Genomic DNA, 72,089 nt, shown 5'->3' on the forward strand with positions numbered 1-72,089 from the left:
ATTTCATCTTGGAGGCTAGTGGCCTTCAAACTTGTTTTTAATGAACACTTATTTGTAACTTTTGAGAATATAACTACTTAAGTTTACATCCTCAAGTTTATAGGTTTAGATATCAAGTTACATATAAGAATATTGTCAAATTATTTAATTGTTTTTAGAAAAGTTTGAATTTTGGATTTTCTGGTTTCTCAGTCTACACCAGTTTATAGACAGGAAATTAAAGTTTGATGGAGACTAATAGGCTAGTAACAATGGCCAGTTTGTAGACAATAAAATATTTGATTGTCATAATATAAACCCTTTGTCAAGAGAACATTCAATTATAGCCATTATCTTCCACTTAGGAGTATATAATACATTTTTGAGATATTATCATTATAAATATTTAAATACTAACAGGTATTTAAATGAATAAGCTATCTAAAATACATACTATAAGAATAGTAACTTTCACTCCATAATAATGAATAAATTATTTGTTTCTGTCCCTTCGGATTCTTTGTTAAACCTCATATGTGATGAATTATAATAATTATTTATAGTGACACTTACTTTTGTCTATGCATAATACACTTTTATTTAGTTAATTGCTTAAAATACTGTAACAAGCACCTCCAAAATACCAACTAAAATATAATTCTTTTCTATGAGTTCTGCCACTGAGTAGCTTAAGCTTATCATCTAAATGGAAAACTGAATAAGGTTGTTGACTGCTGCCAGAATAATTATCATTCTTTAGAAGAAAATTTTCTTTACATTTTTAGACTGATAACACTTTCTTAAAAACTGAACTACTCATTGGGGTGCCTGGATGGCTCAGTTGGTTAAGCATCCAACTCTTGATTTCAGCTGAGGTCATGATCTCTGGGTTGTGAGATCAAGCCTGCATCAGTCTCCTTGTTGGACATGGAGCCTGCTTATGCTTCTCTCTCTCCTTCTGCCTCGGCACCTCCTCCCTGTTTGTGTGTATGTGTGTGTGTGTGTGGTCTCTCCCTCTCCCTCTCTCTCTCTAAAACAAAAACCAAGAAACAAACTACTCACCTACTGAGTGGCTGCATACTTTCTTTGCAATTACTTTAAAACTGCTGTTGTTCTTTTAAACTAAATGGTAATGCCATGACAACATTAGGGAATTTAATTTTATATTCACAGAGGTTATACATAATCACATTGATTACTTCTACTTAACACATTATATAATTTGTTTACTGGAATTAAGTCTTCAAATGCAGGATATGAAAAATGATCAAATGAAATATTTTCCTAGTTAATGAATTGAAAAGAAATCACCTAACTAGCTTCAAATTTTTAGGCTAATTAACCTGGTAATAGATACAAGTTTCACTTAGTGTTTATTTTGTTTTTTCAGCTGAGACATCAAATGTTCATGTTTTTCTCTATAGTAACAAAATGTTCCTCATTCTCATTTCATTTTATAGTTAAAGAAGCTAGAAACTGATCATAAAATAAAACATTGAAAGGAAAATACACTTTAAGTAATTTGTTCCTTGAAAATTATTTTTATCTTTCCCAAGTCCCAAATATTTTGTCCTCACTTTCCTTCCTTAAATTTTTACGGTACAAGCAGCAGTTTAATTTCAGAACCAATATTATAAGAACCAATATTATGTTTACTATAAACTCATATTAGAATATGCTTTATTTAAGAATAATCTAGGATAAACTGTGTAAAGTGGGTAATATTCCAGACTCATTGCACCTTACCCTACCCTTGTTTTTTTTAATTAATTTATTTATTTTCAGAAAAACAGTATTCATTATTTTTTCACCACACCCAGTGTTCCATGCAATCCGTGCCCTCTATAATACCCATCACCTGATACCACAACCTCCCACCCCCCCACCACTTCAAACCCCTCAGATTGTTTTTCAGAGTCCATAGTCTCTCATGATTCACCTCTCCTTCCAATTTACCCCAACTTCCTTCTCCTCTCTAACACCCCTTGTCCTCTATGATATTTGTTATGCTCCATAAATAAGTGAAACCATATGATAATTGACTCTCTCTGCTTGACTTATTTCACTCAGCATAATCTCTTCCAGTCATGTCCATGTTGCTACAAAAGTTGGGTATTCGTCCTTTCTGATGGAGGCATAATACTCCATAGTGTATATGGACCACATTTTCCTTATCCATTCGTCTGTTGAAGGGCATCTTGGTTCTTTCCATAGTTTGGCGACCATGGCCACTGCTGCTATAAACATTGGGGTACAGATGGCCCTTCTTTTCACTACATCTGTATCTTTGGGGTAAATACCCAGGAGTGCAATTGCAGGGTCATAGGGAAGTTCTATTTTTAATTTCTTGAGGAATCTCCACACTGTTCTCCAAAGAGGCTGCACCAACTTGCATTCCCACCAACAGTGGAAGAGGGTTCCCCTTTTTCCACATCCTCTCCAACACATGTTGTTTCCTGTTTTGTTAATTTTGGCCATTCTAACTGGTGTAAGGTGATATCTCAATGTGGTTTTAATTTGAATCTCCCTGATGGCTAATGATGATGAACATTTTTTCATGTGTCTGATAGCCATTTGTATGTCTTCATTGGAGAAGTGTCTGTTCATATCTTCTTCCCATTTTTTGATATGTTTGCCTGTTTCATGTGTGTTGAGCTTGAGGAGTTCCTTATGGATCCTGGATATCAACCTTTTGTCTGTACTGTCATTTGCAAATATCTTCTCCCATTCCCTGGGTTGCCTCTTTGGTTTTTTGGTTTTTTTTGTTGTTGTTGTTTTGTTTGTTTTTTTTACTGTTTCCTTTGCTGTGCCGAAGCTTTTGATTTTGATGAAGTCCCAAAAGTTTATTTTCGCTTTTGTTTCCTTTGCCTTTGGAGACATATCTTGAAAGAAGTTGCTGTGGCTGATACCAAAGAGATTACTGCCTATGTTCTCCTCTAGGAGTCTGATGGATTTCTGTCTCACGTTGAGGTCTTTTATCCATTTTGGGTTTATCTTTGTGTATGGTGTAAGAGAATGGTCGAGTTTCATTCTTCTATATATAGATGTCCAGTTTTCCCAGCACCATTTATTGAAGAAACTGTCTTTTTTCCACTGTATATTTTTTCCTGTTTTGTCGAAGATTATTTGACCATAGAGTTGAGGGTTCATATCTGGGCTCTCTACTCTGTTCCACTGGTCTATGTGTCTGTTTTTATGCCAGTACCATGCTGTCTTGGTGATCACAGCTTTGAAATAAAGTTTGAAATCAGGTAGCGTGATGCCCCCAGCTTTATTTTTGTTTTTCAACATTTCCTTAGCAATTCGGGGTCTCTTCTGATCCCATACAAATTTTTGGATTATTTGCTCCAGCTCTTTGAAGAATACCGATGGAATTTTGATCGGAATGGCATTAAAAGTATAGATTGCTCTAGGCAGTATAGACATTTTAGCAATGTTTATTCTTCCAATCCAAGAGCATGGAATGGTCTTCCATCTTTTTGTGTCTTCTTCAATTTCTTTCATGAGTGTTCTGTAATTCCTCGAGTACCCTTGTTTTTTTTTCCCTACCCTTGTAACATGAAGTCTGTGTCAGCCAACTCTGTGACCTAACAGAGAATGATCCTAACTAGTAGAAAGTTAACTTGTAAAAGAAGGTGAGGGAAATAGAAATCAAATGCTTATTTTGACATTTAGTGGTAACTGCTATTTCAATGTTTAAATTGTATATGTAGCAGATAATATTTCAATGCATATAAAAAGATTTTTCAAAGATTTCTAAGTGTTTATTTAGGTACACGTTAGTAATCAGTTCTCTTTCTCAATCAAAAAATGTATCTTTTAGGCTTAACCAATACTTAGGAGAGATGTATACTAACTGCATAGACAAAGTAGGGAGGAGGAACCAATTTGGCCTTTGTAAAGGAGTTGTAAACAATTAGTATAATATTCAAATTGGTTGAAAACAATGAGAATAAAACCAAAAAAAACCAAATGTACAAAATCCCAGGGGAATTTAAAAAAAATGATACATTTGGGGAATTTTGAGAATTTCACTAAAGCTTTTTGATATGTCTCTGCTAGAAATGCTATTTGCTGACTTCATTGACCCTTCTAACTGACTGGTAGAATGAGTTTGGCAGCTACTGCAGGAACAAACCCTGGAGGCAAATATCTCCTAAAGATGGATATCACACAATATAGAGTATCAATTGCACCTGCTGCCCCTTTTAGGGCTAATTCAAATGATCTAAGTAAGACCAGCAACAGAATAATGAATATCCAAAATACTGTTAAATTCAACAGTCTTTTCCAACCCACTGTTACATCTGAACTGCATATTAAAGAAAATTTTCAGGGCCTGGATTTGAGTTCACCATCCTTATGACCTGATAGGTTAGCCTATTGTTACTGTTTCATGGATGCTAGTAGAAGACATGAGATTCCCAGATAAGAGGTAAAGGACTTTATTCCTCATAGCAGCATGAGCACCATGGTTGTATTGGGTCTCCTTTCGCACTAGTCCAATGGAGCCAATGCAGAGAACCCGGATATATGCGACACATACAGTGAGGTGCATTACAGGAGAAAAATACTGAGCACAAAGAATTTACCAACTTAAAGCAAGCAGTAAGCAAGCCTGCTAGTTCTCCTAAAGGATGAAATTACCTCATACCTCAGGGTTGCTTGCTATAAACACAACCCTCAAAAATGGCCCAGGTAAAATGCTGTCAAAGCTTTGCATTCTTGGTATACCTATTAAGACTTACAGGACTATGAAAGATAGTGGAGCACCATCTGTTAAGAAAACCATAGATGAAATTGTTGAAATAAGTCCCCACCTACAAAATCACCCCCTATAAGACTCTCCTATTTTCATTCATTTATTCAGTTTGGGGGAAATAAAACTTCTCTGGATTCTCAGTTTTATGTAAAAAAAATAATCGTATGAGACATGGAAATATTTTTCTCTTCACATACCATGAGAATTAGATCTGGGGCTATTTGTTTAGTAAATGGTTCTGATCTCAAAAGGTAATAAACTTCTCCCATTTCCCTCAAGAAAGCCAGTGATTACAGCCTAAAGTAGGTGCCTAGGTTAAGCTACAGGATGGCAAGAAGACTGGAGCATTATCACCCCAGGTACTAACATTTTAGAAGTAATAAAGCCCCTGACACACGGGACTGTCCAGCTTTTAGATGGATTTTTATTTACATACTGAAAGATTAGAGGCCTTTTCGAAGAAGAGCCTGTCAGGAAGGGAGGGAGAACTGTCGCCTTCTCCTTCATAAACCAAGAAAAAGCCTTTTAGTTTGTCTCTCACCTAAGGAGTTGTGGGCTAGTCAAGTAGGAAAAAAATATCTATCAGCTTTCATCCTGTTGCCTGAATATAGGGGAAGAGGAGTCAATGCATTTACTATTTACCGTTATGCAATAGTAAACCTGTCTCTAACCCAGAATATTTCCTGTGAGGATTCAGGATAAAATTAGTAAAGATGAATATTAAGAGCCAACATTAGACAATTTCCAGCAAATATTCATTGAACATCTATTATGTTCTAGGCCCAGTTTTAAGGCCAAAAATAGAGTAGAGCAAAAAGAAGCATATTCCCTAACATATGGGATTTATAGGGTAGTCAAAAGACATCCACTGAGCAAAAACTTCACAGTAAATGTACTATTATATATCCTTACAAGGTCTTGAAAAATATATATAAATCAGGTTTTTAAAAAGGAGGTTGGGGAAAATCCAATTTTAATTGATATAAGATAAGGCTTCTCTTAAAAATTACTTCACACAGGGGCACCTGGGTGGCTCAGTGGGTTCAGCTGCTGCCTTCGGCTCAGGTCATGATCTCAGGGTCTTGGGATAGAGTCCCACATTGGGCTCTCTGCTCAGCGGGGAGCCTGCTTCCCTCTCTCTCTCTCTCTGCCTGCCTCTCTGACTACTTGTGATCTCTCTCCGTCAAATAAATAAATAAAATCTAAAAAAAAAAATTACTTCACAGTACTTAATGTATATTGATAAAGGTATACATACATGGTTTCTTTTCTCTCCTTTCTCTTCTTGTTTGGCCACTTCTCTATCCCCGTGCCTATAACAAGGTCCTATAAATAGTAGAAAGGTAGAAAATAGTTGTTGAATGATGAATAAACAAATGAATGAGAAAAAGTCATTTAGTCATTTAACCTGAGCCCTGAACTATAGCAGTTAGTAAGGCCAAGAAAGGAGGGGAAGCATTTTGGACAGAGAAGAAGACATGTTAAAAACCCCAGGAAAGGAGTAAACAGAGCCTGATGGCAGTATTAAGCATTTTACATTTATGTCAAGAGTGATGATAATAATTAGCCCATTTTAACAAAGGTACAACAGGATCCAATTTATATTTTTTAAAAATCCTTACTGGCTGTGAAGTGACTGGAATTTTTGAGGGCAAGAGGAAGCAGGACACACCCTTAAGAAACACTCCATGAAAGCCATAGTTGATAGGTGAGGAAAGTGACAGTGGAAAAGGAAATAAGTGAGCAGATTGAAGATAAGACTTATACATAGACTCATGAGGACTTGTTAACGGGGATCCAGGGAGAGGTTGGCATAGGTAGGTAGGTATGGAAGCAGAAGATATGGAAACCAGATGGGGATCCATTAAAATTTGAAAGTGAGGTAGTTCTGTGAGCTTGAAAGGACTGTTCCAGGATATACCCAGCATTAAAATTAAATCCACAAAGAAGTGAAATAGAAGAAGCAATGGAGAGCAATTAACCCATAAAATGTTTGATTATTATTGGCTGTAACATGTCAATATCATTTTGTCAATATCTTTTAAAATTCTGGAACTAAATTTCCAGACAAAAATGATTTGCAAGATGGCAGTGGAAGTATTTTAAGGGTAGTTAAGCATAAGTTTCTTGGTGAAATCTTTGGATTATGCTAGAAATATATACAGTTAAATATGTATGTTGAAATTTTAATTACTAAAAATAAAACCTATAATATCCAAACCAAAAGATAAAGTTAAAAAAAGAGGAAAATGAAAAGAGACAACTAAGATTCAAGTGACTTAGGCATTTTCAAGGCTAAATGGGAAGGCAATTTTGCATAAACAGGAAAATCATACGTGGGAAGATGAGACAAGCTCAGAAGATTTAAAAGCACAATTTGCTACATTGCCAAGGGCAGTAAATACCAATTTGAATTATTAAAGAGTTCTTTTAAAAAGTGAAATCAATTAATTGAAAAACATTAAATTAAGATATTGTGTTTTAGCATATGTAAAAATCTACTAATTTCTGACTACTGGCTTTTAATGGGATAGGAATAAAAAAACAGTGTACAGGTTGGGATTTTGTTCTTAAGAAGGCATTCCCATCACAATTGAAAGGAAAACCTGTATTGCCGGGGTGAAAGAAAAGACAGATGTTTGCTTTCTTAGCCTTCAAGAGGGAAGACAAAGGTCTTGAGAGAGAGAGAGAGAGACTTGGCAACCTCTGAACAAGAAATACTACGTCTCTACTGCTCCCACCCTTAGCCCCAGCATAAGAGAGGAAATTATAATGTTGGTAGATAAATTTGCTCTAATTGCAAACTAGATACTTGTGCAGGTACAGTTAACACAAAGAACACAAGTGTCATGAAAGAGGATGTTGTCAAAACCACAGTTAGAAGTATACAAGTCTTCTGTATCTTCATCATGAAATTATCTTTTCACTCATTTCTATACCAAGTAATGAGTCCCCGACTTGTTTCAAGCCCATGTCACACTTGAACCTTATTACTTTAAGTGGTAATGTTCAGGGTAGTGTGCATATGATGTCCATTTTACACATGAGAAAACTTATGAACAGGTGTGAAATGGCTCTCTTGTGTTTATAAGTCTTGGGAGGGAAAATTGGGGCCAGTCCTAGGTTGCCTAAGTTCAAGTTTGTTTCTCCTTCTGTTAAAACAAGGTACATATTAGATAGTACTATTTTGAAAAGTTGGCTTGGTTAAACTGATTTATAAAATAAAGGACTTAGAGCATAATTGCATAGTTATGTTTTTTTTTTTTTATATATAAACATGTATTTTTATCCCCAGGGATACAGGTCTGTGAATCGCCAGGTTTGCACACTTCACAGCACTCACCAAAGCACATACCCTCCCCAATGTCCATAACCCCACCCCCCCTTCTCCCAACCCCCCTCCCCCCAGCAACCCTCAGTTTGTTTTGTAAGATTAAGAGTCACTTATGGTTTGTCTCCCTCCCAATCCCATCTTGTTTCATTGATTCTTCTCCTACCCATTTAAGCCCCCATGTTGCATCACCACTTCCTCATATCAGGGAGATCATATGATAGTTGTCTTTCTCTGCTTGACTTAGAACCACACTATGCAGAGTAGATTTGATTTAAAGTCAATACTTAGGGAGATGAGCATTAATAAAATATTTTAACAATAAGTGTGAATAAGAGAAGAGGGAGCAAAGTCTGCATATGAAGACAGTTGTTCTTAGAAGCCTGGTTATCTCTAAGGGTACTAAATCTTACAGTTGGGTAGAGGACTGCTAGTAAAACTAAAGGTTTCTTTTGTGGTCTCTTCTTTGTATGACTTGGTTCTTAACTCCCTCAAAACATGGATCGGGGGGCGCCTGGGTGGCTCAGTGGGTTGAGCCGCTGCCTTCGGCTCGGGTTGTGATCTCAGGGTCTTGGGATCGAGCCCCGCATCGGGCTCTCTGCTCCGCGGGAAGCCTGTTCCCCCCCCACCTCTCTCTGCCTGCCTCTCTGCCTGCTTGTGATCTCTGTCTGTCAAGGGAATAAATAAAATCTTAAAAAAAAAAAAAAAAACATGGATCAGTGTGTAGAGCAGAGGAGTGGTGGAATCATCTACTTCTGTAACAAGCAAGGCCTGGACCATATAGGTTACTTAAACATTGGGCATCTGATGACATGTCCCTCCTTTGCTTGTTGTGAGGATTTGTAGGAGAGGGGGTAACCCTATTCAGTTCTCATCCTCATACTCCCTCCTGTGGGTCAAGTTAATATGGACATTTGACAGCAAGGACTGATTTTTCACAAACTCTCTAGAGTAGTGATTCATAAACCTGAGTGTAGCAGCAGAAATCCTGCTATATGAAAATATAGATGTATAGTTCTCACCTCTTGATATTTTGATTCTGTATTCCTCGGGTGTGCTTTTGGGCATCTGTATTTGTTTAAAAACCCTCCAGATGATTTGGCTCTCAAGGTGGGAACAACTATTGTACTTGTTAAAAATTGACTTAAGGGGCTTGGGACTTACAGGCCCCCCCTTCAAGCTTCTGGATTCTTATCCCACCCCTTTAGAAAAAGTCTAGTTCCAAAGGAGAAATATCAGCATGTTTTATTTAAAAAGCTCAGGGAATTCATTGGGCCATATTTTCATGTTCAATGAGATTACTGTTCCTTATAAAAGACAACCCATCATGGGATTGTCTACCTACTCCTTGGAACACAAGTCAGGTTTTGCATTTTCCTATTTGAGCTTAATTGATTGGCTAGTTTGGACTGGGCCTACCTTCTATTCTCTCTACCATTTTTCTCCATATCTCAGAATGCTCAATAGTGAAAAAGAATCACCACTAAATATGCTAATGGTTCTGGGTTTTTATATCTATCCTGTTTTACTTCTGGGATACATTCTCTCCCAGGCCCCTTCAATCCTTGAAAATAGGGTTCCTATGATTGGAATTTAAGTTGTAAGGAGAGGAGATAGGGATCTGCTTAAGCCTAAAGCATAAACCATGTACCTAGTTTTAAAAAAGAGCCCTGACTTGGGAGTTGTGGGGTTCACAAACAATAAAAAACAAAGCCTTGCTTTGATTCTATTGTTCCCATGGTAACCACTAAAACCCAAAAGGAATTTCAGTTTTTCACAACTGATAAAATATAGACAGTGTGGATAAGAGATCTTTTCAAAACGTAATCCACATCTTTAGTTTTGATATACGTTTAATTTATTTTATTGGATTTCACAGTGTTGCAGTTTATTTCATTGAAGATGCATTGGTATTGTTCCTCCAAGATATTCTCAAGTACACTGAGCTAGAAGCTCTACAGAGGCAGAAACTGTGAGTTTCGTTTGTTGCTGTATGGTCAGTACAGCAGCCTGCCCAACACATCACAGATACAGAACAGCTCTGTGGAGTTACTGAATTACGATGTCTGAAGGACAGTATTTCAGAACCATGGCAGTCATCCACATGGCTGACCAATATTTGTTATTATTATTACCTTTTTCTTTCACCATTTTTAAGTATTTTTGAATGTCTTTTAAAACTATTAGAAATATGCAGAAAGTTGTCTTTATTTTCTTCTATAGCCACCAAAATGAGGTAATTTTTGTTCTCCCTATCCAGTGTTGGCTCTATATTTGCAAACCACCTAGGTTACTCTGAATAATGTGAATAATACATTTATAATTATGTGATTCACTGTGTTTATTCATAGTAATTATTTTTTCTGAACTTTCCTTGTTACTGTGATGGTAAAGTGTAAAAATTATAAGGCAAATCAATTAGTAAATAGGGTCACATAAACACTTAGAGCATATTTTGCTATTTCCGTTAATGGCCACCTCAAAGATGAGAATATTTCAGATACTCTCTTTGGGAGCTTCTTCCACTCTATATGGCTGGGAATATCTTCAGCTTCTTTGATTCATCTCGGGAATTTTGCGGGAGCCCTATGCCATGCATTGCTTTCCACTATTTAAAGACATTGTCATCTTTTATTTTTTTTAATTTTACTTATTTATTGAGAGAAAGAGAGAGAGAAAGAGAGTGAGTGAGCTGGTGGGGTGGGGTCAGGTGGGTGTAGAGGGCTAGAGGGAGAGGGAGAAAGAATCCCAAGCAGGCTCCATGCCCTCTGTGGAGCCCAACATGGGACTTGATCTTATGAACATGAGATCATGACCTGAGCTGAAATCAAGAGTTGGGTGCTTAACCAACTGAGCCACCCAGGTGTCCCCATTGTAATGTTTTGTGGCACTGTTGATCATATATTCAACCCATATCTCCTCCCATCTTTCTCAGGCCAATTCTGGGGCTCCCCACTTTTTGGAAGAATTGACTATAGGTGCAGTTCCCACTGCTCTAAATTATGTTCATTTAGCCCACTATCTTTGCTCATCTTCTAAGGTCCCAAATTCTCTAAGTTTATTGTAATTCTTTCACTCCAAAGTGCATGTGTTTACCACCAGGATATCAAAGTTGGAATATATCAAGAAAGAGTTACCATTGGGGCCCCTGGGTCGCTTAGTCATTAAAGGTCTGCCTTCAGCTCAGGGCATGATCCCAGGGTCCTGGATCAAGCCCCACATTGGGCTCCCTGCTCAGTGGGAAACCTGTTTCTCTCTCTCCCACTACCCCTGCTTGTGTTCCCTCTCTTGCTGTGTCTTTCTCTGTCAAATAAATAAATAAAATCTTAAAAAAAAAAAAAAGACAGTTACCATTAAACATGTTGTCAGTGTTTCACTTTATTGTTATTTCCTTGTAACATTGGGACAAATCCTTTCCCAAGGAATCCCTTCTGCCTCTTATCAAAAGTTCCATTGCAAATCCCTGTATCTTCAGACATGACAGATTCTTGTCATTAGGGTATCAATAGGTATCATGGGGCATGGAGGGCTGGGAAAGTTGGGAATAATACTTGCAGATGTCATATTTTGTAATGAAATCTCAATTCTGACTTATTTGGGTCCCCTGCCATCCCATTCGTTGCTCGGCACTGTAAAATTTCAATGCCAATTATATATATACATACTTATTTCTATGTATTTATGCACTATCTAATCTATTATCTATCACCTATATTTACATCCTCCTTAGGACAATTTGCCTTTATTAGCTTTGTGTCACTACTGGCCTGGAGTAATTTGAACTGCATTGGAGATTTGCATTTAACACAAATTCTGTTAAAGTTCTTTTTCTTCATTCTTTTTTTTTTTTTTTTTAAGTTTAGGCTCTCCCTTTAAAATATTTTTTCTGTTTATTTTTAAAGTTTTCTTTATTTATTTGAAAGAGAGAGCAAGTCGGAAGGAGGAGCAGAGAGAGAAGGACAAGCAGATTCCACACTGAGTGAGGGAGACTAATGCAGGGCTCAATCTCATGACCTTGAGATCATGACTTGAGCCAAAATCAAGAGTTGGATGCTTAACTGACTGAGCTACCCTCTTTTTTAAATGAGCTTCACAAAGTACTTAAACTTAACACCAGTAAAGAAGAATAGTGTTTAATCCATTTAGAGTCTGAAATACATTTTTTCTTATTTAACATACACTTTCTTTACTAAATCTCAAGCTTTCTTATTTGATTTCTTAATCTTTATGTTAAGAATTGCTTTTATTGAAGGATTATTGATATAAAAATAAGTCAAGACAATGATAATAGAGATTGATTTAAAATATTCACATTCCTTAATGTAAGTTAACAGAGAATTTCTATAGATTTTTTCAACTTTATTATTAAGTATGACCCAGTAAATCTGATTTATAGGGCAATTATGTAAAACTCCTTTTATTATCACTTTGGATTAAGAGTACTCTAATACATAATCTAATAAAATGGTGATTAAGTCAAAACATCTCCTTGAAATGAGAACATGAAAGCCTTTTTTCATTCTCACACTAAGTTCTATACATAGAGTTTCAGTGAGATCTGGAAAAATTGAGCTTGGTCCCCAAATGACTCTATTCTTACTAAATATACCCCATTGAGAAGGAAAAAAAATCTATTGGCTGTCAAGATTGAAATCCATCCCACTCAGAAGTCCTGATTTGATTCTTTTGATATCCAATTTTTAAAAACCATCAAACCCATGGATAACAGAGAATCTTACAGAATTCCCCTCTCTTATTAATCTCAAATCATTCAGGACAGTTTGCTGAAATCTGCATGTGTGTGGACCTCTGGAACTCAAGAGCTGGCTAGTTAAGGAAAATGAGATTTAGATTTGTTTCCACTCAGTGAAAACCAGCTCAACCAATCATATTCCAATTGTGCCTCTTCTGGAAGTTCCTTGGACAAATGACTTGGTTGGCCTGTGAAGGTATTTTTGGGGAGGCCATGTTACTCAGGGTTTTACACATCTGAAATCTTTTTGTTTGAATATCTTTTTCTTTTTTTTAAATTTCTTTTCAGTGTTACAGAATTCATTGTTTATGCACCACACCCAGTGTTCCATGCAAATACGTACCCTCCATAATACTCTCCACCAGACTTACCCAAGCCCCCAGCCCCCTCCCCTCCAAAACCCTCAGTTAGTTCCTCAGAGTCCACAGTCTCTCATGGTTTGTCTCCCCCTCCAGTTTCCCCCAACTCCCTTCTCCTCTCCATCTCCCCATGTCCTCCATGTTATTCCTTATGCTCCACAAGTAAGTGAAACCATATAATTGACTCTCTCTGCCTGCCTTATTTCACTCAGCATAATCTCTTCCAGTCCATACATGTTGATCTAAAAGTTGGGTATTCATCCTTTCTGATGGAGGCATAATACTCCATAGTATATATAGACCATATCTTCTTTATCCATTCATCCATTGAAGGGTATCTTTTAAAATAGTTTGGGAAAGTATGTATCCACTTATGTATTTTAAATGATTCAAAGTGTTTTTACAAATTTTATATAGTTGGAAGTGATATATAATTTGAAAATATTATATCAATATTTTAAAAAATATCCTGGTTATAAAACAACCATAGTTTTCAAAGCCTACTGTTATTGATTTAAATAAATATGAACAAAAATTTTAAATAGATATTTTACATTTTTCTTCTTGAACATGTATTTCCTTTACACTTAATACATAGACATTTTTTTCCAATCTAAGATATTTTAAGATTGAAAATCATCCTTTATCATCCTATCCTATCCCTTTGCCTCAAAAACATGTATATAAGCTTAAGTTTAATATATTGAATTGTGTGACTAAAAATTTTTAAATACTATTATTTTCTCATGAATTATTTTATCACAGATTATAGAACACATCATCAAATAATGGAAATAAATAAAAATTTTAAAAAATAAGTAACATGAAAGGAAAATTTTACTGCAAATAAATCTCTTTATGAGGTAGATGAAGAGTTATAAAAAATTGATCATGTCAACAAAACAAAGAGGTCACCCACTGAATGGGAGAAGATATTCACAAATGACAGTACAGACAAGGGCTGATATCCAAGATCTGTAAAGAACTCCTCAAAATCACTCCACAAAACAGATAATCATGTCAAAAAATGGGCAGAAGACATGAACAGACACTTCTCCAATGAAGATATACAAATGGCTAACAGACACATGAAAAAATGTTCATCATCATTAGCCATCAGGGAGATTCAAATCAAAACCACATTGAGATACCATCTTACACCATTTAGAATGGCCAAAATTAACAAGACAGTAAACAAGAAGTGTTGGGGAGGGTGTGGAGAAAGGGGGAACCCTCTTACACTGTTGGTGGGAATGAAAGTTGGTGCAGCCACTTTGGAAAACAGTGTGGAGATTCTTTAAGAAATTAAAAATAGAACTTCCCTATGACCCTGAAATTGCAATGCTGGGTATTAACCCCACAGATACAGATGTAGTGACCAGAAGGGCCATCTGTACCCCAATGTTCATAGCAGCAATGGCTACAGTCACCAAACTGTGGAAAGAACCAAGATGCCCTTCAACGGATGAATGGATGAAGAAGATGTGGCTCATATATAGTATGGAGTATTAGGCCTCCATCAGAAAGGATGAATACCCAACTTTTATATCAACATGGACAGGAATGGAAGAGATTATGCTGAGTAAAATAAGTCAAGCAGAGAGAGTCAATTATTATATGGTTTTGCTTATTTGTGGAGCATAAGGAATAACAAGGAGGGCATTAGGAGATGGAGAGGAGAAGGGAGTTGGGGGAAATTGGGGGGGTAGACAAACCATGAGAGACTGTGAACTCTGAGGAACTAACTGAGGGTTTTGGAGGGGAGGAGGGTGGAAGGTTGGGTGAGCCTGGTGATGGGTATTGTGGAGGACGTGTATTGCATGGAGTGCTGGGTGTGGTGCATAAACAATGAATTCTGGAACACTGAAGAGAAATTTTTAAAAAATTGATCATGTGTATCAGGGAACAGATGTTAATTTTTAATTGACTACTATATGACTAAATGTAAGTTTTTATATTTCTTTTATTTTTATAGACTTGAAAACCTTGTCAACAAATTAATAGGTAAGAATGGAAAAGGAATTCTATGCCAAATATTACAGAGTGATTGATCATTTTTTATGATCTGTGTGCTGAGAATTCAGTTAAGTTCTGCATCAATTTTGTTGAAAATAAAGCATTGAAATAACCTGCCTTGCAAAATAATTTGTTAATCATTAGAGTTATTCACTTTTTCAACTAACAATAATTTCTTTCTTTCTTTCTTTCTTTAGCAGTTGAAACAGAGACTGTCAGATAGGGATTGTAACAACAATTGGCACATTCTCAGGTAAAGCAGTTTGAGGAAAGAGACTTGTGGTAGTTGAAATTTTTAGACTTAAGTTCCTTAAAACTCTTCATGCCCAGGAACCCCTAGGAAAGTCTTCACATACTGTGTGCCTCCAACCACATTTCAAACCACTGAAATAGAGAACTAACTTGAAAGGTTTTCTTGATTTCTGGTTTATAAACTCCAAATTAAGGGAGGCTGGAAAATTCCCCTGAGCCACAAGCACTAGCAAAGTTCTGTTTAGGTTTCAACTATGTACTCTTCTCTGAAAAAATTATGCCTTATATGTTCTTTGGGCCCAGGGAGTATGATTCATGACTGTGTACTTCCAAGAACCCAGCTTAATCTTTTGCATATGGTATACAGATAAACCAACATACTGTATAACCTTCCTTATGTATGTAATTAAGCTCAGTGGTAACTAAATGACACATTTGAGTTTCCATTGCCTTAGAAGAGGAAGTGGGAGCAAAAAGTTGAAAATTAGAAGAGAAGAGAGAGAGAATTATTTTCTTTTAGCCAGTGTAATTTTGGCCTTAAATGCAGATGCCATTTCATAGAGAAATTCATGAGTGTTTATTCAATTTTTAAAAAGACTTCATTTTTATAGCACTTTTAGCTTCACAGTAAAGTTTAGCAGAATATGCAGAGTATTTTCCATACCGCTGCACTCACACATGCATACCTTCCCATGTTATCAGTGTAAGGTTTTTCCGGCGAGATAAACACAACACCAGGCAAAGTGGGTGCAAGGCAAGATTTATTAAAAATGCTCTCCGGTGAAGTTTCAGGGCTCAGGAGAAGGGGAGCCAGGAAAGTTGCGCCGGGAGGAGGTGGGCACCCTCGGGCGAGGTTCCACCACTCTGGAGAGCAGAGTGGTAGAAGTCGCACCCAAGGCAGGGAGGAGGGGGCTTTTAAGGGGTCTCGGAGGAAGCTCAGGGGTCTTTTGGAAGTTTCCCTTATTTGGATATCCCACCGCTCATCGGGATCCCATTGGTCCACAGGAGCCCGGGGCAGGGGTCTCAGATTCCTGCTAGGGCCTTTGTTCTCCTGTCCGAGCTCAGGTCTTGTGGCGGGAACTTTCGCCATCTTTGGTAGCCCCCTTCCTGCCAGCCCAACATTCCGACCTTTTGCTTAATATAATGGTGTCAGGGGCGTCGACTCGGTTCTGGCTACTTCCTGCTGACAGGGGGTGTCGTCATAGGGGTAGTCGGAAGTGGGCAGGCGAGAGTAGGGCGGGAGGAGGAGTTGATTGACGGATATTTGGGCAAGTTCTTGTAGGCGACCCTGCAAGTACCAGAAAAGACAGGGAGCAACTGAGATTAGAAGGAGGATTATGCATACAGGTCCCGCCAGAGGGAGCAGCCAGGTTACCCAGTTGTAGGGGTCCAGGCCCCAGGAGGACGTGTCTCGCCACCGTGCTTGGATCCGATCCCTGAGCTCTTTGATCCTGGAGGTAACTATATGATTGGTTAACAAAGTAACAACATTCTTCATTTAATAATAGGCAGGTCCCCCCCTTTTCGGCAGTCAGAAGGTCTAAGGCCCGTCGGTTCTGTAGATCTAAGGCTGCCAGGCTGGTGACTTGCGTCTGTAGGGCTGTGAGGGAGTCAGCAACCCATTCCGTGTCATCATTCAGGGCTTGGGAGAGTTTGTAAGAAAAGTCTATGGGAGGTTCCTATCCCCGCTGTTCCAGTTGCCACCCCTGTGGCTATTCCTGCCCCTGTTATGAATGGGAAGAAGGCAGCCCTTCCTCCATGGTGTTGGGGAAATAGGATGGACAGCAGCTGGGATTCAGAGTAGATGGTGGTAGAAGGAGATAGTAGAATGAATATACAGCCCATGGGAGTCATTAGTGGTCAGGCAGTGATAGATTCCCTGAGGGCACAAGAGAAATATTCCCGAGGGAGTACAGTACAGGAGAGAGGAGTTAGTGATATGGCAGCTGCGGTGGTAAGGGAGGACACATTAATAATAGGTATGTTTTCCCCGATGGGGCCCATATGGACCGTATTATTTGTGGCCCTGAAGTTGGGGAGTGGCCAGTCAATAGGGAGGGGTATCACCAGGATGTAGAGTGAGGTAAGGTAGATAGGATAAAAGAGGCGGGGAAATGGCTGGAGGGCTATGATTTCTAAGAAAGGGCCGGCTGTATAGTAATTCAAATGGGCTTAAGCCTGAAGACCCGCGGGGCGTAGCCAGGAGTCTGGTGAGAGCCATAGGCAGAAGTGTAGGCCAGGAAAGACGGGTTTCTAGGGTAGGTTTGGTGAGTTGGGCTTTGAGCAGCCCGTTGGCCTTTTCTACCTTACCGATGACTGTGGGTGGTATGGGATGTGAAGTTTCCAGGTTATGTTGAGGCTCTCAGCTGCCTGTTGGGTTACACTGGAGATGAAGGCAGGTCTGTTGTCCGACTGGAGGGTCTGGGGCAATCCGAACCTCGGGATGATGCGCTCGATGAGTATTGAAGCCACTATGTCCTCTATTTCCCGGGCCATGAGGTATGCTTCGATCCAGCCTGTGAATGAATTTTATGGCAAGGCATGGGAGTGAAGTCCAGGTGTCAGTCTTCTCCTGGCTGATGACCTCGGAGCTGTTGGTTAGACCCTGGTCTGCAGATTCCTCCTTGTGAATTCACGGCAGAACAGGTTTTGCAAGCCCTGTGGACAACTTCGATTACCTTAGATAAGGGAGGATGATAGAACAATGGCTGAAGAAATTAGTGGAGAGCCTATGGGCCACTATGGAGGGATTGGTGGATGTCAGTAATCAAGGTGTGCACCAGATTGCCTGGCAGGGCAATCCTGTCCTGGATGTAGATCCACCCCTTATCTGGCAAGGGTATAGGCAGTAAAGTTGCAGGGTTTAAGCGGGGGGAGGTAGAGAGAGAGAGAGATGCGGGTTTTCTAGGAATAGCTGGAGACGAGGGTCAGATGGGCCAGGGATCGGTGGCTAAGGAGCTCTGTGAGTCGGCGAGCCTTAGAGGGGGGTACTTGATATCCCTTGGCCCCCAGAAAGTTAAGTAGGGTGGAGGTGTTGTCTTGGGAGACCGAGAGGGAGGGGCTACAGAGGAGGAGGTCATCCACATATGTAGTAGAGTACTGGCCTTAAGGACGCACTGCTGTTAAGTCTGTAGTCAAGGCCTGGCCGAAAATGTGAAGGCTGTCCCTGAACCCCTGGGGTAGAACAGTCCAAGTTAGTTGTCCAGAAGCATGCGTGTCAGGATCCTCCCAGGTGAAGGCAAAAAGAAAATAGGAATCAGGGTGCAAAGGGACGGTGAAAAAGGTGTCCTTTAGCTCCAGTACAGTAAAGTGAGAGGTGTTTGGGGGAACGCGAGACAGTAGGGTTAGGAACGACTGGGTGGAGGGGGACCACGACCTCGTTGATAAGCCTAAGGTCTTGTACCAGTCGATAAGCCCCTGAGGGCTTGTGTACTGGGAGGATGGGGTGTTACAGGGGGAAATGATGGGGATCAGGAGTCCCTGACGTTAAAGCCGTTCTACGATAGTTTCAGGCCCTGGCGGTGGGCTAAGGAAATAGGGAACTGAGCTTGAGGGAAACTTAAGAGTTATCCTTAAGCTGTACTTTAACCGGGGTAAGGTGGGAAGCGATGATGGGCTCTGAGATGTCCCACACCTGAGGGTCTACAGTAGGTAGGTCATCTGGAGTGAGGGTCGAGGGAGTGGAGAGGTGTAGGATGAGACGGGTTGAGGTGGATAGAGGGGAGGAAGGGGAGAGGCAGATAGTTGCCCTTAGGGTTTCTGGAGAATGTCCCTACCCAGTAGAGGGACCAGGCAGGAAGGAATCATAGGAACGAGTGGGGGGAGGGAAACCCATCCAGGCTACAGGTAAGGGGAAGGGTCACCCTAGGATTGGAGGAGGTCCCATCGATCCCCATAACAGTAATTGGTGAGGTTCGAGTAAGTCCCAAGTAGGAAGGCAGAACAGAGTAGGTAGCCCCCGTGTCCAGCAAAAAAGAGATGGACTTACCCACTACCTGGAGCGTAACCCTGGGCTCGGCCTGGGTGAGAGGGGTGGCTGAGTCTGGGCTTCGTCAGTCGTCCTCCAATCCAAGCAGTTGAAAGGCCAGACTTACTGTCTCGGGGGGTCCCCCATGTTGAGGCGCCGAAGATACCCTGAGGTTAGGGCAGTCGGATTTCCAGTGGCCCATCAAATGGCATTGAGGGCAAGGCCGAGTTGGCGGCTTTGGATTGGGGCACTGGCGAGCCCAGTGTCCCTCGGCCCCGCATTCGAAACAGGCCCCCCGGCGGGGTGCGATTGGTCGCCCCTCTCTGCTGGCTCCCGGAGCCGGCCGGCCGCAGGGCTGCTACCAAGGCTTGGGTCTGCAACTGAACCTTTTGCTGGAATATGGCTTGTCGTTTAAGCTCAGCCACCTCCTCACGGGAATTAAAAACCTTAAATGCCATTTTCACCAAGTCAGAAATGGGGGTCTGAGGGTCCTCCTCAGCCTTCTTTAACTTTCTCTGTATATCCGGTGCCGATTAAGAGATAAAATGAGTAGCCAGTACCGTGGCCCCTGCAGGAGAGGCAGGGTCCAAGCGAGTGTACTGAGTTAAAGGTTAGGTCAACTGGTTAAGAAACATGGTGGGGTTGTCGTAGGTGCCTGGACAATATCCCTAATCTTGTCGTAATTAACAGCCTTATTAGAGGCTGGCCACATGCCTGCTATGAGACACTGGACCATGCGGTCGCGGCGCCAGTGGCCATCTTGGCCATTCTGATAATCCCAACCTGGTTCTACAGCTGGGACCGCCCGGGCTCCAGCATCAGTGAGCTGGACCTGATCCGCGTGCTCCTGGGCAGCAGCCTGGATGCGTTCCCTCTCCTCTATGGTGAGGGTGGTGGTCTGGACCACATGTAAATCATGCCAGGTGAGGTCATAGGCTTTTTCCAGATATTGGAATTCTTTAATATAGTTATCAGAACTGGCTGAAAAGGAGCCCAAACGTTTCTCAATTTGGGAAAGGTCCTGTAGAGAGAAGGGCACATGAACTCAAACTTCCTCAACTCCAGCAACCTCCCTTGGGGGGCAGACTAACTCAGCGGGGGGCTTTCGAGCCCTAGTGCGGCTGGAGCCACACAGACACATTCACGCAGTCAGGCACTCTTCAGGTTCAAACAGATTGGACACCCTCTCCTTTGTGGTATCCCTGGCTAATGGGAGGTGATCAGTCTCCCCTTCCATTCTTTACGAAAGGATCTAGCTCAAACAGTAGCCCTGCGGCTGTTACAACAGAATTCAATTAAGCACAAAAGGTGTTTACCAACAGATTTCAAAAGCGTAAACCTAGATCCAGGACCAGTGCTCTGGTATTTTATCCCATTCTGTTAAAGGTTACCAAAGACTTTGAAAGCTACCTTAAGAATTACCCATTAAAACTCTGAGACACAAGTAACCATCAGTTCTAGTCATCTCTTTGCTAGCAGATTTTAACAAATAACAAGAGCCTATTTGACCTTCAGTAAACTTTGATTGGAGTTTCTCGTTTACTGCGGATAAATTTGTCAGGAGTTCGGATAGGAGTGGGGAGGGGGAGAAGGAAGGGTAGACGAGAGCGCGGGTTCAGAAATCCTGAATTTAAGGGACCTTGGGGTGAAGGATCGCGGTAAAGAGGAGGAGGAGGAGGAACCAGAGGCCCTCTTGTCAGTGGGTGGGTGAAGCTCTCCGGGGGTTCAGAGAGAGGAGACGGGGAGGAGAGGTCCAAGTCTTTGGGAGCAGTGGGTGGCAGGGTAGGGGGAGGGGAGCGGGCCAAGAGGACCTGAGAGGTGGAGCACTGAGAGCAGAGGAAGGGGCAAGAGTGCAGAGTCCAGAAAGCTGGACATAAGGGACCTTGGCCCATCTGCCTTGGTGCCTGCCGAGGTTATTTAGGTCCATGAAAATCTGATAGTTAAACATGCCTTCCGAAGGCCATTGGGACTGATTGTCTAATCGGTATTGTGGCTAAGCGACAGTACAGTAACATCGTTTTCGCAGGTCCTGGTCCAGTTCCAGGGTTTTAAGATTGGCCAGCAGGCCTAAAACACCCCCGGGATGTTTTAGGGTCGAATTTGGATTGGGAGGTCCCCACAATTCGTTGCCGGGCAACCCGAGGGCTGGAGGAAGGTGTCCCCTCGTCCACCACTGGGTTGCGGAAAAACTGTGTCGACTGCTGTAGAGGTTAGGACGTCTCCCAGCCTCTCGGAGTCACGGAGGTCACCTGGTGACCGGCGGGGTCCACCCTGACGCGGCCGCGATTAGGGCAGGGCTTTCCGGAAGGAGGCGCGGAATCGGGGAAACTCACCACAGCTTTGGAAGTGGCGTTCGGAAAGGCAGGTCCAGTTTGGCCAGGGAAAGGAGAGAGCCTCCCCACTGTGTGGGGGCTCAATCTCCTTCCCGGGTCTCGGCACCAAATGTAAGGTTTTTCCGGCGAGATAAACACAACACCAGGCAAAGTGGGTGCAAGGCAAGATTTATTAAAAACGCTCTCCGGTGAAGTTTCAGGGCTCAGGAGAAGGGGAGCCAGGAAAGTTGTGCCGGGAGGAGGTGGGCACCCTCGGGCGAGGTTCCACCACTCTGGAAAGCAGAGTGGCGGAAGTCGCACCCAAGGCAGGGAGGAGGGGGCTTTTAAGGGGTCTCGGAGGAAGCTCAGGGGTCTTTTGGAAGTTTCCCTTATTTGGATATCCCGCTACTCATCGGGATCCCATTGGTCCACAGGAGCCCGGGGCGGGGGTCTCAGATTCCTGCTAGGGCCTTTGTTCTCCTGTCCGAGCTCAGGTCTTGTGGCGGGAACTTTCGCCATCTTTGGTAGCCCCCTTCCTGCCAGCCCAACAATCAGTATCTCCCATCCCAGTGGTAAAGCGGTTGTAATCATTGAACCTACACTGATATCTTATTAACACTCAAAATCCATGGTTTACATTAGGGTAGACTCTTGATTCTGTATGTTCTGTGGGTTTGTACAAATATATAAGGACAAGTATCCTCCATAATACTATCATAAACAGTTGTTTCATTGACCTAAAAATCTTTTTTTACTGTGCCTATGCATCCTTCCTTCCTCCCAAACCCTGACAACTATTGATCTTTTTACGGTTTCCATTAGTTTTACCTTTCAGAATGTCATATAATTGGAAGCATGTAGTATATAACCTTTTCAGATTGGCTTCTTTCACTTAATATCATGGATATAAGATTCTTTTCCATGGCTTGGCAGCTGATTTCTTTTTAGCACTGAATAATATTCTGTTGTCTAGATGTACCACAGTTTATATATCCATTCACCTACTGAAAGACCTTGGTTGCTTCCAAGTTGGGACAACTATGAGTAAAGCTGCTATAAACATCCATGTGCAAGTTTTTATGTGGACATTACATTTTCAACTCCTTTGGGTAAACACCAACAAGTCCAGTGCTGGATCATATGGTAAGGATATGTTTAGTTTTGCAAGAAACTGCCAAACTGTTTTCCAAACTTGCTATAATCATTTTGCATTCCAACTAACAATGAATAAGAGTTCCACATGCTCCACATTCTTGCCAGTATTTGGTGGTGTCAGTATTCTGGATTTGAGCCATTCTAATAAGTATGTGGTGGTATCTCATTCTTTTAGCTTACATTTCCCTGAAGACATACGATGTGGGGCATTTTTGATATGCTTATTTGCCATCTGTATATCTTGTGAAATAACTGTTAGGGGTCTTTGGGCAGTTTTTAAATGAAATTGTTTTACTTTTGTTAAGTTTTAAGAATTCTTTGTATACAATAACAATCCTTTACCAGAAATGCCTTTTGCAAGTATTTTCTTTCAGGTTGTGCTTGTCTGTTCATTCTCTTGACAATTCTTTTGCATAGAAGAAATTTTAGCTTTAATGAAGTCAAGTTTATCAGTTATTTAGTTCATAGATCATGCCTTTGGTGTTGTATCTAAAGTCATCACCATACCTGAGGTCATCCAGGTATTCTCCTACATTATCTTCTAGGAGTTGTATAGTTTTTCATTTTACATTGGGTCTGTGATCCATTATGTGTTAATATTTGTTAGGAGATAAGGTCTGAGTCTAGATTGATTTATTTATTTTGCATGGGGATGCCCAGTTGTTCTAGCATGATTTATTGATAAAAAATGCTTTTGCTCCATTGTTCTACCTTTGTTGTCTTGTCAAAGGTCAGTTGACTATACTTATGTGGTTCCATTTCTGGACTCTCTGTTTCATTTCACTGGTCTATTTATCTATTCTTTAGCCAGTACTGAATATATTGTTGCTATCATTATTTTAGAAAAAACTATTATCTGCTAGATAAATTAAAATAAAAGATTTTATTTTATCTTTACTTATTCCTTCTCCAATAATGTTCTTTATGTAGATCCAAATTTCTTACTTATGCCATTTCCTCCTTCTAAAATATGTCTTTTAAGATTTTTTAAAAGGCAGATCAAAAGGCAACAAATTCAATTTATTTTTTCAGCATTCAATTTTTGTCTGAAGAAAACTTTATTCTTAACTTTTAAAGGATGATTTTGCAGGATGCAATATTCTAGGTTGGTTGTTTTTCTCTCTCAACATTTTAAATACTTCATTCCACTCTCTTGCTTGTATAGTTTCTAAGAAGTCAGATTTAATTCCTATCTTTACTCCTCTATAGGTAAGGTATTTTTCCCCTTCAGCTTCTTTTAGGGATTTTTCTTTATCCTTGACTTTCTGTAGTGTGAATATGATATGTCTATGTGAACTTCTTTAAAGTTTTTATTCTCCTTATTATTCCTTGAGCTTCCTGAATCTGTGGCTTGGTTTCTGACATTAATTTGGGTACATTCTCTATCATTATTCCTTCAAACATTTCTTCTTCTTTTTTATCCTTTCTTCTTCTTATGGTATCCCCATTACATGCAATATTACACCTTTTATAGTTGTCTCACAATTCTTGGATATTCCATTCTGATTTTTTCCCATCTTTGTTCTCTTTGCTTTTCATCTTTGGAGTTTCCATTGAGATACTCTCAAGCTTAGCGATCTTTCCTCAGCCATGTCATTTAATAAGCTCATCAAAGACATTCTGCATTTCTGTACTGTGTCTTTGACTTCTAGTATTTCTTTTTTGTTTCTTGGAAATTCCATTTATCTACTTACATTGCCCATTTTTGTATGCTGTTTACCTTATTCATTATAGCCCTTAGCATATTAATCAGAGTTCTTTTAAAATCTCCTTTGGATAATTCCAACATCCTTGGCATATGCATCTTGTTCTGATGGTTGCTCTGTATTTTCAAACTATGATTTTTGTTTGGTTTGTTTTATTTTAAATTTTAGTATGTCTTATAATTTTTTTCTTGCTAGCTAGACATGATGAATTGGGTAAATGACACTGTTGTAAATAAGTCTTTAGTAATGTGGTTCTTAGGTTAGCAGGGAGGGGAAGCATTCTGTAATCCTGTTATTAGGTCAGTCTTTTAGTGAGCCTGTGCCACTATAAGCTTCACAGGTGCTTCTCAGTTTTCCCATTTCCCACTTAGATGGGACAGCATGGCTAAAGTAGGTTTGAGTTAGGTATTTACTTTTCTCTACATGGAAGGCTAGTCCCAGTTGGAGTTAGATATTTCCCTTTCCTGGGATCAGTTAGGCTCTGAAAAAAAATCTCAGCAGGTTGGGTTCTGGTTAAATAGTTTCTCCCAAGGGCAGACCTTCTTAAGGAAAAACATACTCTGGTGTATTTCAAAGTAGTTCTTTTTGCCCCCACTCTTCTGGAAACATAGTGGTTTTTTTTCTGAGATATTCACTGTGAGAATCTGCTAGAGTTCCAATAAGTAAAACTCACAAAATGTTTCATACCTCCACTGCCCCACCATGACTGGGACCCTCTAGAGTGTTTATATCAGACATGTACCTCCTGAGCCTCCTACAGTATATTACAATTCAGGTTACCCTATCCCAGCACTGGTTCCCATGGAGGTTTTTGCTTGGGTGTGTCTTCTCTGGCAAGTTATGATTCTCTGTATTTTCCTATTTGTCTCTCCAGTTTTGGAGACAGTAATTGGCCCTGTGACCTCTCTTACATATACAAGAAGAGTTGCTAACTTTCTATTTTCCATCTTTTTACTTGTTCTTTGGATAGAGTAGTTGACTACCACACTTCTAACACACTGGATCAGAAAGTGGAAGTTCTTTTAATTCTTTCTTCACTTTTTTTTTTAAGATTTATTTATTTATTTGAAGAAGAGAGAGCGAGAGAGCAAGAAGGCACAAGCAAGCAAGCATGGGGTAGGGGAGGGGCAGAGAGAACCTCAAGTAGACTCCCCACCAAGTGTGGATCTCTGATACAGGGCTTGATCTCACAACTCCAAGATCATAACCTGAGCCAAAACCAAGAGTTAGACACTTAAGTGACTGAGTCACCCAGGCAACCCTCTGTTCATTTATTTTTAAGATTTATATTTATTTATTTAACAGAGAGGTACAGAGAGAGCACAAGTAGACAGAGCAGCTGGCAGAGGGAGAGGGAGAAGTGGGCTCTCTGCTGAGCAGGGATCCCGATGTGGTGATCAGTCCCAGGACCCTGGGATCATGACCTGAGCCAAAGGCAAACGTTAACCAACTGAGCCACCCAGGGATGCCCCCTCTGTTCATTTTTAAGAAGAAAAAAAAAATCTGGGTCTAATTACAGATAAAAGAAGAATATTTGTATTTTATATTCAGATTCATATATATATATATATGAGACACATGGTAATTCTAATTAGAAAAACAAATAATGAGAATAAACATCATAGGAAATGCTAAATTTGGAGTTAGTTCCTAAACACACTTCTATTCCTTGAAGGGTAGAGCAAAGGCATCTAACTAGTGCTGCCTGTGCCATTTTGGCTCTAACATCTGTTTCTTTATCAAGAAGGTTCATCTATTTAAAAAATCTGTAAGATAAAAGTCAGTAATAAAAGATCATGTTTTATACTGGCAATCTATTGCTCAGATTTATTGTTAAAAGTGCTACCAGGGCATAAGAAACTTGTAGATAACTCCAAGTGAAATGGATGATCTTTATATACTTTGACCAAACCTATTTAAAGAAAGAATTGAGTTTGCAGGATGGGGTATATGTAATTGCCCTTCTGAGCACAATTTATCTCACCTAATAGTGCAGTTAAGTCTATAGCATTCCCTTAGCAATAATCAGTGTGAGTGTTCTGGAAATCCCAATCTCCCATGCATAATTCAGGAAAATAAACGGATGGTTTTAGGTTTTCTTTAGTGTAAAATCTAGATTGAAATTTACTATTTTATAAACTCAGTGTCCCCACTTCACCTCTATATATGAGATACATTTATTTACCTGCAATACCAGGCTTGGAACCTCTATCATTTACTTTCTTGCTTTATGATTTTGTAGTACTACTTGCACAGAAATACTAATACCAAATGTAGATGGAGAATTCAGATTTTACCCAACAAATATTTAAAGGGAGGTACATTAAATTTTCTCTTTCAACATAGTGAAATTAATTCTGTCAATTTCTTTACTGTTGTAATAGCACAATAGTCATACAGTAGGACTAGAATTAAGTAAATCTGTTTGTGTAACCTTGAATGAGTTGCATATCTTCTCTTAGGACCTCACTGTTAAGCACATTTGTCAAGGAAGTAATAACCCCTCTTGTGTTTACTCCATAGACTAATTCTTATTTTCAGATCTTTTGAAAAAAAGTTTGATCCTAACCTATTATTATTCTATGCATTTATCCTAAAAAGTCACTACTCCATCCCATCATTTTGTGAGTAGTTAAGGATGTGGCTTTAAACTCCGAGCAACAGTGGTTGCCCTTCTTGCTATCACTGTCTTCAAATTCATCCATTTTTTTCTGCTCATTTGTTAATTAGCTACTTACCATGCTTTTGCTAGACCCTTCTGTATTTGGTACCTGGCTCTCATCGTTCTTTTATCCCAACAATATTGTCTCAAATGCCCAACTCTAATAGTTCTCTTATCCCAACAATATTATCTCAAATGCCCAATGCCAGAATGTTCTTCAGGATGATTGATCTTTTTCTCACTTTAGAAAAGTGGTTGTGGACCTCAGTGGAGCTTCCAAAAGTGATGATGCCCCACTCCCAGATTCTGATTTTATTGGTTTAGGGTGTGGCTGAAACATGTCAATTTTATAAAGCTTCCCAGGACATGCTAAGGTGCATATAAAAGTTGAGAACCACTAATCTAGAAGATTCTAGAAGGTCTGAGGAAAATGAACATTGTATTACTGTCCCTTAAAGAAATTAATTCCATTTTTTAAAATATTTGCATTAAAAGTCACAAGTTTTCAAGTACAGGAAATTGTTAAAAGATGCCTACTGTTTTTCTTGTGAATTAAGGGAGGTTGAAAAATATTTCATATTGTAGAAACTGTTCATCTTCTGATTTCATTGTAATGCCAGTAATTCATTATAACTGCTATATATAAGACAAGCAAATACATTCTCTTTTGGCCTGCCAAGACTTTTGAAATCCCTAGAGAGAGAAACACTGTACAAGGGAAAGTTATTTCATATGCTTCTGAATATTGGAAATAGTTTCTTTTTCCCCAAACTATGCATGTGGTATAATGCATATATATTTGTTAATAATATATAGTAGTAATACTTTTTTCTGGGTTTTTTTTGGACAGGATCAAGAGCTGAGGATATTTGTGATCAAATTCAGATTGAATACTTTTTATATTAATTTTCATTCATGTGCTGAAACATATTCAGTTCTGTTGCTATGTATTGTACATACACGATATCCTTAAATAGCAGATGTAAGTACATATAGGACATGTGGCTGACTATATGATGAGTCTGATGAATGACAGTATTATGGTTTGAACCCTTCTTGGGCCTAGATACCTTTTCTGTCTTTAGAAAAAACTTTCCTTATTACCTTATTACTCAGCCATCAGAAAGGATGATGTGTAACATAGATCTTCACTGAGTGAAATAAGTTATACTGAGTGAAATAAGTTAAGCAGAGAAAGTCAATCATCATATGGTTCACTTACTTGTGGAACATAAGGAAAAATATGGAGGCCATTAGAAGAAGGAAAGGAAAAGTGAAGGGGGGCGTGTCAGAAGGGGAGATGAGCCATGAGAGCCTGTGGACTCTGAGAAGCAAACTGAGGGTATTAGAGGGGAGAGGGTGAAGGGATGGGTGAACCTGGTTGTGGGTATTAAGGAGGGCACATATTGTATGGAGAACTGGGTGTTATACATAAACAATGAATCTTGGAACACTACAGTAAAAACTAATGAGGAACTGTATGGTGACTAACATTACACAATAAAAAAAAAAAGAAAGAAAGAAAGAAAAACTTTCTTAAAATCTAAGAATTTCTACTTCGGAATTTTTTTTTTCCAGAGAATCCCAAAGAACAAATATATGTCATGTGGGAACATTGACAAACATAACTAATATTGTTACATCAGATTATCTAGATTTACCTAGCAGAACACTGGGATGTAAAAGACTGGGACAGAGTAAGGAGATATTTTGATTGGGAGTTTGGATATAAGAAAGGTCCAGTTTATGAGGTAGACTTCACAGAGCACTACTGGATGTTACCTGACAATAAGGGGATGGGGCACATATCAAAGAGATAGGGAAGAACTCATGGAGCTGAGCAACCAAATCTCAGAACAAGAGCTAGGACATGTGTCAGATAGAAGGAAAGGAAAGAACACCTTCCTGTTTTATGTATTAAAGGAGGGGGAAAAATAATGTAAAAAGCTCACTATCTAACAATGCTATGGTTGCAATATCCATTATCCATTAATGCCTTTATTAGTGAGTAAGAATTTCATGATGAGAGAGAGAGAGACAAAGAGAGGAAAAGAGGCTGAGAGGGAAGAGTTTGGTACTTTTCAGGAATAGTTGACTTGGGGTTAAGAAAACAATTAAACTTCCCCTCAATTAAAAATTGGTTCTTCCTTTCTTTTAACCAATTCTAGCCCATCTTTGCCTGATCATTTTTTTAAAGATTTTATTTATTTATTTGACAGAGAACACAAGTAGGCAGAGAGGCAGGCAGAGAGAGAGAGAGAGAGAGAGAGAGAAGCAGGCTCTGCATTGAGCAGAGAGCCCAATGTGGGGCTCGATCCCAGGACCTTGGGATCATGACCTGGGCTGAAGGCAAAGGCTTTAACCTGCTGAGCCATCCAGGGGCCCCAACGTACTGGTCATTTCTTATCCTAATGTCTATTCCAAATGATACTGTATCCCAACTCTAAACTGTAAAGTCCTTGACAGCAATGGCATCTCTTTCATCATTTCCCTGTTCTTTCATAGTCTTACAGAAACCTTATAAAAGGCTTCTAGTAAATACTGACATTAACTGACCTAAGCACACTCCATCTCTACCTTGGTCTCTTGGTTTTCCAAATAGAGTAAAATTGGGCATAATGATTGTTTCCCTAATAAAGCACAGGCTGTGGTGCTTTAGACCCTCAAGCAATGCACTATCATTCCACAAAGAGCCAGCAGTTTGGTTACAAACTGCATTTGCATCTATTAATTCAAGATGGCCTAATTAAAGTAGCAAATATATTTGAAAGCAATATTAAGTAATAACCATGAATAATCATTTTGCTTCCTGTTGTACTGATAGAAAAGGAGAAAGCACTTTTTTTTAGAGAGTAAATGCTTGATCTCAATGTCAATGGTTTCATGCATTAAAAAGTCTTGACATTAATATTAAAAAAAAGAGCATCATTGAATCTATCAGTAATGTAGCCACAGGAGAGCCCAAAAGCTGCTGCTAAAGACATGGCATGTTTTTGTAATTATAATCAGTTAAATTGCTTAAGTGAGTGATTCTGTTTAGATTAGGAAATTAAAAGTTTGAATTATTTTTCTGCAAATGTGCTACTGCTTCTTGAGGAAGCTAAAGCCTTGTTGAATGCTGAAATTCTCTATAGCCACTGATTGTGTGCTGTTTACAATCAATCTACAATTTGCCTACCTGCTTCCAATAAAATATTAATGTAATCAAGCCTAAACTGTTTTCTTTAACATTTATCTTTTCATCCTGGGTCAGGCTGTAAAGACTTTTTAATAAAATGAGCCAAACAGTTTAACTGAACATATGTAAGTTTGGAAATCTCATCCTAAAGCATTCAAGAGATTTTTTTTTTTTTTTGAATTGGGATTTCATCATCTATAAATATATGATTTTCAAAAAGTTTTTATTGTTGGTATGTTTTTATGTCTTAGAACAGTTTTACTAGGCAAGATATAGATTACTAAGGAGTATAGGATAAAGACTCTGACATTTACTATTTGACTTAGGAGACAATAATACATACAAAGAGTAAGACTATAAAACAGCTTGTTCTCAAAAGAGTGCCATAGGTCGTCATTTCTAAACAGGAGTGATTTTCACTGAGGGTCTGGAGTAGTGTCAGAATACTCAGGGCTGGAGAGCAGGGTAAGAAATGGAGGCCAGCAATGTATAAGCCCTCTTACCTTCCAAGTGACTCCACTCATGTCCCTTATTTGAAAGTAGAGAGCAATTGTAAGAACAGTTTAATAAGAGGAAAACCTCATATATATTGAAATGGCCACATATTGAATTAGAGAATTTTGTTGTACTTGAGCTAAAGTTCTTATGACTAGCAGTTGGGCAGATTCAAATGTAAAGAGCAAAGCCTTTCAGCTGTAGGAAATAGGAGAATGAAAATCAAAACAACAGCAAAACAGGAACAAACCACTGAGAATCATTATGACCTAGAATAAATGGGCAAGATTAAGTGAAATAAAAATGACGAGAGCAGTCTGGAACAAATGGATTTAGAGCATTTTTGAAATGCAAAGATAAGAAGTTTTTGTCTTAAAAAATAAATACTGTGGGGGTGCCTGGGTGGCTCAGTGGGTTAAAGCCTCTGCCTTGGGCTCAGGTCGTGGTCCCAGGATCCTGGGATCGAGTCCTGCATTGGGCTCTCTGCTCAGCAGGGAATCTGCTTCCTCCTCTCTCTCTGCCTGCTTCTCTACTTCTGATCTCTGTCTGTCAAATAAATAAATAAAATCTTTAAAAAAAAATACTGTGAAGGCCTACATAGATGGTGATGGTGGAACTTTGATTTCCACACATCACAAAGATTTTACTGGGTCTAGGACTTCTTTTTCCTGGATGTGATTAGAACAATCCTGAACTTCCTGGGTGTCATCAGAAGTTCTATATTTAATAGCAAGAGAAGTTCATAACTCACTTCATACTATGTTCTGCCATGTGTGATAAGTAAATGAGGTTACTGGCTTCATTATTCTGAGGCCCTACTAGATTATGCCAGTTAAACAGCTTTTCACTTTGTTTTAATAGTCTAATTGATTGTGATGCAAAAACCAATGTCTTATCAAAGATCTTTTGGTTTATGCCTCATGTCAAATCAAAATACAGAGACCCCTGTCACTGACTAAACAAAGTTGAATTGGCTGATTATTGGGCAAAGAGAGCTAAGATCCCTTAAGAAACAAGCTTTGTGGGTCTCCCTGCACAGAAGTGCAAGGGGCTAGTTTAAGGCATCTTAACAGTGGCACTACTGACATTTGGACTAGATAATTTTTCATGGTAAGTCAGTGTGTGTGGGTGTCCTACATATTGGGGGATGCTGTGCAGTATCTCTGGCCTCAACCCACCACAAGCATGTTACCTCACACCCCTAGGGTATAATAATCAAAACTGTCTCCAGATCTTTGCTATCCCCTTGTGGGTGAAGTGACCCATGGTTGACAATCACTGGCAAGATAAAGGAAAAAAGAATAGCAATTTACATAGTATTCTGAATTTAAGTCTTTGGACAACGTATGAAATAGATTTTAAACTTTATTATTTTTTTTAACAAATGGTCTTTATATTATTAAGTCTCTAAAGGGAGGGTGCAGCTTTCAAAGAGATCCAGGATGAGATGACTAAGACTAAAACAAGGCTTTTGGATGTGCATGATACAGGGCTTGAAGCATTTTTCTTTAATGGCCCACTTTATGAACCCCTGTTGTCCCTGAAAATACAGAAGAGGCCAATGTTGGGTTACATGTTAATAGCTTCCAGGTCTTTACCACTATATACATTATTACAAGCAGATGTTCTATGAAGTAGATTTAAATAGATGTTCTGGTATTCAGTCTGAGCAGAGCAGAAGCATTTTATTTTCCTTTTGTTGAAGAATGAGTTTTTGTGCAATCTGACACGAAAGCATTTATGCAGCATCATTTAAGACTCTGGAGACCAGACCTTTGAGGACATGAATTGAATAAGAATAACAGCAGTCATATGAGATGGAACTAGGAGATACTTCATAACCAGCACTGGAGATTTCTTATTCTTGACAAGGAGAACAGGTCCCATAGACCTCCAGTGTCTATTTTTAATAACCAAGTTGTTCTTCCCTTTATTATGAATATAGACTATTCAGCTGTCTATGTGGTATTACTCCATGTATAGCAGGAAATATTAGCAATAGCATAGAGTCTTCCTCTGCACAGGGGTAGGAATACTAGGGTGAGACTTTTGTCCAGAAGCACTTAGCCGTTGTACTCAGTCTAGTTTGTTGTGCTCCTAGGGCTTATGAACTATTATTTATCACGGGCTATGTGAAGAGTAACTTTTGGATTGGTAATACCATTTTTATGAGATGAGAAAATATGGTACAGAAGTTAATATAATATGCAAAACTGACATTATCAATTTCTCCACTATTTAAAGTGATGTCATGATAAATCTCAATATTATAAATGGATTTCTGGATGTGTCTGATTTAAATGAAGTCTTTTCATAAAAGGTGAGATGGTATAGTGTAGAATAGCTTCTGAAAATCTGTTTCAATCCCTGTTTACTTTCATGTACAGATACAAATTTGCATGTGCAATATTATTGCATACCACCCTAGGCACTGTAGAAATCGTTAGAAATGGTCGATTCACAAATTTCTCCATTCTTGGTAATGTATCTATTATCTTTAAGCTTCCTCATGGTTTCCTGCATCCAGTCACCCATCCTGGCCTGCCTCAATGTTAGAATCACAACTGATAGCTACCTTCTCCCAAACTCCCATCTCTGCCTTATTTCCCTTCCTCCTTTTAAAGACATGCTACCACACTCTAACTTCCATTCAACCTATGGTTTCTTTCCTTCATCATCTCCAAATACCCCCCTATCTTTTGTCTCTTCCTTAAATGGCTATCGTTGCACATTAACAGACCCCTGGCTTGCTTCCGTTAGGACATTTCCCATTGGGACTCTCTGGTGGAAGGAATCCCATTCACTTCTCAGAACTAATACAGAATTGTATTCTTACCTATCTGAATTTTGGGGTTTGATATTAATTCATTTACACCATGCTGTCCACATTATTGTTTAAATCACAAACTTCAATGAGTAAATCGACCCCTTCAATTTTTATGCAAAGGGAAAAATTCTACCAGTTTTTTATTACAAATTTAATAGTAGCAACAGTATAGAATTGCTACCTCCATAAAACTTATTGGTTTGGAGATTATAAAAATAGACATACAGTGTAGAGAAATAGGGTGATTTTTAGCTCCCATTTTACTTTGGATTTCAATGTCTGAAGTTACTTAATCTTTGACAACCACATTTTAAAGACAGATGTCAAAACCTCAGGATTGTACAGAGGAGGAGAGCCAGAGTGTTGGATATGTCTAGAAAGTATGTCAAATATGAAATATGTTGTATTCAAGGATTATGCCTTTTCTACTTAGTTATATTTCTATTTATAGTTTAGATATGTATTTCTCTCTGTATAAGTAAGAAGAGAACTATGAATAGTTAGGGGGAAAGCAGAAACTGTATCAAAAGCAGAAAATAATTGGTAGAAAAAGTGCCCATCAAGGAGTTCTAGTGTGACCACATGCAATAGGAGGAGAATATGCAACAAATTCAGCGCCTTCTCTTCTGGGAGGTAAAGCCTCTGGGTAACTGCAGGCAACACTGCATTGCTAAGAAGCCACACTGACTCAGGGACAACATTGTTTGGACAAGGTTTGATGGATTTTAGGGAGGGTGGGGAGAGGGATGCCAAGAAAGAAGTTGTATGTGAGGAGAAAAGTGAACAAAAGGGAAGACCTCCTAAATTCTGTGCTAATGACTGGAGGCTTGTGGTTGCCCATCATTTACTTCAAATTCCAGGTTATGCTGTAAACCAAGTTTTCAACAGAAGAGTCGAAGAAATTAACAACATTTAGCTATGAAAATAGAAAACATTAATAGCCATCACCAAAACTTAAGAACTGTCATAAAGATGTGAGATTAGACCAACAAGTACTGTCCTATACCCATTCCAAGATATTCCCTGGCTCTGAGCTATGATTTAGGAAGCTCTGAATCTTTCTCTCTTCCTCTCTCCCTCTTTCTTTCTCTCTCTCTCTCTCTCCCCCCATTATCTCTCTCTCTCTCTCACACACACACACACACACACACACACACACAGTAATATATTAAAGAATACTCAGGCACCTGTCACTCAGAATCTGGCATGAAGTGCTGGCAGAGCTAGACCTATAACCCAAACACTTGTTCTTGTGACTAAGTCTTTCAGACCTCTAGGAAATTCTTGCACCACGTCTCTTGCTTTACATTATTTCTAGTTAAGTATAGTTGAAACACAATGTTACATTAGTTTCAGGTACACAATTATAAGTTGACAAATTTATACATTATGATACATTCACAAGTGTAGCTACCAACTTTCCCATTACACAGAGATTAAAGTATCATTGACTGCATTTCTTACACTATGCCTTTTATTCCTGTGACTAAATCATTTAATAACTGGAAGCCAGTATCTCCCACACCCCTTAACCCATTTTTCCTACCCCCCACCCCTCTGGCAACCATCAGTTTGTATTTAGAGGTCTGATTCTACTTCTTGTTTATTCATTTATTGTTGTTGTTATTGTTGTTGTTCTTATATTCCACTTAGTGGAATCATATGGTATTTGTCTTTCTCTGACTTACTACATTTAGCATAATACCTTCTAAGTCCATTCATTTTGTTTCAAATGGCACAATCTCATCCTTTTTATGGCTGCATAATATTCGTGTGTGTGTGTGTGTGTGTGTGTGTATACACATATACATCTTTATTCATGCATCTATTGATAGACACTTGAGCGTTTTTTTTTTTTTTCATATCTTGTTTTTTGGAAATAACTCTACAATAAACATAGGAGTACATATATCTTTTTGAGGTAGTGTGTTCCTTTTCTTTTGATAAATACCCAATGTGGATACTGAATCATTTGGCAATTCTATTTTTAATTTTTTGAGCAACCTCCATAGTGTTTTCCATAGTGGCTACCCAAGTCTGCATTCCCAACAGCACTACCTGAAGGTTCCTTCTTCTCCACATCCTTACCAGCCCTGTATCTTGAGTTTTTGACTTTAGCCATTCTGACAGGTGTGAGGAGATAATCTCTTTGTGGTTTTGATTTGTATGTCCCTGAGATAAATGTCAAACATCTTTCCATGTGTCTGCTGGCTGTATGTCTTTTTTTTGGAAAAATGCGTATTCAGGTCCCCTGTCCACTTTTTAACTGGGTTGTTTGTTCTTTTTTAGTATTGAGTTGTTAAATTTCTGTATTTTGGATCTCAACTCCATATCAGATATATAATTTTCAAATATCTTCTCCCATTTAGTGTTGCCTTTTGTTTTGTTCATGGTTTCCTTTGCTGTTTAAATTTTTTTTATTTGGGGGGATGCCTGGGTAGCTTAGTCAGCTAAGCGTCTACCTTTAGTTCAGGTCATGATCTTAGGGTCCTGGGATCAAGCCCCATGTTGGGTTCCCTGCTCAGTGAGGAGCCTGCTTCTCCATCTCCCTGCCACTCCTCCTGCTTGTGTTCTCTTTCTGTCAAATAAATAAAATATTTTAAAAAATAAAATCTTTTTATTTTTATGTAGTCCCAATAGTTTTTGCTTTTGTTTTCCTTGCCTGAGGAGATATCTAGAAAAATGTTATGATGGCCAATATCAAATAAATTACTGCCTGTGTTCTCTTCTAGGAAGTTTATGGTTTCAGTTCTCAAATTTAGTTGTCTGTATTACCCAAAGCAATCTACAGATTCAGTACAATCCCTGTCAAAATACAAACAGTGTTTTTCAGAAAATGAGAACAAAAAACACTAAAATTTTTATGGAACCACAGAAGACTCTGAGTAGTCAAAGCAATTGAGAAAGAAGAACAAAACTAGGGGTATCACAAACCAGTTTTCAAGATATACTATAAACCTGTAATAATCAAAACAATATGGTACCAGCACAAAAATAGACACATAAATCAGTGGAGCAAAATAAATACCCCAGAAATAAACCCATGATCATATGGTCAATTAATCTATGAGAAATGAGACAATGGGAAAAAGACAGTCTCTTTAATAAATGGTGCTGGGAAAACTGGAAAGCTACATATAAGAGAATGAAAATGAACCACTTTCTAATATCATGCATGAAAGTAAACTCAAAATGGATTAAAGATCTTGCCATATATTTTTGAAACAAAAGGCAACCATGGCCAAAGTTTTTAAAGGTTTGGATTGTGCTACTAACCCCTTTTAAGGTCACTGCTTTGAATTAAAAGAAGAATTTCAGCTTTGGAAACACTTACCATGGAAACAATTTAATTTGTGCATCCTTCCTTGCCAATAGCAAGAATGCAAAAAGGCTTGGAGAATGGAGCATCTCTGGCTCATGGTGCTAAGCAATTTGTTTTATGTTTTGGTGTTTTTTTTTTTTTTGTTTGTTTGTTTTTGCTTGCTTCTCTTCCTCCAGTCTATAGTTCCAGAGATAACCACCAAAATAAAACAATTAGATTTATTTTATATAATCTATGTGATACAGTAGAAGAAACAAATAAAACAAGAGTGACCCTCAAATGGAGTGAATTATGGTTTAGTTTAAGTTTGAATTTACACAACTCACATTATGTATTATGAACTATTACTTACCTTTAATAATATCAGTAAAAGCTTAGCGAAAAAGTTAACATATCTGAGTGGAAAAAATGCAACATAAATAACTCCAATAAAAAAATAATTACAACAAGAAAATGAACACTGTAAATCCAGGAGGTACAGAGAACCTCCCTCAAAATCAACAAGAAAAGGTACACACCCTGTCACCTAATAGTAAAATTTACAAGTCTCAGTGACAAAGAGAAAATCCTGAAAGCAGCCCAGGAAGAGAAGTCTGTAACATACAATGGTAAAAACATTAGATTGGCAGCAGACTTATCCACAGAGACCTGGCAGGCCAGAAAGAGCTGGCATGATATTTTCAGAGCACTAAACGAGAAAAACATGCAGCCAAGAATATTATATCCAGCTAGGCTATCATTGAAAATAAAAGGAGAGATTAAAAGCTTCCAAGACAAACAAAACCTGAAAGAATTTGCAAACACCAAACCAGCTCTACAGGAAATATTAAAAGAGGTCCTCTAAGCAAAGAGAGAGCCTAAAAGTAGTAGATCAGGAAAAAACACAGACAATATACAGTAACAGTCACCTTAAAGGCAATACAATGGCACTACATTCATATCTCTCAATAGTTTCCTTAAATGTTAATGGGCTAAATGCCCCAATCAAAAGACCACAGGGTATCAGAATGGATAAAAAAACAAAACCCATCTATATGTTGCCTACAAGAAACTCATTTTAAACCCAAAGACACCTCCAGATTTAAAGTGAGGGGGTGGAAAACAATGTACCATGCTAATGGACATCAGAAGAAGGCAGGGGTGGCAATCCTTATATCAGATCAATTATATTTTAAGCCAAAGACTATAAAAAGAGATGAGGAAGGACACTATATCACACAAAGGATCCATCCAATAAGAAGATTGAACAATTTTAAATATCTATGCCACCAACGTGGGAGCAGCCAACTATATAAACGAATTAATAACAAAATCAAAGAAACACATCAATAATCATACAAAAATAGGGGACTTTAACACTCCCCTCACTGAAATGGACAGATCATCCAAGCAAAAGATCAACAAGGAAATAAAGGCTTTAAATGACACACTGAACCAGATGGATATCACAGATATATTTAGAACATTTCATCCCAAAGCAACAGAATACACATTCTTCTCTAGTGCACATGGAATATTCTCCAGAATAGATCACATCCTGGGTCCTAAATCGGGTCTCAACTGATATCAAAATATTGAGATCATTCCCTGCATATTTTCAGACCACAGTGATCTGAAGTTAGAACTCAATCACAAGAGGAAATTTGAAAAGAACTTAAATACATGGAGACTAAACAGCATCCTACTAAAGAATGAATGAGTCAACCAGGAAATTAAAGAAGAATTGAAAAACTTCATGGAAACAAATGATAATGAAAACACAATGGTTCAAAATCTGTGGGACACAACAAAGGCAGTCCTGAGAGGAAAATATATAGCAGTACAAGACTTTCTCAAGAGACAAGAAAGGACACAAGTACACAACATAACCCTACACCTAAATGAGCTGGAGAAAGAACGAGAAAGAAACCCTAAACCCAGCAAGAGAAGAGAAATCATAAAGATCAGAGCAGAAATCAATGAAATAAAAACAAACAAACAAAAAAGAACAAATCAGCCAAACTAGGAGCTGGTTCATTGAAAGAATTAATAAGATTGATAAACCTCTGGCTGGACTTATCAAAAAGAAAAGAGAAAGGACCCAAATAAATAAAATCATGAATGAAAGAGGAGAGATCACAACCAACACCAAAGAAATACAGACAATTATAAGAACATACTATGAGCAACTCTACGCCAACAAATTTGACAATCTGGAAGAAATGGATGCATTCCTAGAGACATATAAACTACCACCACTGAACCAGGAAGAAATAGAAAACCTGAACAGACCCATAACCAGTAAGGAGATTGAAACAGTCATCAAAAATCTCCAAACAAACAAAAGCCCAGGGCCAGAGGGCTTCCCAGGGGGAATTCTACCAAACATTTAAAGAACTAATTCCTATTCTTCTGAAACTGTTCCAAAAAATAGAAATGGAAGGAAAACTTCGAAACTCATTTTATGAGGCCAGTATCACCTTGATCCCAAAACCAGACAGGGATCCCATCAAAAAAGAGAACTGCAGACCAATATCCTTGACGAACACAGATGCGAAAATTCTCACCAAAATAGTAGCCAATAGGATTCAACAGTGTAATAAAAGGATTATTCACCACGACCAAGTAGGATTTATTCCAGGGCAACAAGGTTGGTTCAACATCCGCAAATTAATCAATGTGATACAACACATTAATAAAAGACAGAACAAGAACCATATGATACTCTAAATAGATGCTGAAAAAGCATTTGACAAAGTACAGCATCCCTTCCTGATTAAAACTCTTCAAAATGTAGGGATAGAGGGCACATACCTCAATATTATCAGAGCCATCTATGAAAAACCCACCATAAATATCATTCTCAATGGAGAAAAACTGAAAGCTTTTCCGTTAAGGTCAGGAACACGTCAAGGATGTCCATTATCACCACTGCTATTCAACATAGTACTAAAAGTCCTAGCCTCAGCAATCAGAAAAAAGAAGGAAATTAAAGGCATCCAAATTGGCAAAGAAGAAGTCAAACTATCACTCCTCACAGATGATATGAATACTATATGTGGAAAAATCAAAAGACTCCACTCCAAAACTGCTAGAACTTGTACAGGAATTTAGTAAAGTGTCGGGATATAAAATCAACGCACAGAAATCATTTGCATTTCTCTCCACCAACAACAAGACAGAAGAAAGAGAAATTAAGGAGTCAATCCCATTGACAATTGCACCCAAAACTATAAAATACTTAGGAATTAACCTAACCAAAGAATCAAAGAATCTATACTCAGAGAACTATAAAGTACTCATGAAAGAAATTGAGGAGGAGATAAAGAAATGGAAAAATGTTCCATGCTCATGGATTGGAAGAACAAATATTGTGAAAATGTCTATGCTACCTAAAGCTATCTATACATTTAATGCAATCCCTATCAAAATCCCACCCATTTTTTTCAAAGAAATGGAACAAATAATCCTAAAATTTATATGGAACCAGAAAAGACCTCGAATAGCCAAAGGAATATTGAAAAAGAAAGCCAACGTTGGTGGCATCACAATTCCGGACTTCAAGCTCTATTACAAAGCTGTCATCATCAAGACAGCATGGTACTGGCACAAAAACAGACACATAGATCAATGGAACAGAATAGAGAGTCCATAAATAGACCCTCAACTCTATCATCAACTAATCTTTGACAAAGCAGGAAAGAATATCCAATGGAAAAAAGACAGCCTCTTCAATAAAGGTGTTGGGAAAATAGGACAGCCACCTGAAGAAAAATGAAATCAGACCATTTCCTTACACCACACACAAAAATAGACTCAAAATGGATGAAGGACCTCAATGTGAGAAAGGAATCCATCCAAATCCTTGAGGAGAACACAGGCAGCAACCTCTTCGACCTCAGCCACGGCAACATCTTCCTAGGAACATCGTCAAAGGCAAGGGAAGCAAGGGAAAAAATGAAGTATTGGGGTTTTATCAAGATCAGAAGCTTTTGCACAGCAAAAGAAACAGTTAACAAAACCAAAAGACAACTGACAGAATGGGAGAAGATATTTGCAAATGACATATCAGATAAAGGACTATGTCCAAAATTTATAAAGAACTTAGCAAACTCAACACCCAAAGAACAAATAATCCAATCAAGAAATGGGCAGAAGACACAAACAGACATTTCTGCAAAGAAGACATCCAGATGGCCAACAGACACATGAAAAAATGGTCCACATCACTCAGCATCAGGGAAATACAAATCAAAACCACAATGAGATACCATCTCACACCAGTCAGAATGGCTAAAATTAACAAGTCAGGAAATGACAGATGCTGGCGAGGATGCAGAGAAAGGGGAACCCTCCTACACTGTTGGTGGGAATGCAAGCTGGTGCAACCACTCTGGAAAACAGCTTGGAAGTTCCTCAAAATGTTGAAAATAGAACTATCTTATGACCGAGCAATTGCACTACTGGGTATTTACCCTAAAGATACAAACGAAGTGATCCAAAAGGGCATGTGCACCCTAATGTTTATAGCACGAATATCTACAATAGCCAAACTATGGAAAGAACCTAGATTCCATCAACAGATGAATGAGTAAATAAGAGCTGGTATATATACACAATGGAATACTATGCATCCATCCAAAGAAATAAAATCTTGCCATTTGCGTCAACATGGATGGAACTAGAGGGTATAATACTTAGGGAAATAAGTCAACCGGAGAAAGACAACTATCATATGATCTCTCTGATATGAGGAAGTGGAGATGCAACATGGGGGCTTAAGTGGGTAGAAGAATAAATGAAACAAGATGGGATTGGGAGGGAGATAAACCATAAATGACTCTTAATCTCACAAAACAAACTGAGGATTGCTGGGGGGAAGGGGGTTGGGAGAAGGGGGTGGGTTTTGGACATTGGGGAGGGTACGTGCTATGGTGAGTGCTGTGAAGTGTGTAAACCTGGCGATTCACAGACCTGTATCCCTGGGGATAAAAATATATTATATGTTTATAAAAAATTAAAAAAAAAAAAAGATGTTGGAATCCCTCAGTTCCTCCAAAATAATCTACCTGGGGGAAAATGTGGACAGTTATTCAGAGTTCATTCCAGGAAGAGTTTTGGAGGAAAGTGAGATTAAGGCATGGCATGAGTCCTGAACTGCAAGCAAACCAGGCTCCAGTGGGGGCCTTAAGGAAGTTAGTGAAAACAGGGACTATTATGGCCTTACATAGGTCTCTATATGGGGAAGTTTGTTTTCCTTTTTGTGTCACAAGGCAAAGTCCCTTTCCTTTTATATCCCCTAAGGTTAGTCTAGGTACACTTCCCCACTCGCAAGAGTCATAAGAACTTTCATTTTTAATCTGTTTCTTCTGAGTTCCTACATTAGATTGGCCCCTATTCCAATATAATATGGGGGCTGAAGGTTTAAGCATAGCCAGCAGTCTCAAGTAATATTAAGGTCTGAGGTGTTTAAAAAGCTAAACATTGAATCTACCAGTGGCAGTAAAACTTTGATGGCATTGTCACTGTCAACACTCTCTTTTTATTTTTCATGACAGTCTCTTTTGGAGTTGTGGTGGCAGGTGGTCTGGTTGGTTTTTGTGGCTTGGGAGGATTTAAAACTGGTTAAGCCCTATTGGCCGGGGAGGCTCTCTAGTTTTTGGTTTTTGGATGGTGAAGGCTGTACCTGGATCTTTTCCCCATACATACAGTCTTAGACCCCAAGTTTTTCCTGCCTCCCAATTAACCCCTCTTGATGACCCCAACTGCCATGACCTTACTATAATCTGGATGGGGTTGCATTTTCTGACCTGGCAATTTTCCTGGTTCACTGGTGGTCTAACTCGGATGAGGTCAATATACATGTCACAGTGTGTCCAGGGGCCTATTGTTTCACATCCCCAGGCTGCACAGTGGAATTCCTCTGCCCCTTGGCAATTAGGTTCCCCGTTAGCAGGACGGGCATAAAATTGGTAACTTTGTAAATGAAAATCATATGACTGGTCCCCACATCCCCGAACTGGGTACCAGCCACCCATCCCAAAGGCGGTGCTACCCTTGAGCAATTTTATATTTATTTCTGACATTAAATCACAGAGATCGAGGGTGAAAACAGGCCTGACATGAGGTGTCATTGACCTTGAGTGTTGTTCTACCTGCTGTCTTTTTGATTTTCCATTGGGCTATTTTAGGCCGATGAGGTGTCCCCTGGCTGCTCCTGAGTAGGAACAGGGTTAAAAGGGACCAAGTCATGAAACACTTTTGAGTCTTAGTTTTAGTCCATGGTTGGTGGGATCCACTGGCAGTGGCTCCCATTTCTGGGGGGTGTCCTTGCTTTCGGCTGGTTTGACGTGACATGCGTGAATCCAGGCCCTGATGCCTTCTGCTTTTACTGCCGTGGGGGTGGTCAGGATGACCATGAATGGTTCCTTCCAGTGGGGCTCCAAGTTTTCCATTTGGTGACGGCGTGTCCAAACAAAGTCCCCGGGTTGGTAAGGGTGCAGCTTCACCTCCGTCTCCATCTCAGTGTAGGCAGCAAGGATCCCTTCATGGGCTCTTTTTAAGACAGACTGTAATGCCTGCAGTGCCTGGAGTACAGACTGATCAGTCATTTCTGCTATATTCTGCTATATTCAGAAATAAATGTAAATAAATGTAACCTCTTGTAGTCGTGGGCAGAGTGGAGGGGTCGCCCGAACATTATTTCAAATGGGGTAACCTTATTTAAGTAGGGTGTACATTGTGCCCTAAGCAGGGCAAAGGGGAGAAGATCCACCCATCCACCGCCAGTCTCCAGAATTAACTTTGTCAAGGTCTCTTTAAGAGCCCGGTTCATTCTCTCTACTTGTCCGGAGCTCTGGGGCCGGTAGGCACAGTGTAATTTCCAATTAGTGCCCACGGCTTTGGCCAATGCCAGTGAGACTGAACTCACAAATGCAGGGCCGTTGTCTGACCCGATCGTGAGAAGCAACCCAAACCTAGGAATTATTTCCTCTAGTAACTTTTTGGCTACCATTCCTGCCATTTCATGTTTGGCAGAAAAAGCCTCTACCCAGCCTGAAAATGTATCCACAAAAACTAACACTTCCCTGTTTCATTTCTGTAAAATCTACTTCCCAATAAATTCCTGGTTCCCTTCCTCTTTCTCTTTTTCCTCTTCCCGTCCTAGTTCTTCCTGCATTTACCGCCTGACATTGAGCACATCTGTCAAACACATCCTATGCCATATGCCCTAATTTAGAAACCTGGAACTGTTTACCTACGAGATCCTTAAGCTTGCATGTCCCTAAATGAGTGCCCTGATGTATTTGGCTGACTAATTTTTTTCCTAGTCTTCGAGGAAGAATTAACTTTCCTGCCCTAGTCTTAGCCCAATCCCCTTCATAGTCTAATTTAGTACATTTTTGTAAGTATTTTAAATCTTCCTCTGAATAATCTGGTTTTTCTGGTAGGGCTGGAGCCAGGAGTGTAACCAGTTCTTGAGCTGTTTCCCTGACAGCTTGCTTTTCTGCTTGATCTGCTAATTGGTTCCCTTTTGAAACCAGATCAGTCCCCTTTTGGTGCCCTGGGCAATGCATAACAGCCACCTCTTTTGGGTCCCAAACAGCCTGGAGGAGAGCCAATATTTATTTTCTGTTTTTAATTTCTTTTTCTTCTGCTGTTAATAGGCCCCTTTCTTTATAAATAGCCCCATGTATAAGGAGAGTAGCAAAGGCGTACCTGCTGTACCTACTGTTCATATAGATATTGGCGGTCTTATCCTTGGCCATCTGCAGTGCCTTGGTGAGTGCAATCAGCTCCGCTTTTTGCGCCGAGGTTCCATGTGGCAGGGCCGCCTTCCAGAGCTCCTGTTCAGAAGAAACCACCACAGCCCCCGCATACCTCTTTCCATTGATCATGTAGCTACTCCCATCTGTGAACAGAGTCATCTCCGCATCTGGGAGGGGAGTGTCTCTGAGGTCAGGCCTTATTCCTGTGATCTGGGTTAGGACGTCCCCACAGTCGTGAGGGTGGTCAGATAGCTTTTCTGGCAGCAACATGGCTGGATTTAGTACCATTAGGAGCCTGAAAATCACTTTTGGTTCGTTGAGGAGGAGGGCTTGATACCCTGTCACTCGGGCGTTTGTCATCCACTGGTCTGGTGGGGTCCAGAGGCCTTCGATAGTGTGAGTAGCGGTCAAGATGAGATTTTGACCCAAAGTTAATTTACTTGCATCCTTGACCAGGAGGGCCGAGGCAGCAATTATACAGAGGCAAAAGGAGAACCCAGCTGCTATTGGATCTAGTTTTTTGCTAAGATAGGCTACTGGCCTTTGCCAAGGCCCCAGAGTCTGAGTCAAAACCCCTTTGGCCACCCCTGCCTTTTCATCTGCATACAAGTGGAAGGGCTTGGTAACATCTGGGATGGCCAGTGCTGGGGCACTCAGTAAGTCTGCTTGTAATTTTTGAAATGCTCCTTCTGCCTCAGCTGTCCATTCTACCGTACTGAGTTCTCCCTTAATCAGTTCTTAGAGGGGTTGGGCAATCTCCACAAACCAAGGTATCCACAGTCTGCAGTAGTCTACCATCCCAAGAAACTCCCTCACTTGTTGGGACATGGTGGGGTGGGGGTATCAGGTGATCACCAGTTTCCTGGACTCAGACAGTGAAAGCACTCCCTCATGGAGATCAAAGCCTAAATAAATGGCCTGGCTCTGACAAAGTTGTGCTTTCTTTGCTAATACCCAATACCCTTTTTCCTGCAGAGTCTGTTAGAGAGTTTTTGCCCTGCCCCCCAAGCATGACTCATAGTCCTCGGGCGGCTATTAGCAAGTCATCAACATACTGTAGCAGAGTGACTCCTGTGCTCACACAAATCCTCATGTAGGGTCCCGTCAAAGATGGTGGGTGAATTTTTGAATCCTTGGGGAAGTCTTATCCAGGTGAGCTGGCCCTGGAAAGCTTCCTGTGGGTCAGACCACTCAAAATCAAAGAGGGGTTGAGACTCCCTTGCCAAAGTTATGCAGAAAAATACATCCTTGAGATCTAAGATGGTATACACAGTTCTTTTGGGGCCTAGGAGGGAGAGTAGGGTATAGGGGTTGGGCACCGTCGGGTGGATATCTTCAACCTGTTTGTTGACTTCCCACAAATCCTGAACGGGGTGATACTCCCCAGTTTCAGCCTTTTTGACAGGCAGTAAAGGTGTGTTCCATGGAGACTTGCAAGGAACTAGGATCCCGTCTTCTTGGAGGCTGTTAATGTGTTTTCTGATCCCTTCCTTTGCTTCCCAGGGGAGGGAGTACTGCCAGACTCAAATGGCCGTAGCTGTTGCTTTTAACTGTACCACTACTAGAGGACTCCCTTCTGCCCAGACTTCAGGAAATTCGACCTGTAGGGTTTGGAGAAGGCTTCCCTCCCTTATCTCCTCTGGTTTTGAGACTGGCTTGTAAAGGAGATGTTCATCTACTGCTGCCACAAGCATCTGCACAGTGGGTTGTCCCAAAGTCCCATTCATGTCTCCTTCCAAGAACTGAATGCCAGCCCATAGTTTGTGGAGGAGATCTCTTCCCATCAGGTTATATGGGGCATTAGGGAGGATCAAGAATCGATTTTTGACTACTCCCAAGGCCAAATTTAAAGTCCTTTCTGTTGTCCATTTCTGTCTTTCTGTGCCATTTGCCCCTTGTACCCAGACTTCCTCTCCAGATAGTTTTCCCATAGGCTTTAGTAATGATGAAAATTGGGCTCCTGTATCCACCAAAAAATCAATTGATTTCCCCTCCACCTCAATTTTAACCTGGGGTTCGGGGAGGGGCTCCAAACCATGGCCCCTTAAGTCTTTGGTGGCCAGCATTGCCGTTTTCTTCTTAGGGCAAACTCTCTGGCCCAGTGTCCTTTTTCCTTGCAGTAGTCACACTGATCTGAATCTAAGCCTTCCCATCTGCTTTCTCTGTGTTTAGGCTTTTCTTTCCATTGACCACCTCCTACCTCCCTTTTTCTTTTCCACTGACCTTTTTTCCCATTTCCTTCCTGCCTCATGTAATGCCAAAACTTTAGCTATTTTTTTAGTCTGTTTTTCTTCTTGTGTATCCCTGTTGTTAAACACCTTTTCTGCTATTCCCACTAACTCAGTCAGATTCTTCCCTTCAAATCCTTCAATTTTCTGAAGTTTCTTCCTTATATCTGGGGCTGACTGACTGGCAAAGGCAAGATTTACTGCCCTCTGATTTTTGGGCATCTCAGGGTCGATTGGGCTATAGTCTTCAATAAACCTTTCTAGAAAGGCTTCAATAAACCTTTCTAGAAAAGCCTCCAGAGATTCATTCATACCTTGAGTCACCACACTAATTTTAGATAAATTTATGAGTCTCCTCACAGCCACACAGAGGCCTCCCAGCAGAGCCTGGTGGTAGAAATGTAGAAATGTTTCTACCTTTATCAAAGTTTGGATTCCAGTTGGGGGGTTCCTTTGGGCAGTAGTCCTCCATTTGCTAGGGATCAAGGTTGCTGCCAAATCTCTCATTATTACCTTATGGGTCTCTCACATAATGCGATCCCTCTTTTCCGCAGTAAAGGAGGCCATAAGGAGCTGCTGAATATCCACCCAGGGAGGCTGGTGGGTAAGAAAGACAGTTTTGAAGAGACTAATTAAATCTTGAGGGTGGGAAGAGAAGGATTTATGTTGGGTCTTCCAGTTATAGATGTCAGAAGAGGAGAAAGGGATATAGGTTAGGTGGGGGTGCTCTCTCCCATCTGGTGGAGAGACCTCACAGAGAGGCAGAATTGGCACTGATGGATCTATTGGGGTAGGGGTGGCAGAGGCGGATAGAGGGAAGGGGAAGGACCAGGGCGGTCCTTCTGCTCAGTGGTCCCATAGGTGGATCCCTACTGTGTATGAGGTGGACTAGTAAGGGTGTCTTAGGACTGGGAGTCAAGTTTAGAGGATGGATAAGAAGAGGGAGAATCTATGTCCTCCATGTCTGATGGAGGCAGGACTGTCTACTTGGTTTCCCCTCATCTTTCTGTTCTGGTTTTGGTGATCTGAACTGCCTTAGAGGGAGAGAAATGGTTTTGTTAGTAGGGGGAAGGTGAAACTTGAGCCATGACAGTGGCTCTTCCACCAGGTATCACCAGGCCACGATGTACAGTATTTGGTCTCGATGGAAATTGAAGACCTTACTCTGGGTAGAGTAGATTTGGGCCAAGGTAAATGTTCCTTCTGGTGGCCACCCTGTGGAGAAAGTGGGCCACTTCAGCTGGCAGAGTGTTTTTAGTTTTCCTGGGTAAACCTTGTCACCCAACTTGGTGGCTTTACCTTGAAAATCCTTGAAATGTTGGAGAATAAGACTCAGTGGTGTCACAGATCCCTTACTCCCTGTTTGCCCCATTGCTTCACAACAAACAAAACAACAGACAACAAAAAGACAAGGCACAGACAACCACAGACCCAGTGGCCCTTCCTCAACCAGATATCAAGTCTAAGGGTGTGCAAGATATAATCCCAACTCAAAAACACAACCTGCCACTGGTGTCGATTTTCTCAGTCCCCTGATCGCCTAGGGGGACTCGACTCGAACACCTGGCTGGTCCAGTCCCCTGCCCACCTAAGGGGACTTAAACCCCCTGGCCATCTCCCACTGGAGGGATGGGGCGTCCCCACATCCACTCCAGCCGTGGGGAGCAATGCTGCATCCAGCTTCTCCCTGGTGGGCTACCCTGGAGCTCTGCAACCAGACAGAAGGACCAGATCCCGCAGAATAAAATATCGAGATCTTACCTCCAGAACCTTTCCCAGAAATTCTGATACTGACTCAGTTCTCATCATTTGATCATGGACTAGTCCCCATAATGTTGGGGTCCGTTATCAAAGGAGCGAGACTGATACAAATTGAAAGTAAAGCAAGGCTTTATTTTTATGCTAGGCATCAGAAGTCAGACTGACCAGCCAGGGTCGCCTCCAAAGAGAGCGACCCCATCCCGATCTCACAGACTGTTTTTCTAGGGCGTAACAGCAGACCCAAGTTACGTGGCTTCTATTGTTAAGGCATTTACTCCCGGAATTGACACCTGGAACTGACACCAGGAACTACTGGGGCATTTATTCCTGAAATGAAGTCTTTAGATATAAACAACAATATGGCTACCCAGGTAATATGGAGTCACTCTAACTAAGCAGGCCCTATAGTTAAACAGGTTTTAACATTAAATCAGCCCTAAATATTTAGTTAGGGCCAATTTGAACTATTACTTAGTTCAAATTATGATTAGGGCCCTAATGAACTATTACTTACCTTTAATAATATCAGTAAAAGCTTAGCAAAAAAGTTAACGTATCTGAGTGGGAAAAATGCAACATAAGTAACTTTCCAATAAAAAAATAAGATAATTACAACAAGAAAATGAACACCATAACCATGACTATGAAGAATAAGATTCATGTACAAATAATCTCAACACTGATTTCTAAAGAGAATAATTTTTCCTGACAATTATAGATCAAAGTATATAAAGAGAAGTTGGAACAAACTGGCACCATACTGCTACTTTATTTTCTGTATAATATTTTAGCATTGAAAAATTTGAAACAAGAATGCAAACAATAATCTATGGAACTATGTATTGCCTCAAGAGATGGTGAAAATGGTAATTTAAGGGAGTAATTTATAAAATGAAATTAAAATATTTTGCAATGTTTTATAATGATGATACCTTACCATTTGCTAACCCATTACAGTGTTTGAGTGTATTGTTTTAAACCTATAACTTCTTTTTTAACATAACTTTAAATTTAAGAATTTTATTGACAATTCCAGTGGTTACTGTCTCAGTAGGCTACAATTTTCCATCTTGAAATTATAGAATAACTAAGAACTATAATAACTTAAGAAGAGTTGTTAGAGGCTGCAGGTGGTTAGAGTGAATTATATAAACAGGGACTTAAGGAACTTCTTAGAGTGACAGAGATATCGAATAACTTCATTGTTTGTAAAGTTACATGACTTTAAACATTTGTCTAACTCATCAACTATACACTTAAAAAGGTTAAATATCACCATTTTCAAAGTTACCTCAATAAAATTGACTTTAAAAAATTGCAACATTTGTTCTTTGAGCTCTAATAGATAATAATACACCATTATTTCAATAAATGATCCAAATTCATTTGTTCTTTAAAGCTTTCTAATTTATTATTACTGTCAAGGCAAAATGATTGTAAAATTGTGATTATAACAACATTAAAGATGTTGATAAAGTGAAATCTAAGATTACACAGAATAAATATAATTTATGAATTATGTCAGTTTTAATTTATTACTATTGATATACTACTGACCCATCAATAATTGAATACTCAGAAAAGCACGAGATTGTTTATTTATAGTTTACATTTTTCCACCTTCATAGTACACTAAAAATAATAACCTTAACATAAATTTCCATTTTTCTGTTATATAGATAAATTTTTAGAATAGGAAAATAAAAAATATTTTATGTATCAATTGTGTTACTTGATTATACCTTTTAGACAGTGTGTGATCCTCCATGTGTTTTCATGCCACAGGTCCTACAAATATCAGAGGTGGGTCTGAGGCCCCCTTAATCTATACAGCTATTTATTAGAAAAATAATTTTAGTTCCAATAAAAAAGAATATGTTAGCCATTAATAATGCCCCAAATTGGAATGGAAAAACTCTTTGTATACACTCCAGTGTATGCTGTACAACTAGAATGGTTCAAGGTCAGGTTGAACAGTTGTCAGATAAAGATGTTTTAGAGCAGATTTCTTGCATAAGAATACGGGTGATAAATGACATAGTAAGGGTAAACACCAAACTGCCTTCTGAACACATTAATATTTATTGTTTACTGAGTACTAGATTCCATGGTAAGATATTAACTCATTTAGGCTTTACAAGTTAAAAAAATTTTTTTTTTTATTTTTTTAAATTTCTTTTCAGTGTACCAGAATTCATTGTTTATGCACCACACCCAGTGCTCCATGCAATACGTGCCATCCATAATACCCACCACCAGGCACACCCTACCTCCCATACCCCCCTCCAAAATCCTCAGTTTATTTCTCAGAGTCCATAGTCTCTCATGGCTCATCTCCCGCTCCAATTTCCCTCAACTCCCTTCTCCTCTCCATCTCCCCATGTCCTCCATGTTATTTCTTATGCTCCACAAATAAGTGAAACCATATGATAATTGACTGTCTCTGCTTGACTTATTTCACTCAGCATAATCTCTTCCAGACCCATCCATGTTGATACAAAAGTTGGGTATTCATCCTTTCTGTTGTAGGCATAATACTCCATAGTTTATATGGACCACATCTTTCTTATCCATTCTTCCATTGAAGTGCATCTTGGTTCTTTCCACAGTTTGGCGACTGTGGCCATTGCTGCTATGAACATTGAAGTACAGATGGCCCTTCTTTTCACTACATCTGTATCTTTACAAATTTTAAGGTGGGGCCATATTCCCCATTTTTTAGACAAGAAGGCCCAGTCTTAGAGATATAATTTTCCCAAGATTAGCCTGCCAGGATATTTAGAGTCTAAATTTGACTTTTGATCTATTAGCCTTCAGTTACTTTCTGATTATTCACTACATAATAGTGCCTTTCTTGTATTTCTTATTTTTATTTTTACTTTTTAAATATTTCATTTATTTATTTGACAAAGAGAGAGAGAGCACAAACAGGGGAAGCAGGAGTGGAAGAAGCAGGCTCCCCAAAGAGCAGGGACCCAGATGCAGGGCTCAATCCCAGGGTCCTGGGATCATGACCTGACCCAAAGACAAATGCTTCATGGACTAGGACACCCAGGCACCCAATTTATTATTTTTAAAAGGATGTTTCCTTTAGAAGACATAACAGATCCTTTCAAAGTCTTATCATATCCTCTGAGCCTTTGCCTATTCCTTGCATCTTAGCCTGCCTTCAGCACGTCTAACATCTAGCACCTGCATTTTGTTGTCAGAAGACTTTCTGACCTAGGAACTAGGTCTGCATGCATGGATGACAGATTGGTAATACCAGGGAACTAAGGCTCCTTGTAAACAGTCTCCTGACCAGAGACTGATGGGAATTACATGGTTAAGAACCTTTTTATACCTCAGTTAGGAAAATTCTGAGGTATGTGTCCTGGTATTCCCTAGGAGAATTGAGCTCCCATCAACTTATTTGGAAAATAGCAAAATATCAGCTTATTTTACATAATAAAAGATAGCCTATGAAATATAAACATATAAATTTGATGTTATTATATTAATAAACTACTCATCCATAGCATATAATTTCCAGTTAAACCTATGTAAGGCTGCAGTGCTTCAAGTTATTAATTTCCTATAGTCAGTCTACAGCATGTTCAGGGCTATTCAGTATAGAATCCCTAATAATTCAAATTAAAATTATGAAAGAAAATATGATATAATATTATAAAAATGTTAATGGTAGCTTAATTTAAAAATTGGCTATAATTGAAAGTTGGCTATAATTGAAAATAGGCCTTCTATCTTTAAACCATAGTCTGAAATATAATAATAATTGAATGATAGTCATTCCCCTGTACTATAGATACTGCATTATAGGTATTAAAGTACTTGGGATTTTTATTTCTTACGTGAATAAAATCATTTACTTTCAAATCTTTGGTATTAGCTAACTCTTCATGCTTATCAAGTAATCCTTTGATACAAGTGGGTGCTGAACATTTATTACTTCCCGTCCTACATTTCCACTGATCGGTTTTATTGTCAGTAAATGATTTTTTTAGATTTTTACTTATTTATTTGATAGAGAGAAAGCAAGTGCACAAGCATGGGGAGCAGCAAGGGAGAGCTAGAGGGAGAAGGATCCCCACTGAGCAGGGAGCCTGATGTGGAACTCGAGCCCAGGACTCTGGGATCATGACCTAGGTAAAAGTAGCCACTTAATCAACTGAGCCACTTAGATGTTCCAATGATTTTTGTTTCTAACTAAAGAATCACACTAGGAAAATGTGATTATGTAATATAAATTGAATCAAATTATCTTTATACTCTCAGGGATTTAAAGAAAAGAGCTATTAAAAGAATCAGAGGATTGTTGTGGTGGATCCAGTGATTTCTTTTTTTCTGAAAGAAGAAGATGTATGGTTTGTAGCTCTCAGATGGTCTAGGCAATGGCATAGAGACCTCATGGGGCTCTGAGAAAGCTGGGTATAGTGGAGAGGACTTCAGATGTTGTGATTCTTCAGTTCTCAACGTTCACCAATGTGGCTCCATGCAAAAATATGAGATGTACTTCCTGGTTAGGAATAGCTACTTGTGGGGCATCTGGGTGGCTCAGTTGATCGAGCCCCACATCGAGCTCCCCGCTCAGCAAGAAGCCTGCCTCCCCTCTCCCACTGCCCCTGCTTGTATTCCCTCTCTTGCTGTTTCTCTCTCTGTCAGATAAATAAATAAAATCTTAAAAAAAAAAAAAGACTAGTTACTTGTTTTTCATTAGGCATTTTAAAATATATCCTTTTAGTGGTTTTCTTTTAATTGCTAATTTATCCTTATTCTATAAGTTTGTTCAGGACATTCACTTGGGAATTTAGCCCAGTGTTTTGCATGAAACAGTGTGTTTCAGGAATACTAATTCTATAGTATGTTAATAGAATTATGAGAAATCAAAATTTTCTGTAGACATGTAAGTTTTGGAAATACTGTGACAAACGATGTTGGTCAGTATGTTATTTACTAATTTTAATGTGTTGAGAGGAAGATATGAAACATAAGCAAAAAAGGGAAAAACAGGAAGAAAAAAAACAACGAAACATTATTAAATAAGAAGGGGTATCTCTCAAGATCTATTTGCACATATTGCACCTACATCCTTTGAAACATGTAGTAATGCTTCAACATAAACTGTAATGTAATGTGGTAATTATCCTGTTTGCCAACCTCTTATTAATGGGGAAAATGGAAGGGTAAAAGGAAAGAAAATTATTCTTCCTACTGAATACACTTGGTGGGAAAAAAGACTAACAAAATTACAACATATACCTCCATGACCTTTAAATTCTCTAAAACTGAGTTGGAAGGCCAAATCAGAAAGTACCCTGGGGAGCACCTGTGTGGCTCAGTCAGTTAAGTATCTGCCTTCAGCTCAAATCATGATCCTGGAGTCCCAGGATCGAGCCCCGTATTGGTCTCCTTGCTCAGTGGGGAATCTACTTCTCCTTCTTCCTCTGCTCTTCCCCAACTTGTGTTCTCTGTCCCTCTCAAATGAATAAATGAAATATTTATTTAAAAAATATTCCCCTTAAGTATAGAGAACAAACAGGCGTGCTGGAAGGAGGTGGGCAGGGGACTGGGCTAAATGGATCATGGGCATTAAAGAAGGCACTGGTTGTGATGAGCACTGGGTGTTGTGTGTAAGTGATGAGTCACTAAATTCTACCTCTGAAACCAATAGTACACTGTGCGTTAATTAACTAGAATTTAAATTAAAAAGAACAATATTAACTTGATATAGATTCTGCACAGTACAGTGTGGAAACAGAGGATAAGGAGATAACAGAGTATAAGTGTCCTGTAAAATCATACATCAGGAAGATATAAGAGGTTATTAAGAAATATTAGGAATAAGAATGCTAATTATCTTTAAATTAAAAGAATAACCTTAAATTAACCAGAAAACAACCTAGGAAAAAAAAAACTCACTACATTGTATTTATCCTGAGGAATTTATAGTTTTTAAGATATTTGCATGATTTCTATATTGTTTTCATGAATGTCCCATTTAATGACTATTCATGCTTAAATAACTTTGGAAAGGAAATTTAGGGGATAAAATCAAGCAGGGTCATCTGTTCTACCCACATAATTCCACTTTACCTGATAGGAAGGGAATAGGAGTGGCTGAACTTTGCTTACTCCTGTTGATGTGAAGGATACAATCACTTTCCTCATGGTGAGTATTTTGCATACTTGCCTGGATTTGGGATCCAGAGCAGATAAACACCTCACTTTGGAGAAAGCTATGTTTCTCTAAGGAAAATGGATTTCTTGGGGTGCCTGTGTGGCTCAGTCATTAAACATCTGTCTTTGGCTCGGTCATGATCCCATGGTTCTGGGATCGAGACCTGCCTCTGGTTCTCTGCTCAGTGCAGAGCCTATTTCTCCCTCTCTCACTCCTCCTGCTTGTATTCCATCTCTCTCTGTCAAATAAATAAATAAAATCTTTAAAAGAAATAAAATGAATTTCTTCATCTAATTCTTCTTTCCGTTAGCTTCTTTGTTTTAAGTTTATAGCAGTAAGCTATCCGATTTATCCCAGGAAACATTATCTATCATGGCTCTCTCTTGCTTCTAGTCGTCAGTTTATGAATATTACTAAACTTGAATTAAAGTGGTAACTCTTTAAAGAATAGTCTGATCTAATTTCAAAGAAATAACACAAATATCTATAACTGCAAGAAATCAAATACTACATAAGTGTCATGAAAAAGTGGAAAGAAGGGCTTTTTCTACCAAGTCCTTAAATTCATTGGTATTATTAATTGGTGTTAATCTGTTCTTTCTCTGTAATGTTGACTATTTAACCCTTAGAATCTATTTCTCCACTCCAAACACTACACACACACACACACACACCTGCATCCTTCCCCACCATGAGAGAAAGGAAATACACATGTACCAAGATAACAAGAGAAAATTTAGACTCTCCACAAGGTAATTTTTTTTTGTGGAGAATTAAAAACATCAAAATAAAAGGTTTATATCCACAGAAAATTATTTTGACCAATATGTGAATGGAACCAATGAATGGAATTGGTTGAGTATTTTCTTAAAATCTTGTGAAAAATCTGCACATGTAATAGTCTAGCAATGAAGATGAAGAAGCTAAGATAGTTTCTATAAAAGAGCACCAAAGTTGATCAAAAAGAAGAAAACATACAAGTACATGAGAGAGGCATTGATAAGATTGGACTGATATATTTTTTTTTAATCTGATAGAGCAGAGTGATACAGAATTCACCATTACAGTTATTATTATTGCCCTCACTAGCACTGCTAACTGCAGTTTATGTGAACAGAATAAACACAGAGTCATAGCACTAAATGATGATTCTGCAAATCAGAATTACTGTAACTGAAACAAGGAAGCAATTTTATCAAGCACATCATGTAATGTATCATTTAATCTGCACAACGATTCTATTAGGCAGCCTTATCTGTTTCAAGTCATGAGAAACCCAGAGATGATGAGATTCCTAATCTCTCATCATTTAAAAAAGATTAAAGGTGTTTATTTGCCTGTTTGTGATTGTGCATTCAATGAACTGATTTCGTCAGTAGCAGCAAGTATATGTTCCTCAATGATTTCTTAAGGATGTAAGACCCAAAATGATGTTGATAGAATTAGAAAGTTGCAAAATAGTAATAGTAATTAAAACATACAACAGATTTACATAGTTAATATTCAAACAACCCTTTGAGATCAATACTGGGGTTATCCTCATTTCACAGATAAGAAAGCTGAGGCAGAGAATTAATAAGCCTAGAAATCAAGCAAAAATAGAAAGATTTAAGAAAAAATAGATGAACAACTTAAATCTCTCAGAAACAGACTTTAACTTATCAAACTGGCTTTTTCAAGTTACATATAACTTCAAATTTTCCCAGAACTGGGAGACTATCTCCTCACAAGGCACTCCTGATTTCCACACGAAGGCCTTTGCCTTCAGCCAGATAAATGTGGTGGTGCGACAAACTGCCCTGTAACCACCACTATGGAATTCTCTGACTTTGCTTATGGCAGTGAATGCCAGACACACACAAAAAAGATTATATGGTGTTTGAAAGGTATTGCTTTGCCCAAGATGAACATTATTTTTTCTTTCCTGGCCCATCTCTCAGGAGAGGATTTTATAATGGCTGTAGGAATGAGAGGATTTCAAATAGGGTGTTTCACATCTTTCTCTGTTATTTAGAGGAAAATGTCAGAACAATAGTCTACAACCAAACAGAAATGAATGGTCTATTCCACTGGTCCTACATGTGTTCATATTCTGTAGTGCTAAATCAGAGCACTATATGACATTGTCTTCACATTTTTTCTTCAACTTCCCAATTTCACCATTGTGCAGCCTTACCAGAGGAAAACAGGTGGAGTGCTATCCTAAAAGAAAAAAAAAATGGAAAAGATAATTTAAAACAAAAGGAAGTAATAGTAATGCTGCAAGCTGAAGAAATTAAAGAAAATTGAAATTAAAAGATATTAAAGGAAACTGACAAATGCCAATTAAATTTTAGTATGATGTCATTGGTGATTGTGAAAAATGTAAAATCAGTAAAGACAAAGGAGAAAACAAGAGATAACGATGCTCAGATGGGCAAGTGTGTATTCTTTAAAATAATTTTGATGAGAGTGAGAGATGAGATAGAGCCCAAGCTAAAAAGTAGAGTGAAAAGAATGAGTGTAATTTCTTTTTCTTTGTTTGTTTGCTTTTTTGTTTTTTTGTTTTTTGTTTGTTTATTTGTAATGTTGGAGAAACTTGAGTGTAGATGGTATAGAAGTTGCAGAGCAGAGACTGATGAAGATGGATGAAGAAGGACAATGGGGTTGTGATCCACAACAGAGGTGCGAGGTGAGGCTTGGATGGGAAATGGGGCATTCTCGCCATGGAAACCAAAATGCAGCAGAGAAAGGCTGATTGGTTGGAAATGTACTGGGATATTTGCGGGGGTGGGGGGAGCTTAAAAGACTTCACACCTAATGCACTCAGTGGTCACTAGGAAATAAGAGCCAAAGATGCTCACTGAGAATGAGAAGAAAAGTGGGGTGGCAGGACTGCAAGGAGTGGCACTGATATAAACTACCACTTGAAGGGAAAGATTTCTAAGAAAACCTCAGCATACAACTTGGCTGGAGATTAGAAATGTGTGGTGACTTCAGGGCAATCATGGATCTTTTTCCTCCAGGACTTAGCAGTACGGGTATAGGGACTAGAGAGATGAACAATTGGTTTTATACAACGGGGTTATTACTTTTCTGGATAGAAGTGGGTAAGTATTTGTAGGTAATTTGTGCTAAATTTGATAAGGAAAATGAATGAAAAATACAAATTAAGAGTACTGCAGCTTTGGTTTCTGTTGAAGGAATTTGGGTCCAGGACTGTGTTGGAGGAGCCTTCCTAGTGACTCTGAAATCACACTTCATACCTATATAACCTACAAGCCAGAGTCACAGAGTGGTTACTTGCATGGATACTGCAATCAGAACACTTGGTTTCAAGCCCTGCCATTGAAATGTAGGAAAAATTTCTAAATTGTTCAGTTTCCTTACCTTTAAAATGGAAATAAAAGAAATTGTAAAAACCTCATGAAGATTCATTAAGCCAGTACCTAGAACAGTGCCTGCCTGGTCACATTAAGCATTCTATAAATGTTGGGACTAATTAGACCCAATACAGTTGCTTCCTGAAATTCAATGCAATCTCCAAATGCTGAAAGCACAAAGTTAAAAATATGCAAGGAATGAAGCCAAGAAATAATTATTTGATTTTTCTATTAATGTTATAAATAATATATGTAGTATTCCATCTCTCACATTCATTAACTACTGAATGAGGATAAGGTTCAGGGTTAATTTTTTAAAAAGCCGTTAGTTTGCTCTACGAGTGACAGAACCTATTAACTTATTGCCACTTACTCCATTTCTTTACACACGGACAAAATCTTAATTCAGCTCTGAAATGACCTTAATTCAGCTGTTCCAATGGCTGAGGGTAGTTTTATCATCATTAGGAAACCACTCTTTGAAATGTATTTTTCTGGCTGAAATCTATTTTAATGGCAAAAGTCCTCATATGCTAGGTAGAGCAGGGTAGTGAAATTTGAAGAGACTGCTCTTTGTTCTGTAATCAGAGATAATGAGGTGCTTAATTAAGGATGACTGGCACATCTCTCTACATCCATTCATAGGACAGAAGAATAAATAATTCCTAAATGCCCAGTGCTCCCCTGTTTCATCTGACCATAGTTTAAGGAGGGTTGAGGAAGCAAATTTACACAGACTCTCTTGGGCAGTTGTACTCTAAATAACTGGGTCGCAATCTCAGCATCACCTGTTGGAAATATAAACTCTCCGCCCCCACTTCACACCTCTCAAAACAGTCCTGCATTTTGGCAAGATACCTGAGAATCCACATGTAGGTTAAAATTTGAACAAGTTCTTACTCTGGAAGAATAAAGTCTGATTTAAGGTCTCAGCATTCTGCTGTTTTCCATTCCTTTGGTTTCTGCCTAACTAGAAAAACTATCAAAACAGATCTGGGAAATTTGAGAACAAGTCAGGAAGGTGCTTCGCCCCCACCAGCCTCTGCATCTCCTCCCCTTTCCCACATCAGCTTGAAAGGAGACTTTGTGTTCACACACCCCTGACCTTGATTCCCCTCATAAAGTGATAGATTTTGGTTGAAGAAATAGGATACTCATGCTATGGGTACCAGTAGAGCCATCAATTTTAGCAACCACAGCTTTTGAAAACAAAATCATAAAATATGACTGAACATACAGCTTGAAGACCAGGGATAAATTTTCCTATGACAAGAACATTTTTTAAACCCACAAATTTGTCCTAGGTGAGATGCGCTTTATCAATAAAGACAGTTGTTGTGGCAAGTTGTCAGGCTAAGTAGATTTAAGAGAACAAGGAGGGATGGGACAAGGAAGCTCAAACATATTTGTTTAAAGTTATGAATTAAATATTCCTTTGTTTTATTTGTTTCACTGGCTTATATAATCTTAACATTTAGGAGAGAAGAGGGACTAATGAATTTGGTTTTCAGAACAAGATTTAAGAGTAGAATTGAGTTTGAAGTTGCACTAATCATCTCTGATACCTTTTCAAATAGTAAATCATCTCTTTATTTTGAAACTTTTTCATAAAACTAAAATCTCTCAATTGAATATGAATGAAATTTTCTTCATGAAATCTTAGTGGAAATATGTTTGAAGTAATACTTAAATGATATTTCTCTCCTGAGAACAAGGCCTTTAAACACAGCAAATCATGGTTTTCCCATTATCACACCATCTCAATTTCTAGAATCAAATTATGTTCTCTATTACTGTGCAGATGAGTTGAACATTTTTTAGATAATAACCCATTTTTCTTGCCTTGATATACCTTCTGTGGATTAATTCCATCTCAAAGTTTACTTTGAAGTACAAGGTAAACAAGTTGAGAAAAACGAAGAAAGCCAAAGTGGATGATTACCACCCCCCCCCAAATGGCATGATTATGAATAAGTTGTAGTAATCTGCTGTTGTGTTATCCTGCCTATTGAGATTTTAAACATTAGATAATCAGACTTTGGGGGTGCAATAAATATTTGAAACTTGAAGTTGAATGTTTATATTAGAGCAATCTAAACACTGTTACATGATGATTAGGAGCAGTGCTTCTCAACCCTGGGTGAAATGTAGTATCCAGACTCATTCCAGCCCAACTGAATCAGCATCGTTTAGGACATATGAGCTGCGAATTAGTATTAAAAATACACAAAAACTCTCCAAGTGATTTCTAATTGGAGTTAGGGTGGAGATCTACTTCCATCTGTTATAAGACATTAATGGACTTATTATATGATGTATATAAAATGCAATTCTATTTATTATTAATTATTGTCCATAATGTCTTGTGTTTGAAAATGGTAGATATCGTTTTATAAGACTGATCATAAAACCTCCAGTTGAGTGAGATACTGGTTTAATATGTGAAAAATGCATCCTGATGAAATAGTTGGGCACATTTCTTTCATGGGGAGATGATAAATGTCATTGTTTCTCATTCTTATTAGTTCATGGAGGTTTTATTGACTTTAAAACTTTATATAGGGAAGAATATTGTCTTATAAACATCCGTATAAGAAAAATAGAATATAACTTCCAGCTTGGGTGGCTCCATCCACGATAATAAATAGCTTGGAGTTTAGGATATGAAAAAGGATTGTTATATTTTATTTGAAGTGATAATCATTAAGTAAAATATCATTATTTACTTTTCTTACCATGCTCAGGTGTTAAAACATTACAGCAAATTTCATACTGAAGCATTTTCAATGGCAATAAGCTGAGTTATTATTCTTTGTTTATGGCTTAGGGACTTATCCTATGTTCTTGAGACGCTCCTAGAGAAAGTAAGTACTTTGTCTAATTGTAGCTTCTTTCTTGGAGGGGTAGGTTTTATTAATATTCTTGGAAAGGGAAATATTAGGAAATATTTGTATTTACAAATAGATACAGACCCAAATAAGTAAAGCAATATATTTTTTATATTTAACAACTTTGAGAAACAAATGGTTAGAGTTACCAGATGACCTAGCAATTTCACTTCTAGATATATACCCATGAAAATAAAATGTCTGTCCACACCAAAAAAAAAAAAAAAAAAAAAAAAGAACTTTGAGGAATTAGAAGGGCAAACAAAGAAACAAGAATCCCACTGGAACATTTTTAGAATGTAGATTGTATAGTATATACTACTTAAACTAAGTAGCATATAATAGTTTCACTGGTTTTGAATAATTTAAAGGTGTTATCTAAAGTAAGGCAGGGAATACAAAGATTATTTGTAAATGGGTCACTGTAGAATCTAATGTCTCTGGTATAATTTAAAATATATAGGAAACAAAAACATTTTTAAAATGTAAAAAGGGAATGGCTGAGATACACACATATATATGTATATATGTGTATATGTATATATGTTTGTGTGTGTATGTATGTATATATATATATATGTATAGGTTGAAGTCTCAAAGCGGGGACTAGGAGTGTGTCAGTTTGAGGGGATGTGTTTGCTTCACCTCTTTGCCTAATGCTAGAGTCAATATGATGTAAGACTGGAAAAACCACCAAATGATTTTTTTTATTATGTTTTTTAGAATTAAGAAGATACTTCATTTAACAAAGTAATTAAGAATATACTGGTATGAGGGCCCACCAGTTTTAGAGCCTACAGTCTAACTAAGCTAGGATTTATGGGAGGAAGAGATTGAGAACTGGTCTAATTGGTAAGAATGGGGATGGTAAGTTCCCTCAAGTAATGGAGTCTAGATAGTGGCTCTTAACAATTTAAAACAAGGTAAGCTCAAAGATTCTCATGGGAAGCCAGGCTGGAATGACAATCAGAGAAGCAAGGCAAGCAGAGAGCCACAGATGTGGCTAAAATAAAAGTTTTCTTGGTATCCAGGTAAATGCACACATAATGAGGGTATGGCTCCATCTCTCTAACAGCAACAACAAATGAAGGAAGGCTAATGCGGGAAGACTTAAGGCAGCTATCTTAATAAAATGTCTCAACCTTTTGTCCAATATCCAGATGTGAGCCAGTTTTCTAGTTTTGAACTCACTGAGTAAAGGACAGACTAGATCTCCAAGAAGTGTCTTATAGTACTCCAGTTGTAATGATTACATTATCTTTTCCCAAAGAGACCTTTTATTTTTTTTTTAAGATTTTATTTATTTATTTGACAGACAGAGATCACAAGTAGACAGAGAGGCAGGCAGAGAGAGAGAAAGAGAGAGGGAAACAGTCTCCCTGCTGAGCAGAGAGCCCGATGTGGGACTCGATCCCAGGACCCTGAGATCATGACCTGAGCCACCCAGGTGCCCCCAAAAGAGACCTTTTAGTTGAAGGACCATACACAAGAATAACCATGCACTGGAGAAAGGGGATGCCCAAACATTCTGAGGATTGTTGCACACAAGAGCTAAGTAGTCCCTTCTCTAATTGGCAAATGTATAATTTTCATGAACATTTTTGGTAATTGGCACAACTTCTACCTATAAGGCAAAATCTTTGGCCTATAATGTTTAATCTATCGTGGTGGAAAAGCAAGAAAATGGAAGCATTAGACAAATTGCCCCCTGTCCCCCACACACAAATAAAACACGAACACAGGCAATATAGTGACAATATTTCAGGTGAAATAACAGAGATCGGTACTACTTTAAAGATATAAAGGAGGCAGAGGTAATATCTCCATCATATCTGCATTTGGTTCACAGGGTGCTAGGGCATAGGTGATACAAAGGCCCCAAATGGGAGTTTGTGCATCTTGATCCTTCTTTTACCATGAAGCACGATCATGTAGGTACTCGCTCTTTTAGCAGCCACTAATATAAGTCTCCCTTCACTGCTTATTACAAAACAACATGAATTTATAATCTTACAGTTTTGGAATTCAGAAGTCTAAAATGAATCAGCAAAACTGCAGTCCTTCTGGAGGCTGTGGTGGAGAATTAATTTCCTTGCCTTTTACAGATGCTAGAAACCACCCATAGTCATTGGCTCATAGCCCTGCCCTGCATTGCACCAGCTTCTTCCATGGTTGCTTATCTGATTCTGACACTCCTCCCTTTTATTTCATTTGATTTTTTTTTCATTATGTTCACTCCTCCCTTTTAAAAAGATTCTTGTGATTATGTTGGACCCACCTAGGTCATCTGGGATAACCTTTTTATTTTAAAGCCCTTAATTACATCTGCAAAGTCCCTTTTGCCACATAAGATAAGCCATCATAGGTTTTGAAGATTAGTCTGTGAACATCTTTGGATATGATTATTCTGCCTACTGTCTCCCCCCATGCACCATTCAGCATCTTAAGATGAGTAGTCTTTGAATTTGCTGCACCTGAGGAAGATCTGGGGAGTTTAAAAAAAAAATACCCATTCTGGATCCCATCTCCAGAAGTTCTTGTTTAAATGCTTTAGAATTGAGGCCCAGGCATCTATATTTTTGAAGATTTCCAGTTGCACCCTCAATTCAGAACTGTTTCTGTTACATGCCATGGACTTCTTCTCAGAGTCTCTGTCCTGGCTCTCATCCCCAAGAAGAAAGGATATTCAAATATAACTCAGTTCTCCCTCAATTACTTGTATCTTCTAACCATTCTCACAAAAGTTCTTCCTTACTCAATGTGCCAAAATAAACTCAGCATTCCTCTACATCTTTGGTTTAAATATTACTTTCAAGCTATGTTTGACCTCCTCTCTGCAAAACTTACTTTGTAGAATCTTTCAAAAGTATTATCTTCCTTATCCAAATTCCTACTTGTTATTTGTACCTATCATTTCAGCTTAATACCTATAATCCTGGCTGTGGGTCTTTGTTGCCAAAGCACATGGTTCACTTTGCTAATACAAGCTTACCTGACTATTTGGAGAAGTATTAATGGCAATAATACATTTCTCAAAATATTATTAAAACTAAAATTATTTAAAGTAAAATTACCATTGCATCAAAACCAAAAGGAATAGTGATATGAATGAATTATTTTTCAGACTCTGTGGTGATCCTGATTAATGCTATTGGGTCAATACATAGAAGCGTACTGAAGAATAAGTGAGGTTTGGAAAGGTAAATTCTATTGCTAGATTATGGGATAATAGGTGTAAAGGGCAGGGTGTTTAGAGGGACCATGTATAATAGCTGAGAGGAGCTTGTGTAAAACAAAGAATTGTAAAATATTAATCAGTTCTTATAGGGCTGAGACTCACTGGGGTCTTCAGGAGGGTGGAGGACAAATGCTTTCAGTCCTTAGGTATACCAGCCCGCTTCTCTCCCCATCACCTCCTCTTCTTTGTTCCCCTCTGTCCTACTTCACTTCTCCCTTCTCTCAACTGAAGATACTTCTTATACTTCTTCTTTCCCCCATCCTCTCAAGGAGCTCAAATATTCTTAAAATCCATGCACTTCATTTGTTTGTAGGCACTGTCTCTGCTTTCATGCCTGCAAACACAGTTTCCTTGGGGAAAAATAAAACAAAGTGATGCCTGCATTCTTGGTAAAGGAAGAGAAGAATGTACACAAATTAAAGTCTCAATAAACTGTGGCCAAATATTATAAATCACTTCTTCTCAATAATACTCTCAGGTAAGTATCATTATAAAATACAAAATGCTTAGTCTCCAATCATTTAGTGAGTGTAAATATAAATGAACTCATTTATGGAAAACCTAGCTTCATCACCTAAGGTCACCTCTCTGAGCCTCAGAGTCCTCATTTATAAAATGAGGATATCAGACCAGGTGATCTCTAAGGAACTTTCCAAGCCCCAAATCTGCCTCTGTGTTATTGAAGCTATATGAAGAAAAACAGCTCAGTGGGATAGCAACTTATGAAAAATTTAAGTTATCCCAGCCAGAAATTTTTCATCTTAACAGGCTTTATGTCACGATGGGAACAGATGCCATCTGACTTTGTAATTTGAGTTTAATTGATTTATAGGCTTACGGTGCCCTGCAGTGCAGTGACTTCTCCAAGTAGGAGAGAATTGGTACTTTAAATTCTCTGGTACGAAATTATGCTTGTGCTTCATGGAGCAATCACAGCTGCCTTTCTGACTTTCCCCAAGACCTGCCCCTGGCCTACTTTCCCTCTGCTTACACTTTTATCATGCCCTTTCCTCACATCCTCCATCATCTCCTTTTAGAAAACTTTGAACTGAGTCTCTCCAGACCCCTTTCTTGAGTTCATCCTGCATTTCCATCTACTTGCTAGACATCTCCTCTTTCATGATCATAAGGACTGACACTCAACATGTCAAAGCAGACTGACTTTGTCTCCGTTCTGTGTTATTTTTCTGCAATTATCATCTGCATCTTCTCTGTCACAGAGGCTGGAAAACTGCTATCATGTCAGAATCCAGCCTTTCTCATGCCTCCTTGTCAGTTGTGGGAGTTCTAAAATAGCACAGTTGCTAGGAGTACAACAGCTCTGGACTGAAATGGCCTAGGTTCAAATCCCAGCTCCCCTGCTCCCCAGCTGTATTGTCCTGGGCCTGTTATCACTCTCCAAAATGGAACCAGTTGCTTTTCTCTTAGGCCTGCTGAGGATAAGATTAAGTAATGTATGAGGAGTTTTGGCACAGAAAAATCACCTAACCAGTGATAATCATAATTCTTATTGAGTTCCAAACTCCTTAGTATTTTTCTAAAACTTCCATTCTCTCTTGAACTAAAATAACATGAGCTTTCTTTGCTTCACACATAATCTTTTCACTTCTCTTTTTCTTTTCTTTCCTTTCTCCTTTCCTTTACTTTTCTCTGTTCTTTTCTTTTTCCATTCCTTTCCTTTCCTTTCCTTTCCTTTCCTTTTCTTTTCCTTCTTTTTTTCTCTTTCTCTTTCTTTCCTGTCATTTTAACCCCCTATTTAGTAGATCAATCTTCAACTTCCCCTTTCCTCAAGAATAGCTTCCCATTTCTGATTTCCTGTTGAATGAAATCAAGGTTCTTTAATCTAACGGTCAGGAAAACTTGTGATTTAGACAAAATTTCCTTTTCTTATTTGCTCTTATTTGCTAATTTATTTGCTACAGTTCTATTATCTGTAACTTAAACCAAACAATGTTAAATGGATACTTTTTTTCAACCATACTGTGTAATTTGCTCATACTTTTTTTTTTTATTAAGGTATAATATATTATTTCCCCCTGGGGCACAGGTCTGTGAATCATCAGGCTTACACATTTCACAGCACTCACCATAGCAATATCCCCATACCAATGAAGGATCTCAAATGCTACTTCAGTCTTCACATCCTTCATCATCTGGGAGTTTTTTTCCCTCCTCTATTGTCCCATAATTAACCTGTCCTTTACTTACAATACTCATCTCCTTTCTCCCTGTCATTAATGTCACTTGTATACCTAACTCATCTTCATTATTTAACTACAAACTACCTTAGGAAAAAAATTTCATTTCATATTTGTATATTCCAAATAGCTGTTCCATTGGAAATTAAGTAGACAGCATTTTTAAGGGAAGAAGGATTTAAATAAACAAATAATGAATGGGTCAATGAATGAGTGAGCTACCAGATAATAATCATATATTTAGCATGTGCCTTTAGAAATGGACAGTAAATTGGAAAAACAAAGCACCAAAAGAAAATTAGGGTAGGAGAAATAAAAACAAGTAAAAATTAACTCAAGAAATCACAATGTAAATGTCATCACTGATGGAGTGAGACAAATAGAGAAAGTCAGGCAGGGTAATTAAAATGGAGAGACTAAACTTTTCATCTGCCATGCATCAGGTTTGCCATCTTTGTTACCTACACAAATATGCAGTTTTACCCTAATATAAGATATCTTGAATGTAACCAGGGATTAGTCTAATTCAATGTTAATAATAATGCCTAATTTCATATCTTACACTATTTTGTAGTTTCCAAGTATTTTTTATGTATATTGCCTCAATTTTTGGTCTTCAGAATGATGTGGTATCAGTATTTTCTGTATTAAACAAAGGGATTTGAATATGAAAAGTTTTTAAGTTGCCCACCTACTTAGTAAGATAAGGTCTGGGCTCAAATCCAGAGTTTATGAATTGAAATTTAGATTCTTTGATTCTTTCATTACTGCTACCTACATAGGGTAGATGGTACACATCCAACTTCAGCAAAACAAAGTGACAAAGTTGTACATTATCCTTCCAAAAATCTACTCCCACTCTGATGGATGCTATATTTAAACAAAACAGTAAGTTCAATTTGTCAAGCCTGAATATGAACCCTTTACATGCTGTTCATGCTGCCCCTGACAAGGAATAATGGCTCCTCTAAGATTTCTCACCAGAGTGTAACAAACCTGGGATGTAGAATCCATGCTGCCACCTTGCTCTGAGGAATTGTGCTGTTCCTGTATAATTTGTTTACTTTCTCCCTGGAGTCCATTATCTCTGGATGATTTTAGTCCTGAAAAGAAGGCAGAGAGAGCAGCAAGCATATGAATGTTTGCTGACAAACGCTGCTTTATTATTCTGGAACACACAGAGAAAATGATACATGAAGGAACTGCATATTGCAATACTATGAAAAGAATCATTTTTTGCTTTTTTCTTTTTAAAGTGGGGAATATTGGGAAATAAAAAGAAATTGACTTACATCATCTTAGTCTGGGTCAGACAGATCATAATTCACTAATGAACTTGATCTGCTGTATTTAAAATTAGTTATTTTATTTTTGGTTGCTAACAGAGCTGAAGATTGAGTTTAAACTTTATTTGTGCAATTTTTCTCTGTTCTAAGTGTGGAAGATAAAATTAATTTATATTAACTTCATATAAATCATATATAATTTATATATTATCACAGAAAACATGCAACTAAAATTAAATGTAAAATTGAGCATGCTAAATTGATAATTTAGGAAATCTCAAAAATGGGAACAAATTCCAAATGCTTCACAAATCCTGTCCATTAGAGTACCTACAAAGAACAGAAAAAGTCCAAGTTAAAAAAGAGTGGGGGGAAATCAACCTGAAAGTAAACCCATTAGTAAATAATTCACTGAGTAGGGGGTGTATAGAACTTAATTTAAAGTCAGGACCCATAAGAAATATTTGTTTCTCCCAGAGCACTCAAAATTGACAAAATTAAAAAGTCTTACTGGGAGAGTCGGAGCTCTTTCCACCTTCTGTCTCCCAACTTATGCTCTTAGAATTATTAATGACAGGATAACTGAACAACCAACCTTCTCTTTTATTTTCATTCAATAAGAACAATATTTTCTCTCTGCCTTCACATCAGTATCTCTATCTGTATCCACCTGTAGATTGCAACACACAAACACACACGAGAAATTAAGTGTAGACTTGTGTTACTTTTATTTTGTGGAGTAGGAAACAAGAAATGCTGATATTTTTTTGAGTTTTGTAGTTAGGAAGAACATAGAAATATAATTGAGAGTAGTACACGATGGAAAATATAGTTGCTATTGTGTGATCTGTAGTTTTTCAGGGACCAAAGCTATCAGAAAAGAACTTCTCTGAAACTAGCATATAGTTGAAGGCTGGTTAATAATACACACTGGTTTTGTAGTGTATCATATCACTAATTTTGTATATATTTTAAGGTGACTTGAGAACAATGCCAATATATAAGTTAACAGTGACCAAGGCTTAAATCTTTACTTGATGATAAACATGGATTTGGGATAGACCTCAGATTTTTAACAATCAGTATGCGGTAAACAAAATAATCCAGAATGAAATATATGAAAAATACTTCAGCACAATGAAACATTTATTATCATTTATTATCATCCTCAATACCTCAGTATAAATTACTACTAAAATACTACTGAAAATTATTTTTCATTTAAAAAAATAAATATTAGAATCCATTGGATATTCTCAATACAGTGAAATCTTATCAACTGAAAATAACACTTGCTTAGAACTGTGCCTGGAACATAGTAAGCACTCAGCAAATTGTAACTGTTGTTACTAGAGATAAATAGGCCATTAGATAATGTTGATGTTAAAAGGGGCAATTGATTATAAACATGTAACTATTATGAACATATAGGCACCTCACAGAAACCAAAAAAATACAGGAAGCAAAAACCTAGAACTTAAAAACTTTTAACAGAATTAAAAGGATAATGCACAATTCAACAAATTGCTTCTCCCTCCTAGCTCATGCTCTCTCTCTCTCTGTGTGTCTGAAATAATAAATAAATCTCCAAAAAAAAAGTAATCATGATAGTGTGGTACTGACATAAAGGTAGAACTACAGATCAAAAGAATATAATTTAGAAATAAACCCTTACATTTATGGTTAATTGATTTTTGTCAGTGGTGCCAAGACCATTCTGTGGGGAAACAGTCTTCTCAACAAATGGCACTGGGACAACTAGATAGACACGCACAAAAGAATGACTTTTAATCCCTACCTCACACCATGCAAAAAAATATTAACTCAAACTTAACTAAATGTGAAAGCTAAAACCATACAACTGCTAAGACATAGCTTATGTGTAAATCTTCAGGAACTTGAGTTAGGCAACAGTTTCTTTGATAGATGACCCACAAAAAGGGAGAAAACCCTTGCAAATTGTATCTGATCTGGACCTAAACCTGTAACTCAATGATAAAAGAATAAATAACTTAAAAATGGGAAAATATTTGAATGGATATTTCCCCAAAGAATATACACATTAGCCAATAAGTAAATAACATGATGCTTGAAATCATTAGTCATTAGGGAATTGAAAATCAATGCCACAATGAGCTACATCTTTATGCTGACTGACAGCTATTAAAAACAAAACAAACAACAACAACAACAAAAAAAAAAAAAAAAAAACCACCCAAACAATGGCAATGGTTGATGAGGATGTATAAATATTGGAATTCTCATGCATTGCTCTTGAAAACAGTTTGACAGTTCCTCAAAGTGTTCAACACAGATTTACTATATGATCCAATAAGTCTATTCTTTCGTGTTTGTGTAGAGAAAAAAAGGGAGAGAACCAAATAAGTAAAATTCTAAATGAGAGAGGAGACTTTATGAATGATACCACAAAAATATAAAAGATCATAAAAGACTACTATGAACAATTATATAACAACTAAATGGACATCTTAGAAGACATGGTTAAATTCCTAGAAATATACAGTTTACCAATACTGAGTCATGAAGAATAGAAAACTGAACAAACCAATAACAAGTAAAGGTATTGAATCAGTAATTAAGAATCTTCCCAAAAAAGAAATGCCTAGGACCAGATGAATTTTACCAGACTTTAAAGAATGAATTCCAATCCTTCTCCAAAAATTCAAAGAGGAAATTATAATCCAAACTCATTTCATGAGATCAGCATTACCCTGATACCAAAGCCAGGTAAGGACACTACAAGAAATGAAATCTACAAGTCAATATCCCTGATGGACACAGATGCAAAAATTATTTCAATGTGGTTTTGATTTTAATCTCCCTGTTTACTAATGATGATGAGCATTTTTTCATGTATTTGTTAGCCATTTGTTTGTCTTCTTTGGAGAAGTGTCTTCTCATGTCTTCCATCCATTTTTTTAACGTGATTATCTGTTTTATGTATGTTGAGTTTGAGGAGTTCTTTATAGATCTTGGATATCAGCCCTTTGTCTGTACTGTCATTTGCAAATATCTTCTCCCCTTCCGTGGGCTGCCTCTTTGTTTGTTGACTATTTCCTTTGCTGGGCAAGAAGCTTTTGATCTTGATGAAGTCCCAAAAGTTCATTTTCACTTTTGTTTCCTTTGTCTTTGGAGACATATCTTAAAAGAAGTTGCTGTGGCCGATGTCAAAGACGTTACTGCCTACATTCTCCTTTAGGATTTTGATAGATTCCTGCCTCACATTGAGGTCTTTTATCCCTTTCAAGTTAATCTTTGTGTATGGTGTAAGACAATGGTCAAGTTTCATTCTTCTACACATAGCTGTCCAATTTTCCCAGCACCACTTATTGAAGAGACTGTTTTTTCCGCTGTATTTTTTTTTCCTGCTTTGATGAAGAATATTTGACCATAGAGCTATGGGTCCATATCTGGGCTCTGCTCCACTGATCTATGTGTCTGTTTTTTGTACCAGTACAATGCTGTCTTGGTGATCACAGCTTTGTAGTAAAGCTTGAAATCAGGCAATGTGACACTCCCAGTTTTGTTTTTCTTTTTCAACATTTCCTTAGCAATTTGGGGTCTTTTCTGGATCCATACAAATTTCAGGATTGTTTGTTTCAACACTTTGAAAAATGCTGGTGGAATTTTGATCAGGATGGCATTGAAAGTATTGATTGCTCTGGGCTGTATAGACATTAATAATGTTTAATCTTCCAATACATGAGTATGGAATGCTTTTCCTTCTTTTTGTGTCTTCTTCAATTTCTATCATGAGTGTTCTGTTGTTCCTCGAGTACTGATCCTTTTCCTCTTTGGTTAGGTTTATTTCAAGGTATCTTATGTTTCTTGGTGCTATAGTAAATGGAGTTGCTTCTCTAATTTCCCTTTCTATATTTTCATTGTTAGTGTATAAGAAAGCAACTGATTTCTGTGCATTGATTTTTTTATCCTGCCACATTACTGAATTGCTGTATGAGTTCTAGTAGTCTGGGAGTGGAGTCTTTTGGGTTTTCCATGTATAGTATCATGTCATCTGTGAAGAGAGAGAGTTTGACTTCTTTTTATTTCTTACACCATTCAGAATAGCCAAAATCAAAAGACAGTAAATAACAAATGTTGGAGA

Source organism: Mustela lutreola, chromosome 9 (genome assembly GCF_030435805.1).
Source record: "Mustela lutreola isolate mMusLut2 chromosome 9, mMusLut2.pri, whole genome shotgun sequence".
NCBI lineage: Eukaryota > Metazoa > Chordata > Mammalia > Carnivora > Mustelidae > Mustela > Mustela lutreola.